The sequence below is a fragment of the Lycorma delicatula genome, chromosome 6 (assembly GCF_047948215.1).
Source record: "Lycorma delicatula isolate Av1 chromosome 6, ASM4794821v1, whole genome shotgun sequence".
Lineage (NCBI taxonomy): Eukaryota > Metazoa > Arthropoda > Insecta > Hemiptera > Fulgoridae > Lycorma > Lycorma delicatula.
In genome coordinates, this window is record NC_134460.1 from 23,082,139 (window position 1) to 23,154,227 (window position 72,089).

General features: G+C 31.1%; 1 protein-coding gene across 1 annotated transcript; it reads right to left on the bottom strand.

Moving 5' to 3' along the window:
* Nucleotides 1–23,888: 23,888 nt before the first annotated feature.
* On the bottom strand, nt 23,889–54,923 carry LOC142326588 (uncharacterized). The gene is made up of 11 exons (XM_075369174.1): nt 54,870–54,923; nt 54,348–54,468; nt 52,287–52,390; nt 47,852–47,923; nt 46,831–46,947; nt 45,571–45,667; nt 41,119–41,330; nt 29,750–29,955; nt 27,739–27,895; nt 25,372–25,541; nt 23,889–24,547 (listed from the first exon to the last, which is right to left on the bottom strand). Exons 1-11 carry the CDS (start codon nt 54,921–54,923, stop codon nt 23,956–23,958), a joined length of 1,902 nt encoding a protein of 633 aa, XP_075225289.1. The 3' UTR covers nt 23,889–23,955.
* Nucleotides 54,924–72,089: the final 17,166 nt, after the last annotated feature.

Genomic DNA, 72,089 nt, shown 5'->3' on the forward strand with positions numbered 1-72,089 from the left:
TGTTATCAATAAAAGTTGTTTTAAATTTCATGGAATTTTAGTATATGTTCTAGTTAAACTGAATTTTAAAAAGTAAATTAAGCGAAAAAATGGAAGAAAGCCGCTTTTGATTTCTGGAAGAGGATTATCGCTTTTGGCATGCATTTAAGGTGCTACATACCATAGCACTTTTAGTAATAATCAAGTTTTCCAGCGATCAAAAGTTTCATTCATATGAAATAAAAATTTCTTAAGTTATAGAATGAAAAATTTTCATATTAAACTTATAAACCTTCAAAAGTCTCAATAACTTATAGTAAACCTTCATAACTCATAGAAATTTCGTTTTTTCTAGTGTTTAAATTTTATTAATATTGATAGCATTACTTCATAACTGATTGCAAGACAGATTTTATAGTTCCGTAGTGTTTTGCCTTAGACTCACATTCTTCAGTGCAGTTAACTGAAACTCATCATTGGAAATAAAACCGTAACATGAGCTCTGAAAACCAATCCTAAAGAAATCCAGTTAAAATGTACGTGCTCTAGATTTCTAGAATATTATATTTATATATATGTATATCAGTACGAGAAAACCAGTTTTTTCGCTTCTTGGAACCGTATTTTTTTAAACGTACATTAATATTAAGTATTTTTGAATTTTATTTTATTTATACTAACGAATTTTTAAAAGTGTAGTAAACTAACATTTTTACTACAATTTCATAGAGTATATTACAGATTGATTTCAACATTAGCGATTAATTTAATTTTGCTAATTGCTATTTAATTTAATAATTAAAATAATAATTAATTATTCATTAACTTGTTTTTTAACTCTTTTCGTAAATTCGACCTTAATTGCAAATCGTAAAATTCTAACCACAATTTTCCGGACGCTTTTACTTACACAACAATAAAAGCATGATTTAGATTTTTCCATTTATAATTTTCCTTTACTCTTAAAAAAATATTATAAATGGAAAAAGGTAAGGTAAGGTTAAGGTTAAAAAGGTAAGGGTACGGTAAGATAAGGTAAGGTAGTAAAGGTTAACAATAAAAAATTGTTATTTCTTTAAAACTCTTTTTATTTAATGCGAACGGCGCTCAAAATCGGCTAAATTAAGTTTTCAAGATGTAGATAATGTGTAATGTAACTGAAACAAATCCGAATTTCGTATCACTTATTATATAATTGCCCCCTAAGAGTAAAAGGACACTCTCCTGGGCCGAGATTTACTTAATTGTATGTCCCGCCTACAGGAGTAGAGGAAAAAACCAGTACCCTACAAAACCGTTTTTATGGCTGACATGATTATATGAGCTAAAATTTGTCTGTACTTTCTCATTAAACGGAGGTCATTCTAATACAGTGCGCTGCGACTGGTAGTTTGGGGATATAAATAAAGTCATATAATAAAGGCCTTACATACAGTGAGTACATGTTTGAATTTTTTTATGTAATAAATAAATATAATCTAACTAAACTTAACCTAACTTGACTAGCGAGCGTAGGTTAAGTTTGGTTAGATTAACATAATCTAACCAAATGTTTGATTTTTTTTTAAAATCATTCTTCCTTCTGAAACAGGTGGCTTCCGTTTAATCAGAAAGCACCAAATTGTCCTGCTTTACCGTAAACAAACAGTGTCCGAAAAGAACAAGTGCTAGTCTTGGTGTTGTTGGTCGTAGGTTCCAAACTCAGCGAATATATAGAAAAAATTAAAACACTGCTTAAAAATGCGTAAAAAAAGAGTGCGGGCGCAAAACAGAAAACTGTATTATTTGTATTTAATTATATACGAGTATTTTGTTTTATTTGATACATATTACGAAAAATTTTAAAAACTTTTTTCGAACTGGGTAACGTATCTCGGTAATTTTATTTTCTTAAAAGATTAATACAGTAAAGCTAGAATTATTTGAGTAATTGTGGCAAATCGATTATTACTTCATGAAAAAATTGTGTACCTGATCTAGAATCGCAGGCACAAAAAACATACCATTCAAATGGACCCTGTCTTTCAATATATAGATATACACACTTGCATATCCCGCTTTATTGTTAATTAAACTACTCATTAAGTCAAAGGAATTAAATCAAAGGAATCGATACGTAACTCAAATAAATGGATACAGCTGTCGTTTAGTTACCTAAACGTACATAAATATTGCTAAACACGCCTTCCTACTGCAGTAAGATGTAAAATTTCCTCGAGATGTGTGTAAAAAAGGAAGTTCGATACTTGCGAATGTATTCCCTTAAATAAGAAATCTGCTAAACCGATAGAAATATTTGGTTTATGAATTTATTGAGAAATGCTTGAATTTTGTTTTACTTTCCAATTTATAAAAGTGTATTTTACAACAAAGGAAACACAAGGGTTTATAAATCATCAAGGAAGTTATTGTACATATTTGGCAAGAGAATTACAATTTTTGTTTTTTTTTTGGCCCGTTTTGGGTTTTGTAAATCTATGAATAAATATCATATTTTCAGTATAAAATATATGAGTGACCTCAAATAAATTAACAACTTACAAATTATACTAGACTGCAATAAATTCGGTACTACATATATAATGCACAGTATAAAAAATAATTATTCTCTACACTTACCTGGTAAAAAAATACTCAAAAATTCTGTACCTTTAAGTAAAACACCATACAATGTTGTTTGGCTCTTTCACAACGCCGAATACTATTACCTAATACTGTACACGAACAAAATTAGTTTACTTAGAAGCACTGCACTAAATGATGTACGCGATAACGTCCGTAACACTGCGCGGTGATGGTCTCGATCTGTTAAAACAGGTCCGTAAACATAGGTGGCGTTGTCAGGCGAATGGAAGGTTGACGCAAGCGCATTTATATTACAGTAGGTATAGACAGATGCAACGTTGGATGTTATTCAAACGATTTGATAACAAACCTCGCTAACTACAGATATCAAACTGTAATTAGTAGATTCCAGTACTGTTATGTTGTTTATTTCATACGCACACATATTTATTACGCTACTTACATGAAATACACACACACACACACACACACACATACATACATATATATATATATAATTTTTTTTCAATTTATAAATAAATATATAGTTAAATTGACTTTTTTTTTTCATCAGTCGTTTAGTGTAATTTATCATTCCTTTTTATTCTGTGCGTAAGAATCCCTGTTTTACTTTTCATATGAGTTTAAAGGTTTACAACTCCCCATAGTTACTATAAAAAATTGAAAGTGGTATTACTTTTTATTCCGCAGTCATTTTTCTGTTAATATATATAATGACATTTTGTTAAAGTTTTATAAAAATAAAAATAATAAAAAGTTACTTTTTAACCTAACACGACCTTACGTTCGTATAAAAAAAAAAAATATTAAAATATGTCTTATAATTCTACAAATGTATCCTTTTAACAAATCTCTTTCTCATTAAACTTGGACTCTTTTGGAACTAAAAATTTGTCAGTTATCGGTGTTCGTTTCTCAATTAATAGTTATTTCAGACAAGAATTGTTTTTATTTTTTTAAACTGTTACGTTCATGCTTTTAATGTCAAAATGATATTAATACCATTAAATATTTTATTTTTTAGCTTATCAAAATAAGCTACAACTAGCACGTTTTCCTTAATTAAAATAGACTATTATTATGACAGATATGAACAGCAGTTTGAAAAAATAAATCTTTTAATGTAACAGCTATATTAACTACTGTAAAATAAAAAATCATTTTTACGCATTTCTGCTCAAGAAGACCCATTTTTCGTTATTTTATTTTTTCCACGTTCCAGCTTGCAGCATCATAAAGAATCATGCTTCTAACTTGCCCCGCTCAAATTTTTTTGACATTAAATTGAGCATAACTCAAGAATGACTCGATCAATCTTCATCAAATTTTTACATACACAATTTCAGATACACTACTACATGAAATCTAGATTTCAGTGAAATTGATGCAATAATTTTGAAGATTTTCAAGCCACAAAATTATATACGTAAGAAATTATATAAATTTATATTTTTTATTTTATGTATAGTATTTCATTTTAATCTCCCCAAGCAATATTTTCGTAAACTACGCACAATACAAAAAATGGCCTAAACAAAAGTTACTCAGATTAAAGGAGGGAATACCTCATGGTGACCTTGAAGTTGACCTTGAAGTTATTTGAAGGTTAACACGATTTTTTGCAAATGGAATGACCTATTTTTGACCCCACCAATGAAAAGAGTATAAAATTTTACATTGTAATATGTAGTTACACATATGACCTTGGACCTTTTTTGAAGGTCATTCATCAACCTCAAATATTACTGTAACCATTGGGCCTACCTAGTGTTTGGTAGAGTCCTGTTTTAGAACCAATCCAATCAAAAGTAACTAATTTTAATTATAAAACTTTTTAAAGAAAATTTATTAAATTGAAATTAATTCATTTTAAATATCGATAACTCACCGGGCAGGTCTAGTAGTTAACTCGTCATCGCAAATCAGTTATTTAACTGCTGACTTTAGAAATCGAAGGCTCTGATGTTCACATCCTAGTTGGATTAGTTCAAATCCTAGTTGATTTTATACGGATTTCAGTATTAGACAGAGGATCAGCAGTGTACTTCAGTGGTTGGGGTTCAATTAACCACAAGTCTTAGGAATGGTCGGTTTGAATCTGTACAAGACAGCAACTCATTTACATATCATACATATCATCCTCATCTCACTGGCCCATGTGGGTGGGGGGGGGGGTTTACTTATTGTTCACTAGGTCAACAGATTGCAACTTAAACAGGAAAGTAAAAATAAAATATCAATTGAAATTAACTGTTAAAACACTTAATTTAATGGCCGTACCTTCGTCTTTAATGTTCGATTTACAGTAGCGTCTTAGGAATAGTTAACTTCAAATATAACAAGACACACTTTCGTAATTGTGAGCCAAAGAAATTTAGGAATAAAAATAGCTACCAAAATCATATTCATCTGATATTAAAAAAAATGATTATATATAAGTATTTAAACGATTTATTTATTAGTAACTCTTATGTAATAACTCCAATAAGGTTAGTGTACCAAAATATTAATCTTACCATAAAGAATTTCTACCCGAGTGTTTTAAGGAAATGTATCTTTTCAGGTCTTATTTTATTGAGAAATATTATCTTTTAATCTAGATTCATTAGCATTTCTTTCATATATCTGAATATATAAATAGTTATTTATCAAAGTTTGTCTTACCGCATTTAAGTTCTGTATTTTATTGTTTTTTTTAATTATCTTTTAATAAACATTCACAATTTATGTTGCAACGTATTAAACAGTTATAAAATATGTTATTATGCTTTTCATTATAAATTATAGTTTATCGGTTTGTTTTTTGAAAGTCCTTGGCCCAGTTTACATACGGCAAATCTGTTTTCTGCAACGCGTCGTTGGCATAATTCTGGTTTCGGTGACATTCTTAATCACCTCACCATCTCATCTTGTCACTTTAATCCCTTACCCGATTTCTAATTTTATCCGTCTCACTCTATGCGCACATGCAAAAACACACACACACACACTCATATACATTTTTACCATAACAATATACTAACGTAAAAATATAGTGAATGTAACTTCTCATTTTGTTTCTTATTTTGGCACCCATTTTTATTATTATAATTTATGTTTATAATGTTCTATTCTTAAAGTGTGATGTTTATTTCTCTCTATTACAGAAAAAAGAATTGTGATTATATGAATACTGCATGCATTATTACTCACTTTAGTAATTTATTTTAAGTGTCCTTGAATCTATTTTTAACAATTCATTCCTAAAAACGTGGATTATTATTTATGATGTCTTTCATAGTACAGAGTATGAAATATTATACATTTGTTTTTTTGTAATAAAAAATTACGATCTTTATATAATAAATCGGTCCGATTTTTATCGAGTAGTCGTGTTACTTCTTCAGTAGTATTATACTCAATGATACCAAACCGCCTTTTTGTTTTGGCTGTATTTTACAATCGTAGATAATTAATTCTTATATTGAGCAAACAATAAGTTTACACGTAATAAGTGACACATTAATCCGTTTATATAAAATTATCCTATTTACGTCGATTTATTTTTCCTCTATATAGGCACTGCATCCAGTTAAGTTACAGATAAGAATAAAAGAAAAAATTTGTAGCCTTTTAAAAATGCCAAGACTAACTGAGACTCAAACCTAGAACCTTTTAGTAAGCAAAAGGTTTATCTGGAGATTTCCACCGCTTCTTCTCTTACAACACCCAAGCCTATCTATCTCTTCATCAATTTAAAAAGTTTAAATCATCTCGCCTTTTTCTGTATTTTATTCTGTTAAGGATATATGACTTTCATTGGCACTCTGGCTGAAACTATTAAAAGTTCAGTTAGTTACCTCTCGACGTAAAAAACTCGGAATAGAAGAAGTTCCTTTAGGAACCTTGAACTCATTAGTTTTTCATTTTTGTACGATTTTTTTGTGCAGTAAATATTTAAGCTGGTCAATGCGACATACTGATCAATAATTTCATTTTTAAGTGAAAAAGTCCCGATTATCCTAGAGAACGACAGCAAAATGAGTCCTCACTTTTTGAGAGAGTCTTGACCTTTCTTCTAGGTGGGGTTGTTTGTCTCGTGTTGCAACGCTTCTTTTTCCCCATCTGTCTTTTTTTGTTATCCCTGATCCCTTTTCCTCACTTTATGTTGTACGGGTATAGGCCAAAACCTGCTAAGGTTATGCTGAAAATATTGGAACCTATAAAAATCAATGCAAATGAGATCTGATGAAAAGTCTGGCGAAACGATTTATAAATTCCGTTTCCTATTTATTAGCTACACAATAACTAAATGCATATATATAAAAATTACAGATTTTGCAAATCAGTCTCCTAATATCTCTTAAATGCAGGTACTATAAGGGTATATCCTAGAATATGGTGAAATATTTTGGGAAAATAATAGCGCATATCCGAGACGAATACTATAATTTGCAAAAACGTAATCGTCTAGCTGAAATTAGAAGTCAAGCTAGCCCCGTGTAGCCTGCATACACAGTAAATGAAGCAGTCTGTTTTAGAAATCACTATTCAACACACATTTACCTATAAATACAGATAACTAGTATAATTTCAGTGCGGTACTTCGGAGCGTTCTGTTCCTATTATAGAATCTTTCTAGATTATCAATCATCATTCAGCCGAATCAGACCGCGTGCTTTTTCTATCATCTTCACTATCTAAAATCTAAACTTCTCCCATTATGGATAGGTTCAAATAATGCTTTTGTACCCAATCTCCAAAAAAATTGACACCTGTCAGAGAATATTAGAAAAAGAATTACTGGAGACCTACAATAAAAAAAATATTAAAAATACAAGAAATTCCCCTACTCTGAGATTTTCTTCGGCTCGAATAAAATCGGCATATCAACTAAGAGTTTAGTTTTACACTACTATAATAAACAAGGAGGTATTTATTCATTATCAAACAAATTAATAAATTTGAAATACTCGTATATATAAATGAAGGTACCATAAAACGATGGATTTATTATTTTAAAAATTAGTATTTTTTTTTTTTTTATATATATATATTCCTGATTCCGAGAAATTTTTAGCTCAGGTATAACTTTTTTCTATCATTACGTAAACTTTATAATTATGAATGAGCTAGTTAAATCTTCAAACAGCGACCTCAGTGGTAGAATTAGCGTCTCCGACGATCTCTTCTTTCATCCAGAAAATCTCAGATACGTCTTAAGACATTTAGAGATAATTCTAATCAGATTTAGAATTTTTCATATGATAAAAAGTTTCTATCAATATAAATAATATTTCGTAAAAGTGTACGTACAAGGTCTGTAAATAAAATAATGAGACTGATTCAGAATAACTTTTTATTTACAATCCAATTATACATGGACTCTGTCACCTTCGAAATATTTCCCTTGGGAAGCCACGCAACTCTTCAAACGGTTTTCCCACTCTTCATAGCAGTGTTGGAACTCATAAACCGGAATATCCTTCAGATGATCGGTTAAAATTTTTTTTAATGTTTTCTACCGTTCCAAAATGGTGTCCTTTGAGGTGTTTTTTTAAAGTCGGGAACAGGAAAAAGTCGCATGGACTTCGCGGTTAGTTAGAATTATTTATTGCATCGATTCTTGGAAGACCGGAGTTGATTAATTAATGTTTTTCTTAGAATTCGTATTCGGACTCCAGCGCATGCGCTGATTCGAATTCTAACGTCGTGATTGGTCGCGATTATAAGACAGCTTTACGTGAAGAAACAAAATGATAAGGTTATAATGAAATATAATTATTTTGCAATAAGAGATAAACTGAATATTGTCGAGTGTAATAATCGAGTTTAACAATTAAATAATGTAGGTAACTGTTACAATAGTTTTAGTAATGTTTTAAGTAACATTGTTAATGATAACAAAGTAGTTAAACAGGTTAAGAGCAAGTTTTGTAAAGCATTTTTGAAAAGTCCTTGGATTAATATCAATATTTTATGTGTAAGCTAAAGATAAGACAGAAACTATACAAACAAATTAAAGAACGTTCGTAATTTAAACTTTAGAAATTATTTCAATAAATTTTGTACTAAACAAAAGCTTGACATCGATAATGTCAAAAATAGTTATTATGCTAAACTCTTCACTAAATGTAATAGGGACAGTGGCCAACAGTAGAATATAATAAACAATCTCACCAGAAATCATAAAAGAAGGAAAGTAAACAAAGTAAGTCAGTGATGGCACGGTTCTAGAGGACCTCGTTGCAATTAGTGGCCTGGATGAACGATTACCTTGTCAATGTGCACAGCACAACTGATAACAATGATCACCTGTCTGGCACCGCCCCACAGAAAAATTACTTCCAGATTTTTCATTACACCTACCTATCGTACTGAAGTATTTAATATCATTAAAAATTTTAAAAATAAGAAATCTTCGGTTTCGATGAATTTTCTGTTGAATCAGTGAAAAGTATTAGTAGTGAAATAGCTCCCGTTTTATCTCGCATAATAAATCTAAGTTTCAAATCAAGGATTTCCCGCAATCTTTAAAAACAGTACCATAGTCTCTATACACAAAAAGTAAAATTCAACTGACATCAAAAGTATAAGACCCGTTAGCCTTCTTTCAGCTTCTCTAAAATAATAGAGAAGTGCATGAAAGCCAGATTCTTGAATTACTTAAAATCAATACATTTCCAGAATTCTGCTCAATTTGATTTTACAGAAAACAAATCTACCGGAGACACTGATTAATTTTGTTAGCAAAACGTATAAATAATTGTAAAATAACAGCCGTTTTTATCAACTACAAAAAAGCATTTGACTTGGTTAATCTTAAAATATTTTTCCAAAAATTGGAATCAATAGGTGTAAAGGAAATAGCGTTTAAATGGTTTTAAAGTTTCTTGGTCAGATGCAGCCAAAGGGTCAAAGTTAATAATCCATTGAGTCCACCTTTGACAGTCAAATCAGGCATCTCTCAGGGTCTGTGCTTTCCTCAGATTTATTTATTATTTTTATAAATGACATTCTAGGACAAAACTTTACAGGTTCTATGAGTCCCTTTGTAAATGATATTGCCTTGTTATTCTCTCATAAAGAAACGGAAGACCTACAACCACGATAAATTACTTAAATATTTTAAGATCCTGGTGATTCATAAATAAATTGACTAACATAAGAAAATAAACTGTGTAAATTTTAGTTTCAAGGAATTTCACTTTCCAAATTCATTAATTTATCATAATTTTGATTGCAGATCGGATGATGATGTAGAGGGCGGCCAGCGTGTTTCGAAGGTGTCAGGGAAATGCAGGTTGTGTCATTCCCCGCCGGCAGCTGAGAACACCAAGAGATCTAAAGCTGGTGCGCAGGGGATTGTACTCACCCGATGAGACCTCAGACCTAGACGGGTATGTATCGCCCCATTATGATTCCCATATGAGGTAGCAGGAAAGGAGCAAAATTGCGGGGAGAAAAGACATGAGCTTTATCAGGAAGAAGTGCTACACTTTTAACTTGGCGGTTTTGTTTTACTATGTCAAGGAGTTAAGTCACTCATTCAACAGCACGTGAACACAAATATTGAAATTAAACAATGAGCTGTTCATATGGAGGGCTGTGTTTGCATTCTGGAGATGTTTAAGGACGTTTCGGATGGGACTGAGGAACCTCAGGAGAGTAGGTCTGTTCGGCCGAGTATGGCGGTGGAGGCAACTCAGACCTACTTTGTCATATCGGACGTGTCTACGCAAATCCCAGATGGGTGTCTTCAGTGGGCGATAACGTGGTCGCCCGATGACCTCCGGCGAGAAGTGGATGATGGTGTGCCTACAGTGGTAGTTAGGACGGAGGGAAGAACCTATGCTGATCTCTTCGACTACGTCAAAGGGGCTGTGTCACAAGGGCTCCTGGGAGGACCTACATATCCAGGTGCGGGCTACTGGTGGCACTGCAGAGCAACTGCGTCAGAAGATCTCTACGAAGGTGGAAGGCGCGACCACTGTGCCGAAGGGGAGGGATGGTCGGAGGGTCCACATCTTGGTTACGGATGTGGACGTGCTGACATCAAAAGACGACTTCATTTAGGAATTTCGCAAAGTGACGGAGGAGTCGGTTACGGTAGATATCATATCCATGCAGTCAGCCATGGAGTAACATAGGTGTTCACGGTAGCGGTGCCGCCTATCCTCGTGGAAACCTTGTTGTCAATGAGCGGGTCCGTATTGGGTTGGTGTATCCTCAATTTTCGCTTTATCAGCTTCACATTCGCGAAATTTCAACGCCCCAACCTATTCTCAGTATCCTTTCAAAAGTTTTACTGCCGTAAACCGTTTTTAAACGATGAAAAATATTCGTAGGATCCACAGTTTCTTCTGTTTAAAATTCAATCACTGCGCGCTGTACTGAAAACACACCGGTAAACGGATTTCAACGCATTATCGGAGGTTTGTAGAGGGGGATTTTAGTTGTCATGTGCTGCCACGCCCAACTCGATAGTACCTTTTGTCTCCGTGTAGCACGTTAGTGTCCAACATTTATCAGCCGAGCGTCGTAGTTACAAGTTTTATATTTATTTATAACATTTAGCAATGTTAATTTACAATATTTATTTACTTATTTGTAATTTAGTAAATGCACAAGAAATTTCAAGTAATTGTGATAATAATAATGATCTTGTAACTCTAACGAATATTGAATTCAGTGATAAAGAAAAGTTAATAATTGCTAATGTTTTTAAATTTAATTTACCAGATAATAAAATTATCAAAAATATTGCTATTGTATAAATTAAATTTCCACTTACTAGCAATTTAAAAAGTATAAATCCTAGTACTTTCGGAGCTGTTACTCCATCTTCAGGGATTTGATAAAAAATTTTAATTTAAATTCAAATCTATAAACGTTTGTAAATTAAACTGTTATGTTCATAATAGTTAGTCGTCAAGAATAAAATTACTGTTTTATTGACGTACGTACTGTTTTAACACATTACTGTTTTATTGACGTACAAATTAATTTTATTAATCCCTGAAAATGGAGTAACAGTTCCGAAAGTACTAGGATTTACGCTTTAATTGCTGGTAAGTGGAAATTTAATTAATGCAATTGTATTAATACCAACGGTGCCAAATGCTTAGCAAATTAAATAAAAAAAATATTGCTATTGATTATGAATTGAATATTAATAAAATTGACCATACTGACAAATATAAAGAAAGACTGTGTAGTATTATTGGTAATAACATCTATAAAATTAAAAATATGTATATAAATAAGAAACCACTTTTTAATATTAGGATAATATATGTAATTTAAAAAATAAGTTAAAAGAAAATAGCTGTGTAATCTAAAATCAGATAAAACTAATATGCCAGTATTATATTAATTGAAAAATACAATAATTTAATGGAAAAGTATATAACCCCAATTTTTATTATGATAATAAATTGAAGTATCATACTAAATTATATCTATTTAACCCATTTGAGTAATATGGAAACCGCACATTCAAGACTACCACCACCATGACTCCCTGGTATTGAATGTGCGTAACTTATACAATACATTAAAGGGGGAATCTTCTATAATGTATTGTATACGTTACGCACATTCAAGACCACCCCCACCATGAGCCCCTGGTTTTGAATGTAAGGTTTTTTTTCACGAGCGTTGATTGGTCGATACACCCCCCACAACTTTACACATGAGATGTAGCGGCAATTTTAAAGATTCTGAATAAAATTTTTAAAAAGAGCGTATCTCGAAAACGGTGCGTCCTAGACGATTTTTAACGCGATTTTGAAAAGCTTAACGGTTCTTTCTAACTTTTTTTGAACCTGTAGCCACTAGTTTCATCCGCCTACATCCAGCCGTTCTCGAGATACGCCCTTTTCTCAATATTTTTTTGAAATTGATCATGAAATAAAATGAAAATGTGTTTTTACTTTATTTGGTGAATAAAGTAAAAACTTTATTCACCAAATAAAGTTTGGTGAATAAACCAAACTGTTCTTGGTTTATTACTACTACAAAATTTTTTTCACCAATATTCCACGACTGTTTTATTAAAGAACCACCTAATGCTTGTTTTGTATCTGGTATTTGAATATGCAAAATCAATTCAGAAATAGATATTTCTTTATTTAGTTTGTGTTTCAATTCAAAATATTGTTCAAATAAATCATCAAAAGCCCTTTCAATAGACAATTTATTTTCCACGAAATGTTTTATTTTCTCCAATTTATTTGTTTTATAAAGATATTTTTCATATGAAATAAAAACATCTTTAATATATTCACAAATTAATTCTATATTAAATGGATTAGAAGTATATTTTTTTATATAATTATTTAATATCATCTTTTATATTGTCTAAAAATGTAATTAAATCATACTTGCCGGACAGATTTTTTATTATTATAATTAATAATTTTATTATTATTTTTTATTTTTATAATAAAATACACTAGCATTGTCAATTCGTTCAAAATTTATGGTGTTATTATAATGAAAACAATTTTAATAATGATGTGTTATTGATGTTAACATTCATATATAGGAATGTAAACGAGTGGGGATTCCCCATGACAGCATGCGTTATTTTCATTCTTTTCTAATTAACGAGTATTAACTGAGTATATTCAATACAAAGTATTGAATATACTCAGAATTTTTTTTAATGTATTGAATAACTTACTCAGCTCCAAGCACAGTTTTTAATGTATTGATTTATTGAAGAAAACAGAATCGTGTTTTGGAATGCTTATAGACGCTTTCGTGGTGAGAATTTAACTGAAAAGTGAAGAGGTTCTCGACCAATCAGCGCTCGTGAAAAAAATGGTGAGGTTCGGCACAGGGGCGGGACCAAAATAATTCATCACCCAGCATCCCGCTTTCGCTGAAAGTAATGATTTCCGATTTAAAAATTAATTTAAAAGTGATTAAAACTGTTAACCGAGTGGTAAAAACATATTTTCATTTTATTTCATCATCAATTTCAAAAAATGTTGAGAAAAGGGCGTATCTCGAGAACGGCTGGAGTTGGACGGATGAAACTAGTGGCTATCGGTTCATAAACTTGGACAGTACCCTTTCGGTTAAGTCTTTCAAAATCGAGTTAAAAATCGTCTAGGACGCACCGTTTTCGAGATACGCCCTTTTTTAAAATTTTATTTAAAATGGAGACTTTTTGGGTTTAAAATTGGCGGGTGACTGGAAAGTGGCGACCTAAGGTTCTCGACCAATCAGCGCTCGTGAAAAAAATGGTGAGGTTCAAGCACAGGTGGTGGTGGTGGTAGTGGGGATGTGTTTGAATGTAAACGAAATATATTACTGACACGATTTTTTATCAAAATTCACAAAAAGTAATACTAGAACGATGAGCTTTCTAATTTCGTTCTAGAAGGAAATGTAAAGGATAAAAACTGTACCCTGAAACACAAGTTAATGCTAGTACACTCATTGGTATATAGAAACTTTCCAGAGCTATACAAATCATACCTTACTTGAATAAATGAAACCTTAATAAAGCTATGTTATAACTATAGAATAATCATTTTCAAGTACGTAAAAATACGATACATCATTTAAATAAGGTTATAAGTAAGCTGTGGACTACCTTTCATTAACAATATGTTAATTCTAACAAAAAAGTATATGTCAAAATGAACTGGTCATATCACTAATACTTATAAGCAAAGAAAATGTAATCTTTAAAGTCACAAAACATGTATGAACCACCACTATTCTGTTCAACTCTACAATCAAAATATTGATTTCCTGTTCTGTTGAACACGTAGATTTAAATTTCTCGATTAAATACGGATTCAAAGTCCTATCAACCTACAATGTAGATAATATATTCAATATCCATTAAAACCGGTATAAAATATTAAACACTTGCTAATATATTTGAACAAATAGAAAGTCCCTACGGTGTTTGTTAAAACAAATAAACTTTATCGATTACAATTTAACATAAAAGGTGTACGCGATTTCAGAAAATACACAAAAAATAGTTGTATTTTTCATTTTAATTGTGTTTAATGACTGTAAGGTAAATTGTGTTGTGTAATTATTTATATCAATAATACTTAAATTAAATATTAATAATATAAAATATAAATACATGAAGTAATAAAAATACCTGATAGTAAATTAAATATGTCAAGTTACTAAATAGATACCAAATCAGTATGAAAATTATTTGAATACATATTTTTGTACATGTTAAACGAAGATACAAAATAAAAATCAGGTATTTTTAATTTGAATTTATTATTTTTAATTAAGTATTAAAATGATACAGCATTATACTAATCGCATAATAATGCTGTATCTGAAAAAAAAACATTTGATTTTAAACAGCAATGAAAGTATAGTTAATCCTTTCTCTGCGCCGTAATATTGCTTTGCGTTACACAAAAACAGTTATGTTGTCTGATTTGGTAGAGATACATTATTTTTTAAGAATAAGAGAAACTTTTTTAGAAAAAATTGTACATTAATAAATGTAAAAATATGAATAAATTAGGTCCACATGATTCGTATTTAGGAACGTGATAGCCGTATATACACGTAAGAATGTAGGTGTATGCTTCTAAGCAAAACAATATGATCTCATTTTGTTTAGCCCACGAATTACGTCATTTAACAAAACATTCAGAAATTTGGCATTATGAGTAACAGAAATAATTATCATTATCATTAATAGAAACGCTATTCAAGTAACCATTGCAATTATAGATAATACGTATATAATAATTATAAATATACTTGATGCTACTTAACTGTGATGTTCATTTGTTAACCTGTAGCCGTAATATATCTTTGATATTGCTAAAATTGTTTCTTTCTTGCTAGAGTTTGGCCGTTTATTATTGGTAACTGGACATTCTTTTTTTAGTCTTCAGTCACTTGACTGGTTTGATGCAACTCTCCAAGATTTCCTATCTAGTGCCAGTTGTTTCATTTCGATGTACTCCCTACATCCTACATCCCTAACAATTTGTTTTACATATTCCAAACGTTGCCTACCTGCATAATTTTTTCCATTTACATGTCTCTCCAATATTAAAGCGACTATTCCAGTATGCCTTAATATGTAGCCTATAATTCTTTCTCTTCTTTTAACTATATTTTTCCAAATGCTTTCTCTCTTCTTCAATTTGCCGCAACACCTCTTCATTTGTCACTTTATCCCCCCATCTGATTTTTAACATTCTCCCTATAGCACCACATTTCAAAAGCATCATTCTTTTCTTCTCAGGTACTCTGATCGTCCAGTTTTCACTTCCATATAAAGCTACACTCCAAACATATACTTTCAAAAATGTTTTCCTGATGTTTAAATTAATTTTTTATGTAAGAAAATTATATTTTTGTCTGAAAGCTCGTTTCGCCAGTGCTATGCGGCATTTTATATCACTCATGCTTCGTCCATCTTTAGTAATTCTACTTCTCAAATAACAAAATTCTTCTACCTTCGTAATCTTTTCTCTTCCTATTTTTATATTCAGTGGTCCATCTACATTATTTCTACTACATTTCATTACTTTCGTTTTGTTCTTGTTTATTTTTATGTGTGTTTGTTTTTGTGTCCATGCCATTCATTGTTTTTTCTATTTGTTTATCATTTTTACTCTCAGCTAGAATTACTATATCATCAGCAAATAGTAGCATCTTTATCTTTTCACGTTGCACTATTACTCCGGATCTAAATTGTTCTTTAAGATCATTAACTGTTAGTTTTATGTAAAGACTAAAAAGTAACGGGGATAGAAAACATCCTTGTCGACCTCCCTTTTTTATTACTGCTTCTTCTTGTGGTCTTTGATTATTACTGTGGCAGTTTGCTTCCTGTTACCAAAACTGTCCTATTCAACTGGACATAGCTGTGTAAATCGTAAAATTACCCTCTCCAAAACGAGAAGTGCGCATGCGTTTTCACCAAGGACAAAAACTCAGTCAGCTGCAGAGACTGTACAGTCATAGTCACAATTATTGATAAGAGCTTCTCCAGTTGCATGGTTTTTAGGGGGCATATTTACAATTTGATATAAATAGAATACATGTATATTATAAAATACCCAAAATAAAATACAGTTATAAAATACACAACATAAATCCAATTACACGGTAAATCATATGTACTGTACTGTACTGACTTCTTGTGCTGACTGTACAAGCACTGACGTTAACACCACGAACCCAGTTACGGAATGAAATGCGCACGCGCTCTTATTGCTAACCTCTAACGAACGCCTTAGCAAACTGTCTGTAGCGTCGCGCCGGTGTCTGCCTAAAATTGAGTTGCCAAAAACGAACAGCCGATCTCTACATATTCGAATATAAAAGTTCTACCAACATATTAAATGCATTGTTCTTAAATTTTATCTATTTATTCTCAGTCAGTTGATGAGTTTGATGTATAGTTATGCTCCGTTCTATCTCCGCTAGCTTTTAAGTTTTACATGCCTCCCAGCTTAACAGCTCCCAAGCTTAACATTCTGTTTCCCAATTATTCATTTTAATTTATTTAACCATCGTCTCTCTATAATTTTTACCTTCACCAACCAAATGAAAAATACTGAATGGTTTAATACATACCCGCCCATTTTCTTTCTATTTTAGATTCTGCTGCAAACGTCTCTACATTCCAATTTTATTTAAATCTCATTTTATATTCTGTAAACCCATGTAATTTTTGACATTATCCTCTGAACACCAAATTTCATAGCTTCTACTCTTTTTTTCTGATTTTTTTCTATTATCTATATCTTGTTACTAGAAAACCACACTCCATACAAATACAAAATAATCAAAGAGTTATGTAATAAAATGAAATTAATTATTTACTAATTAATTTATACCTTAAATAGATAGACTTCTATTGTCCAATAAGGGTAGTCGGTTTTCATTATGTAGGCTAGTTATGTATAGACCCCCTCGGCTTTTAACCTGAATTAATCACCAAAAGGCAGAAGCAACAAAAATTGATATAGTAAAGACAAAAAAAATTTCCAATTTATCATTTCAGGTAAATATATGGGAAATATTTGTTCTTCCTGTTTTTTGAGAATGAATTTCAAGCGTGTATCTTGATTGCGAGTGGAGGAATCTACAGCCAGCCTATATAGAGCTTAACATTATGAGAAAAATAATTTGTTCTCAGAAGGAAATACGATTCGTTATATCCTAGCAGCCTTAACAGTAACAATTGAAACAAAACAGAAAGTCCATTATTTCCTGTTAAATATACTACATCCAAAATTCTCCTTTCTAAACTAGATATTCTGCCTAATCATATAACCTGAAGAATTTTGCAATTCTTCAAAAGTCAGTGAAATAAGTGCCAATCACAAGACTCCTCAATCTATATCATTGAAAATTTTAAACGTTTTACTACTATTGAATATTGTCTTTAGTCACATACATAATTCCATGGAAAATTATTTCCATTATATCTAAAAACCCATTGTAGGAAATATCTCCAACCACATCCCAATCGTCCCTGTCATATCTAACTAACTTTTAATCTTAAGTCCCGCATTCTGTTTATAAACAGACCCAGAACTGGTACATAACTTAATGAATATGTAAAATCCATTGTCACAAAACAGGAAGAATAGGAATCCTGAAAGCGTCAATAGAGTTTTTAATCGATTCCTACTACATTAGAAACAAAATAGCAAATCAGGAATTCCTGAAAATGACTTTACATTTCTTGTGATCCTTTCTAATCTTTGATTATAATTTTTAAAATAAAGTCTATTATTTTAAAAATTAATCATTTTCAAGAATAAATTTTGGAAATTTTATTTAATAGTTGAAGTAGAATTTTAGTATTATCATGTAATCTCAGTGCATCTTGAATGTGTATTTGTATGCTGGTTGATTCCTCAAATTATGTTATTTTCCAACTGAAAAAGTACTGTTGTTATAAATGTTTATTCTCAATTGATCAAGTGTCTAGGAAGAAACACTTAGATAAAACACTTTATTTCTAACCCTCCCTCACAAATAAAAGTCAGAAGTAGAAATATCTGGAGATTGGGGAACTGCAATCATGAGCAGTCTATTTTCTCTTTAAAACATCATACAACATTGTATCGAGTATGCTATAGGCTATTGCTCCAAGTTGTTGCATTCAAGATTATTGTTCAACGGTCTCTAATAATTCTATGAAGTTCTATGTAATTAGTTAAGAATTCACAGGCCTCACACTCAAAGAAAAAATAAGATTAATATTACTCCAATGAAGTACGGTGCACCAAAATCCAATTTTTACAGAATGAAGTGGTTGAATTCTCAGAATTTCAAATTCTGACATTTTTGTACTTTACGTATCACTTGGTGATATAACGATTAACTGGTAAAACAATAGTCATTTCAAACAAAACGGGTAGATCAACGACAATATTACAACTGTTTTTCCTTCTCTGATTTTTGTAATATTCATTTTATATTTATTACATTAATCCAGTATGGAGAATTTCAAGAGTTTTGTTGTTCTATGAACAAATCTGTTTGATAATTGTTGTCATGTACAAACTATTTAAAGTGTCAGAAAAAAATATACCCATAAATCCTGAATTTTTACCTAATTTTCATTAGTGTATACAATTAAGCTCCTGTTATGTATCAGTCATTCCAACACTTCCTACCTCCTGGAAATAAACTGAAAATGGTGAATTTGATGAATACTTTAAGACAAATGTAATAGTCTGCTCAGCCATATCTTATTACAAAATAAATAATTCTTATAGTATACAATATATGCACACAGGGATGTGTGAAAAGCATTTCTGCTTTCTACCTACTTAATAACTCTTTAATCGAGTTAATGATTGCATTATTTATCACTAAGAAAAGTTACACTTTTCCAACAGTTTGTTTTTGGGTTCTAATTAACAATAGATGAAAATATAATAATCCACGGTTGTAACCGGCTATGGGATTCCCATTAACAGTTAAGTTGAAATCTACTTATGTGCACTGAATAAAAAAAAAATCCTGCTCTAGACATCTAGATGCTTCCAGGGAAACATTCAAATCTATTAATAAAAAATTTTTACATAATTTAACAATTTTTTTTTAAGTATACACGTCAAGTTGGGTGTCTTTTTTATTAACACATTAGCTCCCATGTGTACTATATATTGTACACACTAACTTTGACATATGTACTAATACTAGTACACATCAATATTTTTCTAGTGGACCATGTGTACTACATTTAGTACATGTGTCACATTTTTAAAACAAAATTCCCTACAATCTAAACTTTATACTATTTTAGGTTTTAACATTTGGTTGTCTTTTTACAATCCCAAAGTAACTATTTCTACCTTTGGGTCTGAAATCAGCTGATGTTTTATTTAGTTTAGACAGCAGATAACATCTGATGCCTGAACTGTTGTTTATTGAAGGCAGTTGAATGTTTTGATTGTTGTTAAAATAAAAATGGATAAAAAAATTAGTGAATGGTTATGAATGTCTACAAGTGAACTATGTGACATAAGTGATGTGAGTGATGAATCAGAAATAGAGGAATCTAATGAACAGAGTGATTTGAAGAGTGATTCATAAGAAGTTATGGAAAACATTTTTGAAGAAAAAATGAGAGAAAATTCTCTCCCAGCAAACTACAATTACACAAACAAAGAAGAAATTAAAGTATTTCTTGGTATATGTATGTGGATGGGTTTGGGCAAAAAACCATCTATAAGAAACTATTTTAGTACAGATCCTCTTTACAAAAGTAAAAATTCCTGGAATGGTCGGAATCTCTAGAACAAGATTTGAAACTCTCCTAAAAGTACTAAACTTTACAGAAAACAATGTTCTCCAGAGGATAGATTGTGTAAAATAAACCCACTAGAGTTAGTCTTTTGCATAATAGATTTCAGAAGGCTATGGATGCACCAAAGTGTGTATGTATTGATAAGACTGTTGTTACGTTTCAAGCAGATCTAGAATTTAAGCAGTACATGCCAGGGAAACAACACAAATATGGATTAAAACTTTTTAAGCTGTTTAGAAGGCTACACCTTCAATCTAGATGTTTACAGTGGGAAAGATTGTAATCATTCCCACAATGTAACAGATACCATTTCAACTCAAGTTGCCCTGAGATTAATGAATCCTCTTTTAAACCAAGGACAAATTCTGTGTACAGATTATTTTTACGCTAGCGTACATTTAGCCCATGAACTAAACAAGAGATCCAAACACCTTGTTGGGACACTAAGAAGAAATAGGAAGCTCAACCCCCAAGGAAGTTGTAGAGAAAAGATTACAAAAGGGAGAAATGACAGTTGTACAAAGAAATATAATGGTTATTGTTGGGAAGTGGATGGATAAGAAAGAGGTTTTGTTTCTGATCACTTACAGTCAGCCACAAATGAAAAAAGTGAAAAATAAGACAGGTCACGAATTTAAAAAAAACCATCTACAATCATTCAATATAATGAAATGAAATTTTTTATACATGTATCTGATCAAAAATATGCTTTGTATTTCCTGTGTAAAAAAAGATCTGTAAAATGGTACTGAAAAATTGGATTTGAACTGCTACTAAACACATGTGTGGTAAACGTGCACTATATATCAAACAAATTCCCATTAACTAAAAGTTGCTAAGTATAGGGAAACTGTTTAGGGAAAAGATTGCTTTATCTTTAATGAAATCTCAGAATCAAAGTGACCCTATTGATGAACATACTAACAATCACAAGCTTGCTGAAAGTAATAAAGTATGTTACAAGAAGCTATCATCCAAATTTGGAAGGTATCACGCCATTAAAAAATAAAAAAGTTAAAACTGCATGTGAAGACTATGTGATAATAAGCATATATGCCTTAATTGTTTTTTTAACACTCATAAGGTTACAAAAATATAAAAAAAATACAATACATAAAGATACAAAAATACAAAAGACATAATTTGTAATCTAATGTATTTTCATATTTAGTAACAGTTTATTTTCAGTTTTTTTTATATTACATAAAATATAAGAGCTTAGCTAGTTTGAATTACTGTAAGTTTTTTTTGTACATAATAGCTTATAATATACTTAAAATCAGTTTGTATTTAGTTAATTATTACAGTAATAAACAATTTTATCAAATTATAAGTGAATTATAATATTTCTCCTCAAATGCCTTTTTCATTAATTGTAAAATAAAAAGTGGAAAATATAAATAATTTGTGTACCATGTATAGTACACATGATCTAAATATATTTTCATTCAATTTTATTATAAAAGACTGTGTACTGAAAAGAGTACGCACTCAAAAAAGCATTAAAAATAATTAAAAAAATGACTGAAAATACAGGTGTGTTTATATTACTACACAGAGGTCAAATATTATGAGAAACAAACTTGGACAAAATGGTCAATTTCTGTTATAATGGCCTGGTCTGTTGGGTAAGTCCTGCGAAAACAATCTAAGAGCTAACATGTTAAAAAAACTCAAAACTTTTTTGAGTTCAAAAGGCAGATTCACGAATGTGACCTGCCTCAGAGCAAATAATCACATTATGATGATGATAAGTGTCAGTGTGATAGTAGCCTTTATTTTTATTTATATTGTGAGAGAAAGAATAGTGAGTACATTGTTGTACTCATTTGTATGTGAAATAACAAATGTAATAGTGTTTATTTGTTCTGTGATCATCTGGCATGTGTTTGTGGAGTAGATAGTGGATTATAAGCTTAACTCAAAGACTTGAAAGTAAGTGTTGTCCTTATTTTATTTTACTGTCCTTCCTGCTTGATACAAAGCAGTTAAATAAGAGATTAATCTGACCATGGTATGCAGGGATTACAGCTTAGAAAACAATACAACTCTACTTATAACAAAAACATTTCAGGAGAAATATGTAAAAAATAAACCTTTAGAATGTTTAAAAAGTGAATAAAAAATTAATAATTTCCTTTCAAAATTCTATTAATGTACTTCCAAAAAATGTTTCCAGATCTTTTATTTATCTTCATCTCTGATGAAAAGTGATAATTTTAAGAGTTCCTCCAGTTGGATGTAGTCTACTTAATATATGATCAAAGAGTGTGCATAATCTGTGGAATGTCTGTTCACATATTACAATGTTTTCATTACAATTAGTGTTTTTTTTTTGTTTTTTTTTTTTTTAATTTTATCCCATTTATGTATGGATTAATATATATTTTAACTCCCTCTCAAAACATGGTCTTACAGACATTATGTGTGCTTTGCAACACAGCACATCTTTGTGCTTTCTCAGAAACTGAGAAAACATGATGTATTCCTCTAATAAATAAACATTTTAGACTTACTTAAATCTAAAATTAAATTTTCATAATTTTTCTACTTTGTATTTTTGTATATAGGCCTATAGCAAAATTCTAAAATTAAAACATTAGCAAAATGATTAAACAATTTCTTGCTATGAGAAGGAAGAATTCCAGTAAAAAGTGTCTTTTAGATACAAAAAATATCATTTTGTCTACTAATAAAAATTGTACTAAGCAGACAACCAAGTTGATGATCACTTTTAGGAATAGTTTTTCTTTCCCATAAGAGAATTGAACAACTGAATATCCCTTGCACTCAACAGATTTTAAATTTGATACAACTGTTTTAAACACATATCATATAAATACAAAATTCCTGAGACTGATAATATGGAAACTCAAAAATATACTAGAGATATGGTTGCACTGCTAAATGTGCAAAATAATTTCCCTTGTATTTTTATTAACCTCATATCTTTCTAAATAGACCTGATAACGATTAAGAAATTAAATTTCTACCAAGAGCGGGGTAGAAAGAGCAATTTCAGTTTAAAACAATATTAAAATGTTCTTTTACCATCTGTAAGCATTAAAAAATCACTTTTGCTTTTTCAGGAACTATTAAATTACAAAATATCATAAAACTTTTAAAAACCACACTGTTCTTTAAAGTAATACTCTGATTAAAATGTAATTGCTATTTTAGATTATTCTGTATAGTGAAGGGTATGCAATAATTTGCTTTTTTTTAAATTTGAAGTTAATGTTTGTGACTGAAAGGATAGGATTATGATAAAGTTAGATATGATTGTTGTGATTCAGTAATTCATACTATATTATTTCTTCTGTTGTTAGATATGTATAATGAAATAATTGACTAAGTTGTTTAATGAGAAAAAGTATTTTTCTATTTTACCACATTGCATTTTAATTAATTTTTTTCTTATTTTTACAAATAAAAGATTTTCCTTTAATGAGCTATACATTAATATTTTATAAAAAATAAAAAATGTATTTTTATAGATTATATATGAACTATTTTTTATTAACAAGAAATGTGTCATAGCAGATATAAAACCACAATAAACTTCATCCATTCCACATGATACTATTGATTTTTATGGTTAAAAGAATTGCTTTTTTTTAGCCTTCACCTTCACTCAGCTGTGGTTCTTCACTTTGTGATTCAGTAACTTCACTTACACCAGCTTCAACAACTTCTTCATTCTCATCTTCTCCTTTTTCTTCTTCTCCTTCTTCTCCTTCTCCTTCTCCTTCTCCTTCTTCTCCTTCTCCTTCTCCTTCTCCTTCTTCTTCACCTTCTTCACCTGAAATAACTAGTTCAGTTGGTCTCTCATCACCTTCACCTTCCCCTTCTTCTTCACCATGTAGGTCAGTTGCTAAGCCCTGCTCTTCTGTATCAACTCTAGATACTTCTCCTAGTTGTGGTATCTCATCAGTGACAGTTGACATGACATCACCAGTGGTTACTGTTAGAACTGGCACCTGCTTAATATCATATTCTCTATCCATAGTGTACTCTTCTTCTTCATAATCTTCATCCTCATCAGTTTCTTCTCCTTCCTCTTCTTCTATTTCATCCGGTGGGAAAAACATTTCTGCTTCCTTTGTTCCTATTTTTAAGTCAGGACTTATATAAATCGGGTTAAGTTGCGAAAACATTAAAAGCGGATCACTTGATGTTTTTGCTAGTGATAAAACCATCTTTGTACCTCTGTAAATTAAAAAAAATTATAAAATTAGTCATATATTTCAGAAGTTTAATAATACATTATGTTGTGTGATTTTCAGCAATCAACTATTGCTATTAGGATTTTATGGCAAAGTGTAAAAATAGTATAGTAAAAATAAAATATTAAATTCCATTTTGTCAGCAAAAATATATTTTGCCACTTAAGTACGTTTTTATAATAGATTTTAATTTTTTTAAATCACATGATATTGAAATATACAAGATTTTATAGTTAATATTTAAAAACCCACTTACTAACAAATGAATTTGACGCGTTCAAGCACTTTCAGAATTAATTTTCATCCTCAGGAACTCACATTATTCATCATATTTGTAATAATAATTAAAACTTTCATACAATTAACATGTGAAGTTTTAATTATTGTTACAAATATGATGAATATTGTGAGTTCCTAAGGATGGAAATTAATTCCAAAAGCGCTTGAACATGTCAAATTCATTTGCTGGTAAGCAGTTTTTTAAATATTAACTATAATTATATACTTACACCATCGGGCTGTGCTTAGCAAAATTAATACAAGGTTTTATTTTACTTTTTTTTTAACTTTTCAGAGAATCCTGTAAAAAGAGAAGCAAGGATGGAATGAAAAAACTACTGGAAAACAAAGATTAGAATAACATAGTAGGAGGCTGAATATAATAGCTGAATAAAAATTATAGATAAGTAAATGAAATTATCAAACGGTTATGACAAAAACCCTCAGTTTCACTGAACCATCTATAAATATGAAATTAAAATCATTGTGAATCCTGAATTAAATAACACTTACATAAATAACACTTACTTAATTTTATCTGAACCCATTCTCTCTAAATCACGGATATTTCGGCAAACTTTCTTTGCAGTCTCAGCTTCTGCACTGTCGAAATAGCCGACTTTCAATACTTCACCAGGAAATTCTTCTACCATTTCATTTACTTCACGTGCTCGTGTTGCTTCAAATATGATTACATACTGAAAAATTAATTAAAAGCATAAAATTAATAATTACAGTAAATACTACATAATTTAAAAGATTTTAATTTTATGATTCACAAATTATATTACAAGGCTTAATAACTTAATATTAACTTAATTACAAGGCATATTAACTTAATATGAAAATCTTAGAAGAATGCTCCCTTGTTGAAAATTTCCTTTAACCTTTACATATTAATGCAACTTATTTTAACAGATTATTTACGTAATGTACAATCAATGTTCAAAATTTGCCCAATGCCTAAAGTTAGAGGTCAGAGATTATATTACAGAATATTTTTAATAAAAACCAGTTTCAGTATTTAATTGTTTTTTTGTCTTTTAAAATAGTACTTTCAAAACACTTAAGGACCCATTTCACATTAAAATTCTTCAAACAGTCCCCTTACCTTTCTATTAATTTCCTCTTGTTTTGTGTTTCCAGTACCCTCCTACCTCCCACACTTCATTTTGGTGTACCTTTCAATGTGTATCACCTTTCAGGTTGAATGTAAACTGTTCCAGTGAAAAGAATTGTTCCAATACTGCTCAAATTATTCATATATAAGATCAATCTTAAATGTAGATTTTATAAAGCTTTTCACTATCTGTCTTTTCTCTTCTCCCAGTAACTCTCCTCAGGAACTACATTCCTACACCACTGCAATTTAATCCTATGCTTTTTAGAGACCACCCATCATTATTATTATATCAATTTTTTTTAAACGGTAAAAATAGGAATGTCAATCATGGAGGAGCATCATTGCTAATTGTAATCACAAAGACTTCTTCAAAAATTCAATAAAATAAGGTTTAGGGAGTGCATTGAACATAATTTGGAGAACACTCAATATGAATTTTAAAAATACATTTATGCTTACATGAATGATTTACAAGTGTTTGAAGAATAATATGGAACTTAATCTATATTTTTGGACTTGATTAAATAAAACATTGAAATTATAGGTATTTCATTAACTAACAAGAACACAGAATATTTTGTTCTAAACAATGGTGCAGCCATATGGAACAGAGCCAACAGTCAAGTAAGTAAAAACTAAGGAAATAATGTCCATCTAGAATTACTATATTTTGTAATTTTTTGTTTTTAGAACTGATTGTATGAGAAAAAAGTTCTATGACCCAAAATTCAAAAAACCTTTTGAAACAAAGGAGTAAAAATATTGTAATTTGTAAAAATTTTAATTATAGAATACCACAGAATACAACAGTAAAAAAATCCATAGTTAGAAAACAGGCTACATAACTACAAAAATATGGCAGTATTCATGTATAAGTTTTTTAGATCATTCCAAACATGAATCTTTTAATCTATTAAATCAATTAATATACTGTACAGCAGTATATTTAGAAAATCAGAGTGTAATATTATCAGCAAATAATATTTCATAATTACTTTTCTTAAAAAAAGTGATTTTATTTTGTTTCATTTTTTCATAAAGCTTCAAAGTGCTTAATATCGCATTCTTTACCAATAGAACTTTGATTTATCAAGATGAAATATTAATTTCCAAAAAAACACAATTATATTCATACGAAATCTCTCACACATTAAGCAAAAGACCACTGCACAATCTAAAATTATATTCAACCCTATACCCTTTGGAGAAGCTTAATACTGATTGAATTTTTATATGCTCATCGAGTTAATTGGTCAACAAGATGACATCACACTACACCACAGCTCTCAGGAGAATAATAATTGGTCAACAAGATGACATCACACTACACTACAGCTCTCAGGAGAATAACACTTGGGCAACATCTTTGAAAATCAAATCAACCCAAGGGATTTTAGCTCCCTTGAACACCAAATCTGAGTTTATTAAATTATTTCCTATTTGGACCAGCAAAGCAAACTGCATCACAACAGACTAGAAAGAAAGAAAGAAGCCAATATAAAATAAGAGTAAAAATTCAAAAAACTGATGGCATTATGAATTTTAGTTTTCTACCCAAAAATCATTTTTTAAATTAATGATAAACAAATATGCAAGTTCACAAAATTCTAAAAATAATTAACTAGCTATAAGAAAGATTACAAATTTAAAATTTATCAGGGGTGAAATATCCAGCCTATTACTTTTAGCATTTTGTTAGCATATTTAAAATTAATATTGAAAATAACCAACTGTACCTTTAAATGAGCCATTATAATAAAATGATTACTTACCATTGGAGGTGGAAGTTTATCATCTTCATGGCCAATTGCACGAACAACACTTGGGAATAATACTTTAATGGCTGCTGCTTTTGATAAATAATTAAGTGGTGTCCAAATTCCAGGCCATACTTCATCATCTACAACAGTTTGATAGTTTGCTGCTGGCCTGCAAAACAAAACAGAATTGTAGCCTATTCCTCACTATTACAATCCTCATGGAGCAAGAAATATAGAATGATTTTAAACAACAAGATATATATATAAATGCTCAGCACAAGATAGTATAGAATAACTATCATAAAGCTTAATTAATGATTTGATGAAGAGAACAAAATCTTATCTTCTTTATTAAGTTAAATCTTAAAAGATATTTCTACAATGACCGTTTTTACTTAAAGAGATTTAGAAAAGAAGCTACTTTACGAATCACAAGGAAGAAATGGGAGTAACTTGCAGCAATCATCTGTCTGCGAAGATAGGTATACATTGTAATCAAATCAACTAGTCATTCTTTAATTTACAGATTTCAGATTTTAGCCAGGAAGCTGTTGATTAGAATTCTTTTTAGCATAAAAATATTCTTATCCCTATTTTAACACTGTTATACGTGGTTCCAAATTCAATGTAAACCTACGCAAGTCCATTCAGCACTAAAGGACTTGTCCTTAGCAAGGATTTAAAAATTACTAATCAGAATCACAATTACTAATTAATGATTGGTGAATTGTCTAAATAAAAATATATACTATTTAATTAACATATCTTCGTTATGTTCTTACTTACATTAGTAAACTAAATTCATACAGGGAGCTTTTCCCCGTCTGATGATAATGTACCTTCATTAAAATTGTTCATTAAAAAAAAAGCATGTATTAATTTGTTAACTTAATAAGATCAGTAGCTAGTTACCAAGAGATGTTACTCAAATAAAGTCAACTGGTTGTAAAATAAGACCAGTTGCATGGAATGCTTGTTATTTTTAATTAGCTTTATTATTTACAGAAGCAACTTGAGAATCATGTCAGATTATTGAAAAACATTATAGTTACACCACTTAGCATGCATACATTTAAAATCTTATTTTATCTAAATACATTTATCATATTTTATACTTAATAGTATGAGTGAATGTGGTCATTCCTGTTTGATTCAGTTCATTGCTTGACGTCCTGCACTCAAATCAGGTTCTAGCAAATGGATTTAATATTTTGACTATAGATGTTTTTATCAATTTTTTTGAACACAAGTTCATTTCATACAGATAAAGTTTAACAACAACTTTCAACTTTTATTAATTTTGATGCAGTAGATTATAAGGTAGTAATTATGTTTCATACCCACATTCAGCCTCAAAACACATGTTGTGTCTACAAGTTAATTACTAAAATTTAATAATATAAAAAATAAATAAATAAAAAGAATAAAAATGTAGTAATTTCTTTTTTTCAAATTTTTCACCATCATATAAAAAGTAGCAAGTATTCTTTATTTCAAAGATCATTACAGTTAGCATAAAATTATATTAGAAGAAATTTACCAATTTTTGTAAAAATATTAAACAGTTTTTATTAATTATGAAATAAAGTAGTAATATATAATCATAACATTTAGATATTCACAGCAAAACATATAATTATTTAAGTGCATAATACAGCCATGCGTTAATTGAGAATATTAACTGTAAATTTATAGCAATTAAATAGGTTTCAAGTAAACATGCCATTTAACTTATTCAATAAAGACTGGCAAGAATACAAGAAGGAAAGTTTTTATTAGAATACAGAAATAGATAAAATACAGTACTACACTTTGTCACATTAAAATAAGAATTTTTTAATAAGTTTTCATTATATTCTGATATACAATGATGTTATTTTTTTATTTTTCTAGAACTCTTGAATTAGTGCTGCCATGTAATATCTATGTTAAGCATTAAACAGATAGTCATGTAGTGAGGTTTTCATGTTTATTTTTTTTTTTAACTTATTAGCTATAATAAAAACATCATTGAACTACTCACGTATTAGCCACTGGATTATTATGATCAAGTTTTCCATAAATTAGTTCACCCAGTGTTGCTTCAACTTTTCCCAATATATCCATTATTGAAGATTTAGAATCAACAGAGCTTGATGCAATCCCAAGAACCAGTGTGACTAAGCAAGGTTTCAGTGTTATAGATTCCTTGAACTTTGGTGGCATTTCAAAGTCTGAATTATAAAATAACTGTAAAAAATTATCATAAAATATTTATTAAGTAAAAGCAGCACTTTTTCCAAATATTTCCATGCAATATGTTAAGTATTAGAAGGAGACTGCTGACCCAATTTTACTTAAAAACTATTCTCAGCTATAGGTTCAATTTTTTTATAAGCAGTTAGTCATAGGCAGAACTGCTCCCCACCTAACCACATGAATACAAAAACACAATATTATATAAGTGTTATACACTTAAACCATTCTGCTTTATTGATAATTGATATCTAATAGTATATTTTGGTAGAATCTATGCATACTAATTTTGGCTATAAAATTTATAACCAATACTAAATGCTAAAAGTAAACTTTAGTGGCACAAAAATTATTTGCATATTTTCTTATAATAATAAAAAGTAACAAAATTACAAACAATGTAATTTACATTCATATGTTCAATATGTTACTTAAAAGTTATAAGTTCAAATTTTGATATTCATGATATGTACCATGTTTTTTTTAAAAATGTTCTTCAGATTCTGACAAACCTTAACGTAAAAGTCAATGCTAGCTCAAACAAAGTTTTTTATAAGTTTTCCTGTAGTTGATTTTAGGAAAAAATTACATTTCACCTTTATGCATACCAGGAGATTATGCAGGAAACATTAACACTTGCTTAGGAAAACATTAAAGTATTTTTGCTCTTTCAAATGTTTTTGCTCAATTTATCCTAGAAAATTTGCCTTAACATTCAATTATTATTGACCTAATTAGAAATAAACTCTTTTTTATTTCTATTATATATGATATCTACTTTGTAATGAGTTTTTTATCAATCTTACAGTTATTTTGTAAATTCTGAGAGGATAACAATAATTTAACTCACTGATAACATAATTTTTTTAAATAATAATAACAATGATTTACTTCCATTCAAATAAATACAAAAACAGATGTAATATGTTATCATTTTAGACTAATAACAACAATAACTGTAAATTAAAAAATACCATCAATACAAAAATGTTACTTAAATATTAAAAAGACTACAATAACTCCAGCACATTTATATAAGATTGGAAATTAGATATCACCTTAGGAAATTAGATATCACCTGTTTTGGAAATTTCCAGTAGCTAACAATTAAATGTTTTTTTTTTTTTGTTTTTTTGTGTATTGCCTTATTTACAATCAGTTTTCTGAACTATAAAACTGTAACTAATTGTACAGTTTGTAATGACATGAAGGGGAGGCATCCAGTGACATCTCCCAAGACAAAAAGAGTAAAAGTTTAAACACAGTATAGGACAATAAAAAGTATAGCAAATAAAATATAACTAAGTGTAACAAGTACAAATTCAGCAAACAATTCAAAAATTAACTGTTAACAACAACAAAAAAGAGTTAAGTGATAACATAATTTTACATAGGTATTGGGAACAATAAAATTAAATAGTTAACAAAACAGAACAAGCAATTGAGTAAAAAAATAAATTGTCACATCATTCATGAGAAAAAATACGAAGACATAATGAATTAACATTGGACTCATATAAAAAACAAAGTCAAAACCATGAAACTTAAACAATACATAACAAAACAAAAGAATTCATATTACTAAATTAAAATAATTTATAAATAATTTCAGCAAAAATTTTAGTAATAGCAGGATGATATTCAACGCATAACAGTCTCTAGATCCAATAAATGTAGCCTCTTTAGTCATTTCACACCTTCTCTATTACCCAAAAGATTAACAGCCAGATGGTTTTCATGGGCGTTAAGCTGAAGTACATACTTTGAACTCGGCCAGTGGATTTCTTTATGAACAGATGGCATCTCTAGATAGTAGTTAATCTCCTTGTTCTTCACAAACCATGGTGCATCCAAGATGTTCCTCAGCATTTTGTTCTGTAATCTTTGGATGATGTCAATATTGCTGTTGCTCACCATTCCCCAAAGTTGTATCCCGTTGGCCCATACTGGCTTTAAAAGCAATTTGTACACCAACAGTTTGTTATTTAACAATAACACGGTCTTCTTCCCAATAACAAGTTCAACCTTCTAAGATTGATATTTAATTGTTTCCCCTTTTCTCTCACATGATTTTTTTCATGTTAGGCGGCAGTCCAAATGAAGTCCTAAGTATTATATGTTGTCTTAATGAGGGATGTGAACTCCATTTAGGCAGACTCGTGGGCAAACTCCTCTCCTCATTGCAAACATCACATGATTCGGCTTTGCTGTATTAATATGCACCTTCCATTTGGCTAGCTATTCACTGAGAAGATCTAACTTCTTAACGAAAATCACAGTTTTTCTAATGCTACTGTTGGGTTAACATCAACAGCCATAATTGCTGTGTTATCAGCAAATGACGCAAAAGTGATATTTTCCATACTAGAAAGGTCAGCAGAGTAGATTGAATACAAAACCGGGACAGAGATTGAATCCTGAGGAACCCCTGATTTTGTATCAAAAAAGCTGACAACTCTTGGTCATATTTAACCTGTGAGAATTGTTCATCAAGGTAGTTGTGTAATACCAAATAATATGGTTGTAGCAGACTCATTTTAAGCTTGTAAAGCAGACCAGGCAACTGTATCTCATTGAATGCCTGTTGGATATCCAAAAATACTGCCAAGCAGTATTCCTTCCTTTACAAACAACTGGTGATAACATCAACAGTTCTATGAATTTGTTCAATGCTGGAGTGCCCCCTCTGGAAACAAATTTGGTGGTCAGGAATAACAACCCCTTCTACTAAAATAGGTCTAATTTGTCTGAGGAAGTGCCTCTCAAAGATCTTAGAGAGCTTAGATAAAAGGCTGGTAGGTCTATACAAAGATACATCTACAGATTTGTCCAGTTTAGGGACCATCGTTATTTGTGACTTCTATTCTGATGGGAAATGCATCATGCGAAGGATGGCATTGAGGAGGCGTATTCAATGGCCCTAAATGGGAACATTAACAGCATCTTATGAGTTATTAAGTCTAACCCAGGAGCCTTGTTTAAGACTCCAACTTTCCCAATCATTTGCAAAACTTCTGCACATGTGAAACGTTGTATAGGTAGACATAGAGGAATCGGGCTATCTAAGAAGTCATAAATCTCTCTATCATCTGTTCTATCCATTTCACTTGGCTGAAAGATCTTTGTTAGGTTTTCAGTAAATACTTCTCCCTTCTGACAATCACTATAAGCCCATCCAGTTTGTGTCCTTAAAGGTGGAAATGAGAACAGAGACTCAAGAAGTCTCCTTGTGACCTTCCACAATGAATGGTCATCTCTACTTGAAGGGGAATTTCCCCTTCTAGTACTTTCCATGTACATGTTTGAACATCTCACCCTTGACAGTCTTTATCAGCTTTTTTAACTTATGAGCACACCTATTCATAGCTGTCCTATCCTCAGGTCTCCTGTATAATTGCCACCTTCTCCGAAATCTTCTTTTAGTGGCAATAAAATTTATTACCTCCCTTGCATAGTCTGTGCCTTCCCAATCCCCATGCTTCCTCTCGGGAGTTAAATGCCAGGCTGCCTCCTACAAAATCAAGGTCACTCACCAGGTTCCATCATCGATTGCATTGGGGCATTTCAAATAAGTGATGTCTAAAAATTTTGTAACTATCATTACCTCCAATTCCTCACTTTGATTCACTAGCCCATTGACTTTTCAAGTCATAATTCTTAAAGACTTCGCCATTAACAAATCTTGGTAATCACTTTTTGTCAGTAGGCTCATCAGACTACCTATTTGTTGTACAAAGAATTCAATCTTAGTTGCTAGGTTATCTATCACCACAACCACCAAAGTGACTGTTATCTGTAACCTCTATAAGATAGAGGAAAATCAGAAGAACGACTTTTCGAGTCTTCCTGTGACCACAGATTCAAAAAAGGAAGTTGCTTATAATGATGTTAAATGTTCTTGCTTGCGATCCTGAAGGAGGAGTAATTCCTCACGTAAATGACTCTTTGTCTTTCCTTTCATTCCAAGATCTTCTTGTACACTGTATACCCCCTTATAATTAGCAGGATGATCCGAATGGCAGAGCACATTCTGAATGTTGCCGGAGTGGTAGTAGTATCCTTTTTGACACACTCCGTGGCTCTATGTCTAACTGCACACTTTATGAATCTGTATGGCCACATGCAATTGTTCTCTGTATGCCCATATTGCTGACAGCATGTGCGCTGTGCTATCCCAGGAGACCTTCATGGTGTTTCAAAGCAGACACTACAGTTTGCAACATACTTTAGGTCGAAGATCTCTCTGTTGTTACCTTGCAGTTCGAGGTTGACAAAGAAGGTTGGCAGAGGCACCTTCATCACTTGATGTCTGGTATAACAATTCTCCAGACCTTGTGTCCATGGCTCTCAATGTCCTCCCTTATAACATCTTATCGGGATTGAATAATGTAGGTGTTTGAGTGCCACTCAGAACGTCCATTCAGCCTTCTTTGTGTGCCCTATTAGGCCTTGTCCTCGAATCAAGTCAATTTTCTTATAAACATATACATCTTTTGAAATTGCCCAAAGCTGTTTACTGGTTATCATCTGCAAACTGTAGTCAGATTTGTCTACAAATGTCCAAAATAAATCATACAGTTTTAATAGGTCCAATATTCCATAAAGGATTATTGGAGGGGGTCTAACATTCTTCATATTTTCAATTTGTTGGCTATTCTCCTCCATTGAAAGGTGCTCAAACTGATTCGATATAACTTATTCATTGTTGGATGATGTGATAATTTCAGTTTGCATAAAATTGGGATAGTATGCCATAGGAAGGAATTTGTTCGTGAGTCCATGATATCCTCACCACTTTAAGAAGTGTCGCTCATGTCATCAATGATGTCACTGATATTATATCTACAATGTTGTCTCTTATAAGCTTGTTATGCGAAGATTTTCTAGGATCCCTATCCGAATGTATCAAAGGTATTCTTTTCCTGTTTGTATGAACACTTGTACTCGAATTTATCAACATATCATGGTTTTTACTTGAATCACCTGACAGGTGATTCATAACAGCTCCCAAATAGACCAATTATAGGTTAGCTAGGTTAACCTAACTAACCTACCAAAGATGATTTAAGTTTAATTAAAAAAATCCAGTGGTAACGGTAAAATTATTATAGTACTTTCTGGATTCCAAATTATGGAACCTTAATTACTACAAATTATAATTCAATAAAAAATATAAAACGATAGCACACAACATCCAAATATTATCAGTTGATTTAGTCAATCAGTATTCTAGAACCTTTCTTTCTTTCTTTTTCTGTTTAGCCTCTGGAACCACTGTAAGGTATTACTCCAGAGGATGAATGAGGATGATATATATGAATGTAAATGAAGTGTAGTCTTGTACAGTCTCAGGTCGACCATTCCTGAGAAGTGTGGTTAACTGAAACCCAATCACCAAAGAACACCGGTATCTACGATCTAGTATTCAAATCCGTTTGAAAGTAACTGCATTTATTAGGATTTGAACCCTAGAACTCTCGAATTCGAAATCAGATGCATGGTTGCGATGACGAGTTCTCCACTATACCAACCAGGTGGGTTAGTATTCTAGAACCTGTCAAAATATTAGAATAAAAAATTTGTTTGGTTGTACGTATAATGCTTTGATATTTTTCGAATATGATTTAATTTTAATGAGTCAATTTATTTTACTGAAAATTTTATTGAAAATTATATATACATAGTTGTATGTCATGAAAGATGCATAAGTTTATTTTTAAACAGTATCATATGAACTACCTCACGGGAAGAATTGAGTTTTACACTAAATTAAATCTTGACTTTGTGTTTAATTGTTGAGAATTTGAATTTACTTGAAGAAAACCTTATTCAATAAAACTTTGGGAAAATGTTATGGAAAATTCTGAATCATTGATCCATAAATTTGTTAAGAGATCATTTAAAAATTAATTAATGTTTGGTGAGAAACAAAGTTTTACCTATCGTTTAATTAACTTAAATAACTGTTGCTTTAGCTCTCAGTAAAAGTGGGAAATTGAGTCGAGTTGTGGACGGCACCGAGTGCAGACGTGTTTCCTAGCTCCGCGATATTTTACTTTTTGGATTTTTTACTGGATACGGACATCGGAAATTATAGTGGTATGGTTAATGGACACAAGTGCAAAGTTTTTTGAGTTTCGGTTTGGTGTTTTTTTTGAAAATACAAAATTTTGAGGAAAGTGTAGAGAACTTTTAGTGCTACAGCCCTTTTGGACAACGGTTAAGAACCGAAGGGGTGTGGGATTGTAAGTAAATACAACTACACGGACAGAGTGAGTTAAAAAGTACTTTGAATAAGGTTTTTTTTTTAAGTGTTTAAGTATATACATTTAAATTATATAGAGACAAATTTTGCAAGTCAAGCGACAAGCTCTGGCTTGTTCGTGACGTCATTGAAATACAAGTAAACAAGGACTTGTAAAATTTTCAGAAGTTTTACTGTGTACTAGTAGAAATTTGTCTAAGTGTTTGCGATACTTTACACGGGCAAACTCCTATTCTCCATATCTCCTATAGTTTTTACCATAGAACCAAAATTCCCAAATATCTATCCGAAACCAAAAATTTCTGACCTTCTGACCCCCCTCATATTTTGACCCCCCCCCACCCCCCCAAATTTTTGACCCCGGATTTGGACACATACATTTTATGTGCTTCATACATTTACAGTTTCAACTGTGGTAAACCCAGCCATGTAATTAAAGATTGCAAGGAGGCGACCATATGCCTGGACTGTGGAGCCACTTCACATAGGACCGGGAACCCGTGCTGTAACAAAGGTCATGACTAAAGTAATACTAGTTAATAATAACAGGAGCCTACTCTCTAGTGATTTGAGCATAGAAATAGCAGCTAGATACGAAGCGGACTTCCTGGTGGCCACCGAACCTAATGTGTATTCGACGGCCAGAGAACAGTGGCTGACCGATGGGAATGGTGATGTGGCAATTAGAAAGATCGTTGGAAATGTGGATTATGATCTGTATGGTAGAGGTGACGGACTCATTGCTGTTGAGGTAAGCGATAAGATTATAATAGGTGTATATATCAGCCATAACTGCAGCAGGGAATCTCTTAAGAACAGACTCCTTGACCTCCAACAAGTCATTATACGAGCTCGGAAGAGAATAGTAGTCCTTGGAGACTTTAACTGCAGGACTGTTCTAGCTGGAGCGGTCTCCTCGAACGCTAGAGGAAAACTCCTGGAGGAATTGCTGGCAGCGACAGGAATGACATGTATTAATGACGGGACAGCCACCTACCAAGCAAGAGGGCATCAATCGGTCCTGGATTTAGTTATAATTGATGGAAGGATGCACACTGATGCAGCTGATTTCATGGTTCTTAATGACGAAACAGCCAGCGATCACAGAGCCATCTTGTTAACTTCAGAGAGCAACGGCCAGAAATAAGACAGATAAATAACAATATCAGACTGTCTGATCAACAGATATATAGAGTGGCTAATAATGCGGCAAATAGAATTAGAAATAGTACTCAGATAACACCTGAAATATTCCAAAATATAGTTAAAGAAGAGATGGCGAACATACCGAGGAGAAATAATATTAAACATTATATGGTCTACTGGTGGTCCAGGGAGATAGAGGAACAGCGTAGAATTATGCAAAGACACAAGAGGATAGCCCAGAGGTTGCGAGCTAGAGTTGGTTCGGAAATAGGACAGAGCAATATAGGCAAGCGAGAAAGACGCTTAACTTCCTCATAAAGCAGGCCAAAAGAAGGAAATGGTTAGAACTATGCGAGGAGTTGAATGCTGATCCGTGGGGAAAGGCTTTCAAAATAGTAACCAAGCGGCTTGGGAGACAAGCTCCGACACTGAATGAAGAAACGGCCGCGTTGCAGATCAGAAAGTTATTCCCCAGAACGGAGGAGCAATATAATAGAGAGGTGATAGAATGCCAGGGAGGAAGATTTACACAAAAAGAGGTCATGGAAGCTATAAATAAATTAAAAAATAAGAAAAGCCCCGGCCCAGATGGCATCCCAGCAGCCATCATTAAGATAATAGCTAGGATCGTACCTTGGGAAATAGTCGATGTAGCCAGCTACGGCCTACAAAATAGAAGCTTCCCTGAATGCTGGAAGGAAGCAAGAACAGTCTTCCTCCCAAAGGCAGGACAAATTCAAGAGAACACAGCATATAGACCGATTACGCTCATAAATAATATGGGAAAAGTAGTTGAAAGGTTGTTAGAAAATAGACTTAGACAGGAAATAGAGGAAAAACAATGTCTACATCCGGAACAATACGGATTTAGAAAGGGACGGTCCACGGTGACCGCAGTCGAGAAGGTAAAAAACTGGGCATTAAATTGCAGAAGCGGTACATGGAGGACTAGAAAAATCCCCATGATCATAATGCTTGATGTTAGAAACGCTTTTGGTACGGTCCCCTGGACAGCCATCATTGAGGCGCTTCAAGCCATGCAAATAAGTAAATACTTAGTAAATCAGATAGATCAATATCTGCAAAATAGGTTCATAGAGGTCAAAACCCTAGAAAGGGTACAACAATGAGAACTGGGAATGGTTCCGCAGGTTCGCAGATTCGACAGAGGGTTCTGTCTTCATCCTCTTTGCGGGCCAAAGAGGATGAAGACAGAAGAATGGGAGTATAAACAGTAGGGTAGGGCAGACAGTCACTCCATGGAGGGCCTGTACGCCTTGGTCTGCGGGTACCTGAGAAGGGGGTGAACTCCAGGGGAGTTTGAGTTTGGGTTAAAATAAAAGACCAAGTCCCGGTCGGCGGGGTCGTCCCTGCGGGAGCCTAGGCACTTTGTGGGGTCGGCGCTGTCGATTAGAGGCCAAAGGCGTAAAGACCGAGTCCCGGTTCTCTGCTGAGGCGCTGGGGGACGGCATAGCCGGACCTTGGCTCTAAAGCGGGGGATTAGAGGCAGGCAATGTAAAACAAAAGATCCGAGACCGGGGAGGCCAACCTGCCGTGCCGGACGTATAGCCGGCGGGTGGGGGACGCCTCCTTTGAGAGTAAAAGGACACTCTCCCCGACTGAGTATACTTAATTGGATATCCGGTCGGGGAGAGTAGGGAGAAAAAAAAAAAAGTGGGAAATTATATTATTTTGCAGTAAAACGTATGTTTACCGAAGACTATATGATACATAACCGAACAGTCTGTCACAAACCAATTTATATGGCTAAACAATAAAAGAAAAAATATATTTTATCAGAAAAACAGATAATTACCATTGCAGTCTGGAGGTTAGGTGTGATAGAGACGGCTTTGGTACGAATGGAGCCCTCCTATAAGTTGGTCGTTTTCATCCTTCTCGGTTATTGCTGGGTAACACTATTACAATAATTACATAGTTTAAAAAATTTAATTAACAACAGAGTGGAAAAACGTTTGTGAAGGAAGGAAGAATGGAAGAATTTCTGAGAATTGGAAAATTTTGAGAATTTCGGTTATTCGTTTGAATGGAATGCAGTTACTTCAAGTAAACATAGAATACTGTTCAGAATTTTTACAACTTTATACTTATCCGTACAACCTTCACTGTCTAACTTATTGAAGTGTGGCTTCCGTGGTGCGAGTGGTAGCATCTCGGTCTTTCATCCAGAAGTCCCGAGTTCGAATCCCGGTCAGGCATGGAATCTTTCACACGCCCCAAAAATTGTCATTTATCTGAATTAATATCTAACGGTGGTCCCGGAGGAAAAGAAACTTATTGAAGAGATTGTACCCCTTCCTAATAGGTGGCCAGATTCCTAAATGTTTTAATGGAATTTTCTTTGTTAACTTCTTTATCCGTTAATTAAAATGATAAAACATAAACATATTATTAAAATGTAATTAAAAGTTTAAAAAAAATTTGTAAATAGAGAAATTATAACTAAAAAAAGAGGAGGGATGGGAGCTGTGATATTTTTATACATGAGCTAAAAATTCTATAAATTATCTACAATGTTTCCTTCCTTGCAAATTATTAAGATGCAAATACTAATAAAAATCTGATGTGGATACCACATGACTTCCTTGTACGCCTATTAAATTACATATACACATTTTTTTTTTTTAATGACAAGTACATACAATTTATTTCATTCATAACTTCTGATATTTTTCTTTTTTTTTTAATTTTTTTTTGTTATTAAATTTATTATTTATTGTAATTTTTTTACGATCAGTGGTTAATAATTATTAATAGATCAATATATTTAAATTAAAAAAAAGAAGATGAAGTCGGATTTGAACCGATGTGCCTTCCCCTTGTAAGATCCAATATTTCATTAATTAAAACTTTGTTTGACTATAAATCTGGAACCAATGAAAATAAGTACCACTTATGATAAATCGTTGAAAAGCTCTCAATGAGGGCTTATTACTGCAGTTAAGAAAAAGTCTTGTTTGGATTGCAAACAGACGTTTGGTCTATTCGATTGCAATCTAAAGGAGAGGTGTACAACTAGATGTTACAACAGTCCTAAATTCAATATTTCAACATCCTACAGCTAATAGTTTTTGAGTTATGCAAAATTTATACGTACAGACGTCACGCCAAAACTAGTCAAAATGGATTGAGGGATGGTCAGAATGGATGTTTCCATTTAAAAATGAAAACCGAAATTATTTGTGAACACAATCACAATACTTTCTTTACTTCATACAAAGAAGTAAAAAACATGAAAATTTAACAAAAAGCATATACTCGTAATAAAAATATGAACTAGAAATAACAATAGAAAGTGCAATCTATACTCACAATAAAAAGAAGGGGAAAAAATAAAAATTTACAATTGACTACATGATAATAAGGAATCAGTAGAAAGTTACAGGTAAAATTTCATAATTTAGCCTGCTGGTCAATAATTATAAAGAATCACTTTGGTTCCTCTAAGGTAAAAATTTTCCATACATAAACAAAAAATAAGTTATATACTTTTAGTGCACATATGATTATTGTTTTTTAAAGAATTCAAAGTTGAAAAGGGTATGACCACTTTTACTTAAGCTTTTACCTGGTCTAAGAGAAAATATTTCAATCTACAAATTTTTACTTTTAAAAATGAAAATTAAAATGTAGATTAAAAAAAATTATAGTTAAATAATTTTGTGCTGGAAAATAATATTTGTTTAATTAATAGGATTAGACAAACAATTCAAAAATTATTTTACCTCTGGTAAATCTTCCTCTGATAACTGAACATCTTGTTGATCTATTATCATTAATTGTATAGAATCATAATGATGCATCATTTTAAATGCAGCATTGCATGTCCTCTTCTCTCCCTCTATCATATGTGGAAAATACAAACTAAGTGTATGTGTCGGTAATTTACGAGCAAGTTTTGTTAATGACTTAATCTTCAAATCTTCTAGTTTATCAGCTAGAAAAAAAAATTACTATAATAACAAAACCAATTATATAATAAACAACTGGAATCTGTTAAAAGAAAAAAGTACCTTTAGTCTGCTCACTCAGTCTGTTATATTTGATATCACTCTCTACTTGCTATTTACCATAGTTAGAATTACAGACATCCTGTTAGAAACAGATATAAAAAGTTTGTCCTTTTGGCATACTTTGTTATCTTTTCACTTCATAGGTCATTTAATCCAGTTCTAAAAAATTGTTATACTAATCTTTCTTCTTTCTCATAAAAAAGGATGATGCGTGGATTGTTTGTTGCATATGCTCATATTTTTAATTTCGCTGCTATTTGCGCAGAGCGGACCAATGGTGGTGCACCTGGCGACTGCTCGCAGCGCACGAACGATTCATTCGTTCGAATGATTTATGCTTCTTGATATGAACGATTTATCTAAAATTATATTTGTGTTTTGGTGATAAAAAAGGAAAACATTGGGGTAAGAGCTATGTTAAAACATCACAACTCAAGAAACAGCTAAAAATGTTCAGGTTTTAGAAGCTTTTGTATGCTAAATTCATGAACGTTATTTAGTTACAATTGGCAAAAACATTTATCAAAATCATATCTAATAAAAACAAACTGCGTAAAACTTTCGCGTCGCCTGTTTCTAGTTATTAAAAAAAAAAAAAAAACGGCGTTTTGATCTGCATTTTGGTCAGTATTCCGCAACTGAAGCTTAAATACTTCCGTTACGGAAAATTGAATTTAATTTTTTAAATAAACGAAATTAAAAATTAAACATACTGTTAATGATTAAATTCAATTTGTAAACAAAAGTAATAACAATTTGAACAGCGAAAAGTCTACCAGTCCACAATATTGAATTTACAATAACAGATCACAATCAACTTAAATTCAATTCATTAAATCAGTGATGCTAACTAATTGGTTATATTAATAAAATTTAATTGAAAATATTTTATAATAATCAGCTGATTTGTATATAAAATAGCTGTATTAAATTCCATTCGGATTTTTTCCTATAATTTTAACTGAAGAAAAATTAAATGTAATTATAATTTATTTTTTATTGTCTTTATTCAGATCAATTTTTTCACAATTAAAATCTCTACAAAGTTAGTTACAAAGTTTTATACGATTTTTCTAACAAAAAATATTGTAAATATACTTCTGAGAATTACTTTTTAAATAATTCCAGATCAAATATCATACACCAGTTTTTTATCACAATTATTACATCTCTTTTTCTGTTTAGCCTCTGGAACCACCGTAAAGTATTACTTCACAGGATGATATGTATGAATGTGAATGAAGTCTAGTCTTGCACTGCCTCAGGTTCACCATTCTTGAGGTGTATGGTTAATTGAAACCAAACCACCACAGAACACCGGTATCCACGACCTAGTATTCAAATCTGTATAAAAGTAACTGCCTTTAGTAGGATTTGAGCCTTAGAACTATTGACATCAAAATCAACTGATTTATGATGACGAGTTAACTACTAGACCAGCCCTGTTTATTACTGTTGCTGTTTGGTTCCTGTAAATGTTAGCAATTGTTCTTCTATCACTGTATTTGAACCCTAATTTTTTTTAAATGTTGAACATTTTATTCCAGTCTACGTTATCGAATGCCTTTTCTAGGTCTATAAATGCCAAGTATGTTGGTTTGTTTTTCTTTAATCTTCCTTCCACTATTAATCTGAGGCCTAAAATTTCTTCCCTTGTCCCTATACTTTTCCTGAAACCAAATTGGTCTTCTCCTAACACTTCTTCCACTCTCCTCTCAATTCTTCTGTATAGAATTCTAGTTAAGATTTTTGATGCATGACTAGTTAAACTAATTGTTCTGTATTCTTCACATTTATCTGCCCCTGCTTTCTTTGGTATCATGACTATAACACTCTTTTTGAAGTCTGACGGAACTTCCCCTTTTTCATAAATATTACACATCAGTTTGTATAATCTATCAATCGCTTCCTCACCTGCACTGCGCATTAATTCTACAAGTATTCCGTCTATTCCAGGAGCCTTTCTGCCATTCAAATCTTTTAATGCTCTCTTAAATTCAGATCTCAGTAATGTTTCTCCCCTTTCATCCTCTTCGACTTCCTCTCCTTCCTCTATATCACCATTTTCTAATTCATTTCCTCTGTATAACTCTTCAATATATTCCACCCACCTATCGACTTTGCCTTTCGTATTATAAATCAGTGTACCATCTTTGTTTAACACATTATTAGATTTTAATATATGTACCACAAAAGTTTCCTTAACTTTCCTGTATGCTTCGTTTATTTTTACCAATGTTCATTTCTCTTTCTACCGAGCACTTTTCTTTAATCCACTCTTCTTTAGTTTGCACTTCCTGTATATAGTATTTCTTAATTGTCTATAGTTCCTTTTACTTTCTTCATCACTAGCATTCTTATATTTTCTACATTCATCCATCAGCTGCAATACATCGTCTGAAATCCAAGGTTTTCTACCAGTTCTCTTTGTTCCGCCTAAGTTTGCTTCTACCGATTTAAGAATTTCCTTTTTAACATTCTTCCATTCTTCTTCTACATTTTCTACTTCATCTTTTTTACTCAGACATCTTGTGATGTCATCCTCAAAAATCTTCTTTACCTCCTCTTCATCATGCTTCTCTAAATTCCACAGATTCATCTGATACCTTTTCTTCAGGTTTTTAAGCACCAATCTACACTTCATTATTACTAAATTATGGTCGCTATCAATATCTGCTCCAGGGTAAGTTTTGCAGTCGACGAGTTGATTTCTAAATTTTTGCTTAATCATGATATAATCTATCTGATAGCTTGCAGTATCACCTGGCTTTTTCCATGTGTATATTCTTCTGTTATGATTCTTAAACTGGGTATTGACAATTACTAAATCATACTTCGTGCAAAACTCTATAAGTCGGTCCCCATTTTTCATTCCTTTTGCCCAGCCCGTATTCACCCACTATATTTCCTTCCTTGCCTTTTCCAATGCTTGCATTCCAATCTCCAACTATTATTAAATTTTCATCTCCTCTTACGTGTTTAATTGCTTCATCAATCTCTTCGTATACACACTCTACTTCATCATCATCATGGGCGCTTGTAGGCATATAGATGTTATAAATCGTTGTCCGTTTAGGTTTTGATTTTATCCTTATAACAATGATTCTATCGCTAAGCATTTTGAAATACTCTACTCTCTTACCTATCTTCTTGTTCATTACGAAACCTACTCCTGCCTGCCCACTATTTGAAGCTGAGTTAATTATTCTAAAATCACCTGACCAAAAGTTGTTTTCCTCTTCCCACCGAACCTCACTAATTCCTACTACATTTACATTTATCCTATCCATTTCCCTCTTTAAATTTCCTAACCTACCAACCTTTTTAAGATTTCTAACATTCCACGCTCCGACTCGTAGAATGTTATTTTTTAATTTTCTGGTGACCCCTTCTTAGTAATCCCTGAGATCTGAATGGAGGACTAGTTTACCTTCGGAATATTTTACCATGAAAATGCAGAGAACTACATTTTCTTGAAAAAAAGCAGCTGTAGTTTTCCATTGCTTTCAGCTGTGCAGTACTCAGAGGACTGAGTGATGTTGATATGGCCGTTTAAGTTAACCTGACCTACGCCAATAACAACTACTGAAAGAGCTGCTGCCCTGTTTCAGGAATCATTCCTTAGTCTGGCTCTCAACAGATACCTCTCAAATATGGTTGCACCTTCGGTCCAGCTACTCTGTATCACTGAGCACTCAAGCTCCCTCACCAACGGCAAGGTCTCATGATGTAAGGCTCATACGTAAGGATCTATATTTATGACTATTTTTCTTTTGATAGAATTAGCTCCTAAAATAGTGTCCTTTACTGGCAGAATTCTCTGTATATATTAGGAATATCAGGAATGTATACAAAAATTTCTACACTTTCATCAGAAACTGGAAACTGAATCAGCCATCAGTAATAGTCATGATTAAAAAGTTTTTTTTTTAATTTTTTAAAGTTTCTATAAAATGATTCATAAGTAATATTAAAATTTGAAATACATTTTCTCTAGTTTGAACACTAAATAGCTCTTCCCTATTTATTTTTATATCTGTATAACTCAATGTTGGTGAAGATTGTTGAAAGATTGCAACCTACTTCCAATGCCTGTGGAGTAGAATGTGAATATGCTGTACATTTGTAATAGTAAATATATTGTTTAAATAAAATTTGACAAACCTTTCTCCTTTTCTGCACGTTGTCTTTCTGCATCTTCTTTGTCCTGAATTAGCTTGGCTCTTTCTTTTTCTATTTCTGTCATTTCATGGAGTGGCAGCTGTAACAATTAGCATTAAAAATCATAATAATTTATGCAAAAATATATATTTTTTTAACAATATAAAAATAATTTATTCTGATCATGAAATATAATAAAATTTCACTTTTACACTATTCTATATTAGAGGCTGGTATTTGTTTTTTCACAGATTATGCTGCTAACTTACAGATAAAACAACTCTTTTTGATTATGAACAAACAACAAACCTATTTGGAACCTTCAGTGTGCAGTAGGTTTCTTGCACTGTACCTTACTTCAGTAATTTACTGCAGCTTATTAACCAGTTGAACAGTAAATAACACTAGGCCTCAGTTACTGCCTAGACAATAATCATGTTATGTGAATTCCAATTAAAAATTTTAAATATATCTTAGGTTATAAAGCTGCCTTGATTACTTTAATTGATCCATTATCTTTAATATTCTTTTCATAATTTGAAAAATTATAAGTTTCTTCGTTAGTACGCACAGTAGACAACTGCAAAAATCTCTTTGAAGCCTTAATCTCTATGCACAATTTTCAAGAACTGTTCTAGAAACATTCAGAAAAATCAGTTCCACTAGATCTGAGATGGTGGCTCACTGATATTTTACTGATCAATGTGCTTTGCTATTTGTTGATGATTATAAAGGCCCTATTTCATTTGTAATAACACAATATATAGCAAGCAGTTGACTATAAATTTAAAAAAATTAGCACTGAGCAATTCCATAACCAGCAATAACTTTAATTGTCTTATTAATTTTAAGACTTCACAATTTATATGTAAATGACATGAATGAGACAAGAATTGGTAGACTACAGAAAAAATCATTACAAACTGACTGAACTTGAACTCCACAGGTGTGTGAAAATCCCATAATTGTTATGATTAAATAATGGCTTACAAATGATCCATACTTTCAAAATAGAACTAGTGTAGCATTAGTATTAAGTAAACAATGTTGGATAATTAATGTAAATAAAAATTATAAGAAGAGAGATAAAGAATAAACATTAAAAACAGACAATTAACGAAATATCATGTAGCAGAAATGTTTAGGTTAGAAAGCTGTTGAGTAATAGAAACAGGCAAAAAATTAAATATTGATTTATATACCAAAATGACAATAAAAACAAAAAATTTAGAAACAAAAGAAGAAAATATTAAATTTACTCACACCACTTCGAATTATTTCTCCTTTCATTGCACTTAATTCTTTACTCAATTCTGTTTGGATTCTACGCATTAATTGTGGTGCATTTGCTCCAAACATTACATCTAACAGTTCTCCACTCTAAAACATCAAAAACATTTTAAAATGAAAATTTATATTTCTAACATTTACAAAAAAATAACTTAAAAATAAATAATAAATTATTTTTTAAGAATAATATTAGACTATAAAATTGTTATTTTGGAAAGAATAGGAGGCTCTGTTTTATTTAAAAAGAAACTCAGCCAGTAGTTTGGCTTTTTTTTTATTTCTGGATATAAAACATTGTTCCTTGGCAGTCTATAGACAGAGCTGTTTCTCCATTAAGCCCCAATAAAGAAATAGCTGTCCCATTAACTAACAAAAGGTGCCTGACATAATGTTAATAGCAATTAATTGGTAGTTTATATGCAGGCACCTTCTAGTAATAACTTACTCATTGAGGTAAGTTCTAGCAACTCATTGAGGTAGCAACTCTACCTGTTAGAATGCTCCCTGAGTTTCGTGACCAGAGATTGTACAGAAGGCTAAACTAGAAGTAAATTGCCTATGAGATAAAACTGGGCCTTCTGAGTTTCCAAAAATTTATGGTCAAACCCTCTATTACACTTTAATCACTCCATTGCACTACTATTTGCTTTCATTAACAACTTCATGAATTTGTTTTGCTACCTGCTGCTAGATTTCTATGAGCATTTTATTTCTGCTGTTATTATTTAAAATCATTCATTCTATTCTTGCTACAAATTATTTTAATTGATTTTGGTCTAATACTTCATATAATAGTTCTTGTATCTTCATTGTAAATTACTGATAGCCTGTATCCTAACCTACAGAATTTATCACTTTAGGAGTTACATTTAAAAATACTGCACATTGAAAAATAATTTTTTTATCAATTTGTTAGAATTTGACATAATTTTTTTGTGATATTTAGCAGTAATTATAATCATTATAATTTTTAAATAATATGTTTTCCACTTACTCCAATAAACATCCAAGTTGGTTCACTTTTATTTCGAAACCTTGCTAGAGCTTCAATAGTATCTGATTTTGCCTGTACATTAAAAAAAAAATTATTTAATATGAATACATGGCAGTATTAAATTAATGATTTTATCTTAAAATAAATTTAATAAATGGCAAGGTATTTTTTAAACTTAATTCGTATTGTTTCCTTGTTTGATAATTTTTTTTATCTTTCAAATAAAAAAATATTTTTAGTAAATTTTTTTTATTATTTTTAAATTGTTGAATATCTTTTTTCTGTAATTTTGATTATTCTGCTTTTAAATCTTTCTGCACTGGCAGTGCAGTAATCCTCTCTTTTGAAGAGTACTTACAATATAGACTTTGAATCTACAATATCATATTTTCTAGAAAGATGGCTAAACAATTAAAGGGTAAAAGTTAGGTGTATTGGAGACACCTAACTAAATATTACTGAATAAAATAATTTAAATTTTGAATCAAACCAGCTAGGTAATGTAGCTGAATATCTCATTTTTATCAAGTTCAAAATAATAAATATAAAAAATAATCTAGAAATACCAAAGATTGTTAAGAGTAATATTAATAAAAATTTCTACTTGTGTCTAAGGACTTACAAGCATACACATGCACATGCATGCACCCAATCCTACACACACACACACACACACACACACACACACACACACACACACACACACACACACACACACACACACACACACACACACACACACACACACACACACACACACACACACACACACACACACACACACACACACACACATACACACACACACACACACACACACACACATACACATACACATACACACACACACACACACACACACACACACACACACACACACACACACACACACACACACACACACACACATACACATACACATACACATACACATACACATACACACTGACCCCCATAGGGAAATACACCTGCCTTGTGACGATTTTGATCCATAACTGGAACTTGATGCCAAAACGCCTATCTTGGCTAGGTAAGCATTCAGATGGGTCCCTAGCCATCTTGGTTGCTATTCTATCTATACATATATAACAACATCAGACCCCCTCAGCCATCCTCCATAGACCTAAGAGTCTCCAGAAGCCAGCAACTATATTTTTAGATTAAAACCAGAATTGATCCTCACAAGCTCTTTAACTACTTTTTTATGTTCAACTTCGTATCTGGTGCAGACATATAAGACTGGCACACATCATCATCAATGACCCTACACTCTGGACATAAGCCTGAATTAATCAATTCAAATCTGGTCAATCTATCTCGGAAAGCACCAGAAACTAACTGTGTAATATTCCATTTGAGGGAAAGCCATGTAACTACCTACATACTTCTCATCTCAGGAAAAATACCATTTGTGTAATAGCCATTAGATGATTCAGTCCACTTGACCTGCCTTAAATGGACCCTTGTTCGTCTACTTCTTTTATGCACCCAGAGGTAAGTTGGCCAATCTTCTTGGCATCATAACGTAATTGGCACTCAGTTGCAAGGATATCAAGAGACATAATACCAGAAATAACAAGGAACACCTCTCAAGAGACAATCCTATAGACACCAGTCACAGATAACAATACGGGATGCTGGGCTCTCAACAAAATATTCCTATAACATTTGTACCTCATTCGATGAGCCCTTTATTTTTTTCTGTTTAGCCTCCAAAACCACCGTAAGGTATTAGTTCAGAGGATATGTATGAATGTAAATGGCAAGATACATTCATATATATATAGGTGATATATTTTACCTATATATATATATATATAGGTAAAATATATCATATAGGTAAATATATAGGTGATATATTTTATCTAGTATTAAAATCATATAAAAGTAACTGTCTTTACTAGGATTTGAACTCATTCGATGAGCCCAGACAAGTGCATCATGACACACACACACACACACATGCATGTGCATGCGCACACACATACACGTGTGCATGTACACGTGTATCTGTATTTTATAAATACTTTTATTGGTTTAACTCAATTTGGTTCATTGTAGATGAAGAATAAGATTTTAGTGGATATGCTATCATGCAGGGATTGTTATAAACAGATGTAGATATAAATTTGAATTATGCATGAAAAAGATTGAAACTGCAACATAAGATAAAAAATGTTGATGTTGATGAAAATGTATAAGAATTGAAAGCAAGTTCAACTTCTAAAGAAGTCACATTAACTAACAAAAAAAAAATTTGAGATAATTCATTAGAGATCAGTGATCAGTTTAAACCAATATTAGAAGACTTAAATATGGACTATGGTTGTTCAACAGGCTGTTAAGGTAAAAACAAGAAAAATAAAAATTTATTTCAGAATCTAAGAGAAATTTATTAAAGAATATCATTAAAAAATTAGCACTTAAATATAGGTAGGTGATTTTTATTATTTGAGTGGGATTGTTAAGACTCAGTCATAAACTTGACTAAATAGAAACATTAATTTGTTAAAATTGATAAAAACAACCTGTTAGATAGTTTATCTGAAGGAGTGGTAACTTTTTATCAGTACCAGAAACTGATCCTTCAGATATTCTTGGAAAAGTTCAAGTTCTTGGAAAGTTCTTGTAAAACAAAAAATGGGAACTGTTAGTATTCATTTTTTGAGAATTTTCTACAGAATGTTAGAAATATTCTTGTGGTTTGTTATGGTTACATTGTGAGATGGCTAAAATAAATTGTTGCCTATTGCCTTATTAAATATTATTTCCTGATAACAGTCAGTTTTCCTAAATAGGAAAATTGTTATCAACTTAGCTTTGGGAGACAGACTTTATGAAGGATAAAAGTTTGGCATCAATTAATGAAATTTGGGATTTAGAGATGGATTCTGAATCCAAAAGAATAGTCTAAATGGAAATTTGTAGGAATCCCAATAAAAAGAAATAAGCAGTAAGAACTTCAAGGTATACCACATTTCATAATTAAAGACTGCATTCACTAAAAATAAAATTTTTCTGCATTATATGCTAAATAATGAAGTAAGTTACTTATTTTATTGCCAACTTGAAGGTCAAATCATGATTGGATTTATTTATAACTATAAAAATTTGAAACTACACACACGACCAAAATTTTTAAGTAGCATTTTAATTCATTTCAGTTGTACACGTTGTGATACTTGTTTTTGAAAGGTTTACTGAGTCAAGATATCATCACAGATCTCTATAATGCTTTTGTTGAGTTTGCATTATCAAAATCAACCCTTATCTTTGATCTGGTACATCCAAACATGATCTACAAGCACAAAAGATGAACCTCATGCAGGATGACCAAGTGAGATACAACAAAAATATCAGAAATCATTAAAAATATCCAGAATCTCGTTTCAGTAGGTAGTTGACATTATGTAAATGTTCAATTTAGATGTTCACAATGTCTTGAGAATAATTGCATATGAAAAAGTTAATGTCAGGATTGGTGTAGTGATTGCTCACTATAAATCAAAAACACAATCATTTGTCTGGATCACTTCTATGCATTGTTTAAGGTGATTTATGTGCAGTCCTACTGAATTTTACATCAGTGAAACATAAATTCATTACTACATATCAGAAATGAAAGGACAGTTATAAAAATGGGTTAAAACTGGTGCAAGCACTCTAAAAGGCAAAAGTCATTGCACTGTCAAGAAAAATAATTATAACAGTTTTTTTGGGATGCATAAGACATAATATTAATTGATTATTTTGAAAAAATAGGGCACTCCACTCAAAGACAATACTGTGCAGCGTTAATAGAACAATTTAAATTTAATGTTGAAATTTTTTCAAAAGGGAAAAAATTACAAAGAAAAAAAATTTTTCACATATGATAATGCACCAACTTGTAGCAGCACCAATTCCATAAGCATAAATTACATGAATTACCACCATATGAATTGCTTCTACACTCTTGATATCCTCCATATGTTTTTGGTCTGCATCTTTTCTCGTTTCCAAATATGATAAAATGATTTCTGGAAAGACATTTACATCACCAAAGAAATAATGAATGAAGGAAGCAAATCCATATTAAGTAGATTTTGATAAATCATATTTTTCTAATGGTGTGAAAAAGTTCTAATATCAATAAAATTAGTGTATCAAGTAGAAAGAAAACATTGTTGATTTTCATTTTTAAAGAAATTGTGTTTTCACTGCTCTTCTGGAAAATAATGAATGCACCTTTCATGAATTTAAACAATTTCTATCGCCATCACAGACAGACAAAACAATAGCAAAAATTATTGGACTTGTTGCTGTAACATTAAATGTTATAAAATTATTTTCTTATATGGTTTGAGACAAATTTCATTAGTGAAAAATTCAGTACTGTGTAGTTTAATAAATAATACTTATTTTATTATTATAATTTCATAATTTCAATACTCACTATAGCAAGATGAAGATAATCGCTTCCAATTTCAAGTTTCAATTTTTTTAAATTTCCAACCATACCAAGACAAGGACCACACCATTCTGAGTATACATCAACCACTGGAAACATACATTAACTAGAATTTTATCTTCTGTTTTACATTATAATTTTTTACTTTACAACGTAGTAACATTATTTTTATGTAATTTGTAGCATTTTATTATAATATTAAATAAATGCTAAACAATAATTATCATAAAAACTGATATGGAGTTTATTGTAATAATTTTTGTGTCTTATCGTTAGTAAAGTAGCCTAATTACTGATTCCAATACTAACTACTCTGATGACTAGTAAAAGTAGTAGAGTTCATTCAGTAAACTGAATCACAAGGATAAATAAACCAAATCAGATCTGATTTGAATTAGCATGTACTGTTGCTTTAGGGATAGATTTGTATGGCATAGTAGCATTAGAGTATTCAATTTATTTTAAGAATTGAACAAATATACGTATTTGAGTATCACATGATTAGATTTGACTTCTAAACCTAACTTTAATTTGATGTTAAAAATATTCACGTTTTTTTTTCATTCATTCATTCATTTTTTTTTTATTTGTTTCTAAACAAATCATAATATTACTGTTAACAGTTTTGTTTTTTATTATCATAATTTTAATGGCACCAACTCCTATGTGATTATCTACTAATGAATGCCATCAAAATGGGAAGAACCTTCATCCAATGTTGTTTAACTCTGATATTCAACAAGACTTGTGGTTTATTAATTCTAGCTTTAGCAGTTCAGATTTCACCATATCTTTCAATTTGTCTTCAAAATACCCCATTCAATAAAAAACTATCAAATTTGTTGTCTTATGATGCATTCATATTTTGTTGTCTTACCCCTACAACCTTATTAGTATTAACATCATTGTTACATATTAAAAATAATTTTAAATACATTATAGATTATTTTTTTTTTTTAGATTGCTTAATTATATAAAAATTTCATAAGTTGTAAAATTTTTATACTGAAATACTTGGGGAATCTGATATTCCAAACAATCAAGATCATTATAGCACATCAAAACGCATTCTATGATTGATTTGGATGCAGTTTTGAAATAGTATTGTATGTCACATGCATAATAATGGAATCACATACTTTCTTGATTCAAGGCAAATCAATTGTAAATCCAGTTGTACTTCACTAGAGCTGTATAAACACAAAAAACATGCTATTTCAATTTAAAAAAACTGTATGGAAAATATATGCTTATTTAAGAAGTGGTGCTATAAATTTAAACAACCAACAAAAAAAAGTTCAGATTATTTTTTAATATATAGGTTGTTGTTAAATTCTAAACTTAATGTTGTGTCTTGTTTATTTTTTAGATGAAATTAAAAGAAAATCAAGGTAACTGTTAAATTCTAACGTATTAACTAGATAAGAAAATTGTTTTATGATTACAGAACATTACTTTAGTAGAGATCTCATGATAAAGTAAGCAAAAGAAAGGAAAAATACATAAATTTAACGAATTAAGAAGACAAAATATAGGCTCCAAGTTCTTTATAAAACTTGACAAGTTTGAAAACTGCAATTATGGACACAAAATTATTAAGTTCTGATAGACTTTTTTTTTTAGAAGAGATTTTTTATGTCAGCACAACGTGGAGACACTTAGGAAGAAGGTTAAAAGAAGACTTAAATCAGCATCCAAAATGTGCTCATAGCAGAATTTGGTAAATATTAGGATAAAAAGATTGAAGAATGAGTAGTTGATGAATAGTCAGTAAAAAAATCATATTAAAGATTATTTAGAATAGGAAAAGAAAGTAGATTAAATAATATCATACATTCATTTTTGTTATAAGATGAGAATATATTTTGTTGAAAGCTCCAAAAGAAATAGTTGAAAATAAAAGACAGAGAGGTGGTAGATATTAGTTGATAAATAACATCAAGGTAGAAGGGAATCATGAACGAAAACAGACTACAGCAGATACAGAATATATACTTATCTAATTTTATCATATCTTATTAGGCTCTTCTGATAAAAATGACATACCAATAAGTCCCTCTTTTTCTAATAACTTCTGAAAATCTTCATCAGTATTAACTTCAGTCTGTAAAGCTACTGCTGCTCCCTTCTTTCCTGCCATCCTGCGTGCAGCTGCAAGAGATCTGGACTATATAAAACAACAGTAAAAAGTTATTAGATCAAAATGAACTAGAAGACAATAATATAATTGTCAAAATTAATAATGTTATAGTCCTGTGTTTTATCCTATACATTAAACAAAGTTACATTGGTTAAAAATGATTTTATTACAAGGTCAGTAATTGCTTAATCTTATGTATTTGTGGGTGCTGATTCCAAATATGAAGTCAGAATTTCCCTATTGGCCTCAGATTTTTTGTAATTGCCCATCTTATTTTCCAGCAAGTACATTTGCATGAACAATGCAAGTAAAATACATTATTTATTTTATTTATTGTAGTAGTTAAATTGCTAAATAAACTATAATTTAAGTTGATAAATAACCATGAAAAATAAATATTATTATTTCCACAGTAATTAAAATAATACAAATGACACATATGACTCATGTCGAATTTTTTTCTTAATAATTATATCACCCATTAGTCACACATTGTGCAGCATATATGAATTCTGTTTTGGTGACTCAATTTTGTTTTTAATACTGTAAACAATAAACAATGTATCATGCTGGCTAAAAAAACTCAACTACATCAATTAAGCTGCGAGCTCTTGTATGTATAACATTTAGTGGTGCAGCTACTTTTCCTACAAATTCATTATTTTATTTTCCTCTGTAAAGTCAGTGTATATACTATATTAATGTGTGTTAAAAGTTTTGTAATATGTGTTTGTGAGTCTATTGCAGTGAATATTTGTTGCGCAATTACATTAACCATCCAGATAGTTTCCACTATATTTGTGGTGTAGTTAACATTAAAATCTCAGAGGAGAAATATTACTCCACTTATAAGAAAATCATATGAACTTTATTTTGGATGTAAAGTAGGTGATCAGGAAAGGTCCTGGGCTTCCCATATTTTGCAATTCATGTGTAACACTGTTAAATGGTTGGTTGAATGGATCTTACCACATTACATTTGCAATTCCAATGGTGTGGAGAGAACTGAAGGATCACTTTACGGTCTGCTATTTTTGTGTAATGAAAATATCATGGATAACAGGTAAGAATAGACTTACTGTTAAATATCCTGATATTCCCACTGCTATAAGACCAATGCCTCATAGTCCTTACTTTCCAAACCCAGTATTACAAAAAACATGTAAATTAAACAAAGACGATGATTCTGATGTTGAAGGTTGTGCAGATTTATCAGATGATGACAAAAGAGACCTTTAGTGAATATCAGATGTTTTAGAAAAAAATAATATTGAACCGCACTCAATTAATCAGTCAGAATTAAATGATCTTGTTCATGATCCAAATTAATCCAAGAATCATGTAGAATTCCTGTATCACAATTGAAAAGAGGAATCTTTTACAACACAGTATTAAAATAGGTGCTTTCCATGAGAGTCAGTTTGAATTTAAACATTTCTTCTTCTAGAATGAGGACTTAGTTTGCAGTAATGATGTGAATCTTTACAAAAAGCTTTGGGATGTATGCACCATCTTAATAAATAACATCTTTTTATATACTCCTCAAAGCATGATGTGAAAGAAGTCCTTCTTTACGTTGGAAATAATATCTCCATCAACCTCTTTAGTTCATGCATCTCACATGCAGGAGACACATGAAAATATAAAACTTGTGTTGGATATGATTCAGTATGAGAAACATCTGTGGCATATTTATGGAACCTGAAAAGTGCTTTCAGGTTCCAAGTAACCAAGTAACAGTGCGTTACTTGGTTTACAACTTGGGTATACTAAATTTTGTTGTTTCTTGTGCGAGTGGCCCAGCAAAGATAGGAAGAATCATTATGTTAAACAAAATTGACCAAGAATAGAAACATCGACTACAGAAAGAAGAATTGTGAGTCCAGCACTATTAAAAACCTACAAATGTTTAGCTTCCACCACTACACATTAAAATAGGTTTAATTAAAAATGTCATCATATGCAACGGATCATGATGGGACTGGATTTCACTTTCAAAAAACATGTTCCCTAATAAATGTGATAGTAAGATAAAGGAAGGTATATTTATTGGACTGCAAATTAGAAAACTAATGAATGATATTGAATCTAAAAAAGACAGTTTGAATGACTGTAAGGTTGATGTGTGGAAATCTTTTAAAAAGGTTGTAAGCAACTTCCTTAAAAATCACAAGGCAGATAACTTCAAAGAATTTATAACTGCGCTTCTTAAAAATTGTAAAGCACTGGATGTAATATGTCCCTAAAAATCCACTTCTTAGATTTTCATCTGGATTTTTTCCCTACCAATGTTAGAGCGAAGAATGATAAATATGGAGAACACTTTCACTGGGAAATACCTACTCTGGAAGCACATTATCAGAGAAAATAGAACCAAAAAATGCTGACTGACAGTAGTCAGGCAACATTCTTGCGTAGCCAGCATTCAAGCAGTAATTTGAATCTCAAAACTGATGTATCTATAGCAAACTACACTAAAAAATCCAAAGAAAGCACATTTTAGGCATGTAGAAATTAAATATATAATATTGTTATACTCCTGTCACAATACTTTTTTCTTATGACAACAAAAATTGATAATTACAAAAAACTATGCCAGATAGAAAGAAACCACTTGTATATTTTAAATCAGCATCAAAGATACTATAAAAATCAGCTATTAACATTGTAGTAATAAACAAAAAACAAAATTTTTATTTTCAGCATTATTATTGTAAAACCAATGATTTATAAGAGTATTAAAATTTTGCATTCCATTACTTTCTGTATCAGAATTCTTTATCAGAAATTTTGTTGTAACTATTACAACTATCAGAAAATTGTGATTAACATGTAAACTATCAAATTTTACTTACTATTCCTAATGTGTATGTTGCAATCTGTTCAACTGTAAAACAATAAGTAACCCTATGATACAATGAGATGAGGATAAGTATGATGTAAATGAAGTGTAGTCTTGGCAAAAAACTCAGGCCAACCATTCCTGAGATAAGTGGTTAATTGAACTCCAATCATGAAAGTACACTGGTGTCTACTATCTAGTATTCAAATCCAAATTTTTTTTTGTCTAAAGTTATTTGACTGGTTTGATGCAGCTCTCCAAGATTCCCTATCTAGGGCTAGTCGTTTCATTTCGGTATACCCCCTATATCCTACATCCCTAACAAGTTGTTTTACATATTCCAAACGTTGCCTGCCTGCACAATTTTTTCCTTCTACCTGATCCTCTAATATTAAAGTGACTATTCCAGGATGCCTTAGTATGTGGCCTATAAGTCTGTTTCTTCTTTTAACTATATTTTTCCAAATGCTTCTTTCTTCATCGATTTACGGCAAAACCTCTTCATTTGTCACTTTATCCACCCACCTGATTTTTAACATTCTCCTATAGCACCACATTTCAAAAGCTTCTAATCTTTTCTTCTCAGGTACTCCGATTGTCCAAGTTTCACTTCCATATAAAGCGACACTTTCAAAAATCTTTTCCTGACATTTAAATTAATTTTTTATGTAAAAAATGATATTTCTGACTGAAAGCTCATTTTGCCTGTGCTATTCGACATTTTATATCACTCCTGCTTCGTCCATCTTTAGTAATTCTACTTCCCAAATAACAAAATTCTTCTACCGCCATAATCTTTTCTCTTCCTACTTTCACATTCAGTGGTCCATCTTCATTATTTCTACTACATTTCATTACTTTTGTTTTGTTTTTGTTTATTTTCATGCGGTAGTTCTTGCGTAGGACTTCATCCATGCCATTCATTGTTCCTTCTAAATCCTTTTTACTCTCAGCTAGAATTACTATATCATCACCAAATAGTAGCATCTTTATCTTTTCACCTTGTATAAATCCAAATAAAACTACCTTACCTTTATTACGATTTGAATATCAAAAACTTAGATTTCAAAAATCAGTTGTTAAACAACTGATTTGTAATGACAATTTTACCGCTAGACCAACCAGGCAAGTAAACTGTTAAATAAAACAAAGTTTGTTAAATGTAAATCATTGACTAATTTTCACAGCAAGTTAAATTGCTTCAAACCATGTTGAAAAAAATTTGATTCATGACTGTAAGATTTGATAGAAAATCCCTTAATATATATGTACAATTTTAACTCTAATTAACTATAAACATTATATGAGTTCTGCTGTGTTGTTTTGATACATGACAGTTTTAAAGGAGCAAGAAAATAATTGTTTTCATTAATCCTTTTGTACACAAATAAGATAATTTTAAAAATTGAAAAAAGTAAATTAGAAAAATTGCCCCATCACTTTTGCTGTGAGCGTATCATTTCATGTGGGTACAGTATTTTACTTTATGTATCCTGCGTAATTCATTCAATAGTGATTTAATTATGACTTCGCGAAATATATTCACGATAGAGGAAAAGGCGTCCGTCCTCCGTGGCGTGAATGGTAGCGTCTCAGTCTTTCATCCGGAGATCCTGGGTTCAAATCCCGGTCAGGCATTTTCATCCTCTGAAGCAATATCTAACGGCGGTCCCCAGAGTTTAAAAAAAAGCCCACATTATCTGGCGGGTATATTATGACGAAACTAATAATGACATTGCCTGTTATGTACGAAAGTAATAAGAAAACTTTGAAGACAAGTGATATATATACGTCTTGGTTACAAAAATAGGACTGTGAATTCAAGATTAAAAATTACAAAATACTGCTGCTTTGTCCGGCTCATCTACATGTTGAGAATTTTTCGTGTATTAAGTTAGTGTTCTTATCATTGAAAACAATAACAGTCTTACAGCCCTAGATCAAGTCGGTAAAGTCCGTTACAAAAAAAACACCTAATTTTACAAATGATACAGGATTTAGATTAAAAAAAAGGAAACACAAGTAACTATTTTGGATGCTATAATTATGTTAGAAAGATCATGGAATAAGGTTTCTCAACTGACTGTAAAAAAATTGTTTTCGAGATGCAGGAGTTTTACCACAGGCTGGCGAAGTTACTGACGTTACATGCGAAGAAGAACCAAGTAAAATGGGGCAAAGTCTACTGAACCAAGCGTTTTCAAATCCATGGTTTGAAGATTATCAAGGGGTTGAAAAAGATTTAGAAATGAATGAAACTGTAACAGACGATGATGTTGTGGCTTCAGTACTAGCAGAAATAGACGGGGACGTAGGTAATGACAACGATGAAGACATCAACCCGCCAAATCTTCCAGAAGTTTTAGTGGTAATGAAAACCGTTTACTAGTTCTCAGTTTTACAGAACTTGCTAATGAAGAAACAATGAGTATTTGTTTTAATTTAGAAAAGATCTTCAAAAACTGTATTACAACACGAAATGTTCAAAACAAATCAAAATAAGCGACGTTTTTGCATAAAAAGGTATTTTTACAATTTTTCTCTATCTTCTTTTACTCTACCGTATTTGTATTTATTATTTCGTATTTTTGTGTTTTTTTATTTATTTTATTGCGGAAATAAATTATTACTATTATTTTGAATGATTATTATTATTTCTATATTACAATACCCGTTTAGATGGCATATTAAAGTAATACTACTAAGCTACCTAAACATCGGTTATTGTGAATATCGGTAATGATCTAAAATCGTCGATCCCTTGAACGTCACTATAAACGATGTTTATTGTATATATCTTTTCTATTATATATATTTTTTTATTATATAATTATTAATTTTTCCATTAGTTTATAGTGTTTGTGGTTATTGTTTAAGAGTCTAATATTATTATTATAACTGTTAAAGAGTTAATGTGTTGATTAGTTAAAAACATTACAAAAGAAAACTATTAACATTAAATATTCTCTACTTCAGATTGGCAGAACTGTTTCCCCACATAAAATTTCCCTCAGTTGATAGTATTTTCTAGTAATGGGTTCTCTTGCCATTTAAATCTGTAATCTGATAATAGAAGGAACTCTAAAAGATTAAATGTGTGAGGGGAGACTACCTGAAGATAAAAATAGTAAATTTAGAGATTGAAAGATCAGTGCAAAATAAAAAGTAATGAAGAAGTTAATCATTAAGTTGATTAACTTCTTGTGCCAAAAAAAAACTTAAAAACAGAAATTGTCAAAACTTAAAACATGTATTTTTATTTATCGATTCAAATATTATAAATGAACTTACTATCATCTTATTTGTACATATTTTTGTAGTATTGATGATTATAAGAGTAAACTGTCATTTTTAGAAGTACTTATATATTTTTGTTGCAGTAAAAAAATAAACTAAGTTATATTCTGTTATGATTTAATAATTCGTATGGATGGATGAATGTCATTTGAGAAATTCCATTTTTCAATGAATAATACTTTGTATATTTTTATACATGCATTATCAGTCCAATGATTATCAGCCTTTCAAAATAAACTTATTTTCTAAATTATACCAACTTGAAGTTACTAAGCATATTTTAAGAATTACAAAAATGGTTATTTTGATAACAGAAGGCAAGATAATAAACCTACCAACAGATGATTGACTGAATCCAAGCTGCTAATCTAGTGGTTATTACTAGTTTTCCTCCAGTTAAATTATAGTTTCAGAGGCACTTACTAAGTGCAATAAGAGCTATTACCATTTTTTTAAATTCAAATTAGTGGTTAAAAAGCATTATGTTAATTTGTTCACAATATCCGATTATTATTTGAACTTTTCTGACAAGGAAGAATATACTTTCAAGAGACATATTAATGTACATTGACAATAAAATGTAATAAGAATCCAAGATTCTATTAACAGTTCAATTCATTAAAAAAATAATAATTCACATAGTAATAATTATTCATTACAAAACTGTAGTAATGGTTTCAAATAAAAAATAATGTTCTCAATTTAACACTTTATGTAATTTTTTTTAATGTTCAGTCCTTACTCTACTAAATTTTCTGTTATTCCTTTTTTTTATTATGTAAATTCCTCTTGCGACCTGTTTTATATTTTTTTATTTAAAAAAGTTGGAAAATTTCTGTGTAACATGCAAATGGCTTTTTTGTAGTACAATCCATACTGAATAGAAAAAAATTAACATAAAAATTAAAAACACACAACTATAAGTTAAAAATACGTTAAACAACACAATTTTAATACAATATCATAAGAGACAACTGCAGACGTTATTAATAGAGAGAATTAATTTCTCTAATAATTTAATATATGCAGAGTGTTCTACGAAGAAACAGAGAAACTTTCAGGACATGTTCTGTTGGTGAAAATAATGAAAAAGGTTTTATAGATATAGATGTGGAAACACTTTGTTTTCGAGTTACGGCTATCAAAAGATTGCGCCTGGATTTCAGCTTTTCTAATAAAAAAAGCTACTGTAATCTTCGGAACCCAAACTAAAGAGTAAAGTCGGTGGTTTCTTATGTAATTTCAGCTGGGAAATAGGATAAAACAGGTCTCAAAATTGTAACTCTAGTAGCTTTTAAAATATCCAACTTAAAACACAAAATTCGGTGTGGATATTATACTACAAACCTATAAAAAAGTAGCTTTGTTAAATAACTAACAAATGCGAAAAATTTAGTATGAAAACTTGTAGAGAATTTAATTCTGAGAAAATTAATGTATATACAACCAATAAAAAGTTAATAAAAATTTTTTTAAATCTGTTTTTTATTGAAGCAAAAAAAATAATAAAAAATGTATTATTGTTTCAGTAGCTAATAAATATTAATCTTAATATAGAAAAACAAAAAAAATAAATAAATACATGAAATGATACAGTAATTGTTACTGTAATTGATAGAGTAATTGTTACTCAGTTAGAGTAATTGTTCGAAATTCTCTCACTCACAAGTACTCTGTCCGACGTAAAATATTTCCTGTGACTTACGTTATAACAACTGCATTGTTGTAAATTAACAGCTGATTTACTCAACTAAATTTGTAATACTTTTTTTAATAAAGTATTTCCAGCTGAAATGTTTCATTTACGTTAAGAAAAAAATATCAGCTGATATTAACACTGGAAGTTAATTTTTATTTAGAAAATAATATTTGATGTAGACGTTTAATTTGTTGTTAATTATTAGTTACTGTTTTTTATTATTAATATTACAGCACTAAAATTTCGTTATTGTACGCATTATTAATATAAAATGAAATAAACTTTTGTTCATGCAGCGCGTTTTACCTCATTTTATTAACACGATTTTTCTGTCTTTGCATCTTTGAATGCTTGCCTCGATAACAAAAGCATTAACAAAAAAACGAGGTTCACCATTGTTTTTGTCTTTCACTTATCCTAGGACAAGGGTATCCTTCATTATCCTAGGACAAGGGTATCAATCCTTATCCTATCCTTATCTTATAAGGATATCCTTAAGAGTAGGGTATCCTATACTTTTCCTATCCTTATTCCTAGGAAGTATCTTCCTAGGAAGAGTTGTTATATCTTTTAAATAAAAGGTGTGTCTACCTTCCTATTCAAAAAAATTAAGTTTGATTCAATATGACGGACAAAAATTTAAAACCCACCAGCAGATTTTTTTTAACTATGTAGAATCCCATTTCTATCTGCCTCCAAATATCTCTCAGATATGCAGTGAAAAGCTATTTCCATACTGAAATATGCCAGCACATATATTAAATCATTAAACTGACTTCCAGACGTGTAGAATTAAATCCAAAATATCTTTTTTTTTAAATTGATGTTTATACTACAACAGTAATTAAAACAACTAACTGTTCCAAAATTTACCTGAATCAATCAAGGAAACCCGAACCAAAATCCTGGTCAGAAGAGCATCACAAAATGCACAATTATAAAGTAATAAAGTAATAAAAAATAGAACTGGCTAAAATGTAAATTAATAATTTAATATATAAATCCATTACACAATAGTAAATTAACTATCTCAGTTAGTAAATAAATTAAATAATTACAAAATAAATAATTCAGAAGATGTAATAAAAATTTATTTGGTATGTATTTACGTACACGCTTAACGGAGAAATAGTAAAAAAGGAAATTTTTAAATTATTTTTCAATTAGTATTATTTAAAAACTCAACTGTCATTATTGTGTTTCTTAAAAGAAATTTTGTAATTCTACTTTAAATAAATTTATGTAAATTTTTTTAAAAATGTATCAATAATTTATTAAAACTAGGAATGAAAACATAATATCGTTTTATCTCGAACAGAGAATTATTGTAGTACTAAATTATAATTAAATTAGTACTAAATTACATAAAAACAATTCTGTAATTTGGTTTGACTGCAGTGAATTTTTTTTTTAATGAAGACTGCTCATACAAATATATGAACATAAGTCAAAAGTTTTCATTTATTAAACATCGTCTGTATCATACATTTATTTATTGGCCCCAAACATGATTTGACAACCTATTTTTCGACCTTGAAAACTTAATTTTGATTTTTAAGGATGCCTCCTCGAGAGAGTTATAGACGGGAATATACGTGGACAGAATAAATAATAATAATACATATAACATTATTATCGTTATATTAAAATGTTTTAAAGCAAATAGCATGGTTAAATTCTACTTTAAACGAAATCAATTTGATCTTCTCTCAAGAATTTGTCATTCAGTAAAATGGCCAGAAATTTCACAACATATACGACACAAATATTAATCGTTATCATTGACGTTCCTCTAAGACAATATATTTTTATATTTATATTTATATTATGTTTATATTTTTTTATTTCGATTCACTATTGCTTTGTTTTCTCCATTAATAAAAAAGGTTGATGCGTGGGTTTGTTTGTTTCATGTGCTAACATTTTTATTTTAGCTGCTATTGGCGCAGAGCGGACCACGTGGTGCGCCGAGCAGTGGGCAGCTACGCTCAACGCAGCGCACGAACGATTAATTCTTTCGAATGATTTATACTTCTTTATACGAACGATTTATCTAAAATTATATTTTTATTTTGGGGTTAAAAAATGAAAACATTGGGCTTAGAGCTGTGTTAAAAAATCACAACTGAAGAAGCAACTAAAAATGTTCAGGATTTTGAAGCTTTTGGTTGCAAAAGTTTTTGTTGTTATTACACTAAATTCATGAACGTTATTTGACAAAAATATTTAACAAAATCATATTTAATGAAACATAAACCGCGTAACATTTTCACAGTGTGCTACAGGCCCGCCTTTTTTCTAGTTTTTTTAAAATTAATCATAACTGTAATATTTAAATTAATTTGGATTATTTCATTATTTATCATAATGGGAAACTATTTTAATGAAAGGTAATTGTTAATATCGAGTATTTACTTCAATTAATAATAGAAATATTTCTGCTACCAGCGGCATAAAATTTTGGACGTCTAACAGTTAAGATGATAAACATTCAATGGATCATTTATTCGGCCGGCCTCCGTGGCGCGAGTGGTAGCGTCTCGGCCTTTCATCCGGAGGTCCCGGTTCGAATCCCGGTCAGGCATGGCACACACGCTACAAATTATTCATATCATCCTCTGAACCAATACTTAACGGTGATCCCGGTGGTTAAACAAATAAGAAAAAATGGATCATTAAATTTAATATATTTGCAACAATATCAAAGCATATTGTTTCGCTTTTAAATATCTTATTTGATCACTAAAACTTTCATCAGTATTACAATGTTTAAATAAATAAATAAAATTTGTAGTTTAAAAGAGCATTTTTTGAAAGCGTTCTGTGAAATGTATATATATCGTGATTATACTTCGTGATTCACGAAGAATGTAACAAAATTTTAGGATATGTTTTAATGGTGTGAAAAAAAAACGAAAGTTCATAACGAATGTTCAGTTATATATGAGTTACAACCGCTTTTCTTCATTTGTTTATAAATCTTCTGCTTTGTATGCTGCTCTTAGATTTTTACATAGTCTACCTTGATTTTTCTAGATAAATTCTGGAAGCAATTTTTAGTTATTTGTACAGTAGCTTACTTCAAACTTTACATGTCTGACATGATCTCTATATAGTGTAAAATTATGTTCTGATCTAAATAAATTATTTACTTAAATTCTGAAACAAAATTACAAAGAAAAACAATTTACAAGTTTTACTAAAAAAAAATGTAAATGTAGGTGGTTATTTTGATTGTTAAAAAGTCATCAATTATATATGTAATAAAAATATAAAAATAAATAATTATGTTATTTAAAATAATTTTATATAATAATTTTTTAGTTCATTTAAAATAAATATTAATAGTACTGTTTACTCTTATGAGTATAAATACTTTTTTCGCCGAGTTTACTGATGCTGATAATGATGACTAATCAAAATACCATTTAGGTTTAGATTTTAGTAGTATTTCTGTAAATATTTTTGAACGTAATCCCGTTTCCCAATTTATTTCAGTACCATTTTATCATATTTTTTTATTTGTTAATAATTCTTTATTTATTGTAAACCAGTATACCATTTAACTGTCATCTGATTATAAATATTTACGCCGTTTTAAAATTAAAATAACTTTAAAATTATCATAATATTGACAAATAAATATTTACCGATTTTTTTGGAGGCATGTTTGAAAGATTATGTTGATAATTCAGGTTACGTAAAAAAAATTTCTTTGTCACTTGAACCAGCTTCGTTTCGTTGCAGGCAATAAATTACGAGTATTAACTACACGAGAAGTTATTTACAAAATTACTTTCTAACAGGAGAACAAGACAACGTCGACCATAACACAAGAAGAATTAAGTTCAGATTCATTTAACTCTACCCCTACCTCAATATTTCTAACTCTGAACCCCTTCTTACGTAATTTATATGGTTCGGCGACTATTCCCTTATACCTCGTACGCTTTATAACCTACAATCATCTTACCGTAGTTTATATAGTTTACGTTCATTTAATTCTCTCTACCTCCCTACTCGCTACATTACTACATTATATTTCATGCAACCTTCATGTTACCAAAACAATCTACCCCTTTCCCCTTCCCCATCTTTATAAACCAATCTCTTTTCAAGTATACTCTTCTTCTTTTATTGATAAAAGCGATTTTAACCGCAGAATTTCATTCTGTACTTCCTCTCCTCTTTTAAAAGTGTATAAACTTATTAAAACTGTTTATTAAAGTACAACATGCGATAACTATTATACAATTTAAATATTAATTATGAAACTAATTTAAGTTCGGTTAGATAATATTTTCTAATTAGGGTTGCTGATTTAACTAGGAATGCCATAATAATTAAAGTTGTACATTAGTTTTGTTTATCTGATACAGATTAGCGCAAGTACGGTTAAAATTATTCATCGGTAATAGTTTCTATGAACAATTAATTGTACAAACATTCGAGAGAGCGCGCGCGGCGTATGTGTGTCTTCCCCGTACGGTTTTAATACAGGATCACGGTAGTTTCACAAAGATTTAGGAAAGTCACACAGTTAAAAAATGTCGGTATATAATTGAAGTAAGGATTTTCAATAACCGAATATTATGCAGTGTGTGTGTGTGTGTGTGTGTGTGTGTGTGTGTGTGTGTGTGTGTGTGTGTGTGTGTGTGTGTGCGCGCGCTGTGAAATGTACTATGCATGCTAACAAGGAACAAGGAACTATATCATTATAAGACACGATTTGGAAATGACTTTCTAATGAAATGCAATGCCATACTACCTCTCGTTTTAAGAAAAGCCCTTTCCTCACTCCCTCTCTCTCTCTCTCTCTCTCTATATATATATATATATATTAAAACTAGTAAAATCACTTAAAAGGCTTTTTTACAAATAATTTTTTCTAATCGATAGCTGAATATTTAAAAGAAAACTAAAATATAAAATAAAATTTATATTTAAATACAATTTACGTTAAATACATTTCATAATTAAAATAGTTAAATATAATTAATTAATACATATATAAAAGGAGTTGATTTCTTTGAAATGCAAAATTAACGACCCCATAGGTATACAAAAAGATCTAATTCGGTAAAGGTTTTCTATTTTTTTGCAAAGGTGCTTTTTATGATTTTCTTTTATACTCTCGATTATCCGGTTGTCCGGTTATTCTCTTACTCCGAAATTTAGTTATACGAGACGGTATGAGCAATTTCAATAATTCAAAGGACTTAATTTTTACTATGTTGAGTGCTAACGTTTGCACAAAAAATGGTGTTTACTGGATCATTCGTTTATCCGTTTTTTCAGTTATCCGTTATTTTCCCAAAATTTACTAATATCTCCCGAACGGTACGATTAATTTTAAAAATTCAAACAGCGTATTTGATTGCAGTACAAAGGCTAACGTTTGCATAAAAAAGATATATTGTCAATCATCCGGTTGTCCCATTATGTATATTCATATCGTCTATACACATAAAAAATGGAGTTAATTTCTTTAAAATGTAAGATTGCTATCCGGCAGTCAACAGCACATTCCTACTGCACAAATCCGGCTACGCAACTTTTTTTCTGAAATAGCCAAAATATTCATTTTTTAATTATTTACTGATATGCCAAATAAAAAACTTATGTTGTCGATCGTTATTTAAAGTTGTCGGTTATCGAGATTTAAAAATTTCTGTTTTTTTTTTCAATAACTTTTAAATGAAACAATATCCATTTTATATAAAAATATCAAATAAAAAAGTTGTCTCATATAAAAATTAAATTCAGGACAATGATAAATCTCAATTTTTGAGAAATTTTGAATAATTAAAGTACCGGAAAACAAATAGTAAAACTTTTTTAATTAAAGTAATTTTTTGTAATACGAAATTAATGTGAGGCACGCAAAAATGAATCGTGTCTTGAAAAAATTGTCAAGACTAGAAAAACCGCACATTTGGCTACACCTTATGGGTTGTGTGGAAAACAGTAACTAAACTTTTAGTGAATTTTATTACTAAAGTTAAAATTATGTATTTTTACAAGATTACGATAAATAAATCAATTTTTCTAAAAGTGAATTTCCTTTTACCTTTTACGCCCAAAAGAGCAGAGCGAAGCGATGCCTGGCTGTGAAACCGGGCTGAGCAGCTAGATGAAGCGATAAATGCGGAGCATAAGTTTCGGATCGATAAATGGAGCTGTAGCTAAAAAATCACTATTATAAGTTCACCGCGCGAAATGCTAACATTTCTTTTCTCAAAATATATCAATAAAATTAAAGTTTTACAAACATGAGGATACGGACATATCGAGGGTTCAGAGAGCAGAGCCCAATGTCTAAACGGTCGGGCGAGCGAAGCAAGCTCTGACCGGCTGGTAATATAATATAATTAATTATACTTATAATTACTACTAGTTATAAAACTATTTTTTTTATTTGTTAAAGTTTTTTTTTTTTTAATGTATGTCTTGATGAGTTTAATTCATCTTTAATTATTTATAATTTTTATTTGTATGATAGTACTTCACTGCAAAGGATACCTTTTTACAGGACTATAATTTCTAATACCGTATTTTTCGATGTATAAGACGCACCCAAGAAATTTAATACTTTTTTTTGGAAAAAACTTAAAACTTAAAGCATGTTTTAAAAAAATTGATTAAATAGGTAATTTTAAATAGTAAACTGACTTTTCAGAAACTTGCAAAGCCCATGTCACTGTCATCTGAATCTTCTCTCTCATCAATGTCTTCATCCTCTTGTTCTTCATCATCTTCATACAAGAAATGATCTTCACTTCCATCAAGGGCGTTGGTAATTCCACATTTCAAGAAAGATTTAACAATAGTTAGTTCATTCACTTTTGACCAAGACGTCTTAACCCACTCGCACACTTGAGAGATTGATGGCCGTTTCAGGGCACACTTTAGTGTTAGCTGATGTACACTAGCATTCATCATCCACTTGTTCTACTCTTCCCTCATAAAGACTTTAAAAGGCTTATTTAATGATACATCAAGTGGCTGTAGTTGTGATGTAAGTCCTCTTGGTATGACAACCAGTCCAGTATTGCACTCTTGGAATTTTTCTTTGTTTCCTTCAGGTGAGCCCGGAACTGATCAAATACAAGAAGAGCTTTCTTCTTTAGCAGTGCACCGTTCCTTCTTTTCCATACTTTGTCTACCCACACTTTCATCCATCCAACCTTTTACATGAACATGTACAATCACTCCTGTTGGTATTTTTTCTTTAGACAGTGTCTTCTGCTTAAAAATTATCATTGGCGGCAGCTTCGTACCATCAACACAACATTCAAGAACCTCAGTGTAGTGTGTTTTATCATGTCCACTGGTTTTGATTGTAATACTTTTCTCACCTTTCTCAGCTACAATTCTATTTGAGGGTACATCAAAACTTAGGGGCGTTTCATCTATATTGGCTATCTGCCAAAATTGTTCAAAATTGTAATTTTTTCGTTGTTGAATCACATATTTATGAAAGGAAATAATTTTGTCTTCGTATTCTTTTCGCATTTTTTCACTGATTTTTGTTTTTGTACGCATACAAAGTCCTCTACGTTTCATGAAACGGTAACACCATGACGCACCACCTTTAAAATCTTCTATGTTACGATTACAGGCTACTTTGATTGCATGTATACGAATTATTTTTGTTGAATTGGCAATGCCATTTTGCCGATTTTAAAACTTCGGTCTCGAGTTCTAGCCATTTCGCAACTTTACCACGTTCCGCGCGCTCTTCTTTATGCAAATTGAACATCTCCTCCTGACCACGCCAAGTTCTAATCACTCTTTCTGTAGGCGGAGGCCAAAAATGTCTTTCAGCTTCCCTATTTCCGTTTCTTCCTCATATTTTACAACCTGCAATTTGTAACTTGAAGTGTAAGAATGTCTCCTACTTTTTTTAATCAACTAACACAAACTATCGCAAAACGTCAACTCAGTACTGATAAACATCTGTAACTGATTACTCGGATAAGAGATTACGCAACTTAAATTGAGACTCCCCGTTCTGAGCCAATGACGAGCTAGAAGTCACGTGAAGCTTACGCATCAATTCGGTCGCGTCATTCACCCCCTACAAAGATCTTGGAACATAAAATGGAGTACGTATAACTTTAAAAAGAGGAAACAATCATTGTATAAGACGCACCCCATTTTTAAGATGAATTTTTAAGGTAAAAATAATCTTATACACCGAAAAAACGTTTTTTTTTTGAGGGCAAAAATTCTAATATTATTGTGCCCATTAATAATAAGTTTAATGTAATACAGACTGCTTACACAAACTTTAATGTAGTAAGAGTGCACAATCCACTAAAAAATTCGAATTTGGATCTAAAATTCTTTTTTCGTGTTTGCGGCACCAGTAAAACAAAAGACCACTCAACCACTTAACCAATAAGGGCACACGCACTGGTGGAGTTAGAGCTGCTACACTACTAGATTCATTCTGTTTTTAAAAGACTGGTTCGAGAATCCTTACATAGAGGCGCCAATCTTTCAGCACGTTCACAACTTGGGTTACGATTGTGCGGTTCGAAGCACATCGCAATAGTCGTGGGTGTGTGGGTGTCTCTCTCTCTCTCTCTCTCTCTCACTCTATCTCTCTCTCTCTCTTTCGTGTGTGTGTGTGTGTGTGTGCGCGCGCGTTTGTTCTGTCTGTGTGTTGCGAGCGATATACATGTTTTCATTGAAGTGAGTAAAGATCTATGTTGAATCTATCTAATCTCTTGGTGTAGGAGTGATTGTAGTCTGGGTACACTGACAATAAAGACTAAAACCATCATGGGTCTCCAGGGCTCTACTTTCTGTACTCCCAACAGTTGAGAGTGCAGGGAGACAAATTCTAGGATTTTTTTAGAATCCTTACGAATAATATCTGTGGGAGATAATTAAAAATAAATTACTATCTTCATTATGCCCAATGGTCGTATGAATTAATTTAAAAACATTACCGTTTGACAGATGCACATTATTTTAAAATATTAACATAAATCTATCTTAACCATGACATATTCAAGTATCTAACCAAATTTTGGTTCAAGAAGATGGACATAATAAACTATATTAATACAACCTTTTACTCTTTCAACCTGAATTGTTTATTTCAAGATTGTATTATTTTTCTGCCTTTTGTTTTTTTGTTCTTTTTTTAATTCATCTGTAAGGATTTGCTTTTTATTTGCGTCATATTTTTTATTGAATGATAATCATTTAATTTTTATTATTTCATGTAAAATCACGAATGATGATTGTTTAACGGTAACTATCCATATTTAATTCCTGCATGTAAACGGTTTAACTAGATATAAATGGTTCTACTAGATTTAAACGGTTCTTAAACCAGAGCCGGTAGCACAGTCTGTGTTTTGGATGTTAAACACTCTTCTTCGCCAAAAAAAAGTAAAAACAAATAAGAGAGAGGAAAAGAAAGGGAAGAAAAAAAAATCTTAGTTGAAAAAAGAAAGAAAGACAGAAAAAAATGATCTAACACGGTACTGCGCACTATGTAGCAAGACGTACTTAGTCGCGCCGTGTCGAACACAGTATTGTTGTAAACGGGTGACGATGACGAGTTCGTACTTGCACTATAAGTAATGAATATTACCGCAGACCCCGACGACCCGCTCCACGGCCACCACAATGCGCTACTCTGATGTGAATCAAATCTAGGAATGTATGTACAATTCAATAAAGATGCATTGGTTTTCGTTTATGAGTTTATCAAATTATAGATAGAGCACATAGGTCTATCGATTTAACCCACCGGGTTGGTCTAGTGGTGAACGCGTCTTCCCAAATCAG

What these genes read in the sequence shown, in the direction of transcription:
- LOC142326588 (XM_075369174.1), bottom strand. Translation starts at nt 54,923, where the DNA reads ATGGGTGATATAATTATTAAGAAAAAAATTCGACATGAGTCATATGTG. An exon ending in CAACTTGGATGTTTATTGGA is followed by an intron (nt 46,948 to 47,851) that starts GTAAGTGGAAAA and finishes TTGATGTTTTAG; the next exon opens with AGTGGAGAACTGTTAGATGT. An exon ending in ATGGGTTCAGATAAAATTAA is followed by an intron (nt 24,548 to 25,371) that starts GTAAGTGTTATT and finishes TTTAATTTACAG; the next exon opens with AGGTACAAAGATGGTTTTAT.